At 35.3% G+C, this 72,089-nt stretch overlaps 4 protein-coding genes across 4 annotated transcripts; all 4 read left to right on the top strand.

Moving 5' to 3' along the window:
* Positions 1–4,238: 4,238 nt before the first annotated feature.
* On the top strand, positions 4,239–10,504 carry LOC135071101 (calcium/calmodulin-dependent protein kinase type II alpha chain-like). The gene is given in 3 exon segments (XM_063964863.1): positions 4,239–4,554; positions 5,211–6,824; positions 6,827–10,504. Coding segments are annotated over 2 exon segments (1,584 nt in total). The 5' UTR covers positions 4,239–4,554; positions 5,211–5,296; the 3' UTR covers positions 6,883–10,504.
* Positions 10,505–14,125: 3,621 nt separating this feature from the next.
* Positions 14,126–20,676, top strand: LOC135071099 (uncharacterized). The gene is made up of 8 exons (XM_063964860.1): positions 14,126–14,315; positions 14,408–14,572; positions 15,003–15,139; positions 16,012–16,097; positions 16,204–16,395; positions 17,577–17,822; positions 18,622–18,916; positions 19,252–20,676. Exons 1-8 carry the CDS (start codon positions 14,197–14,199, stop codon positions 20,091–20,093), a joined length of 2,082 nt encoding a protein of 693 aa, XP_063820930.1. The 5' UTR covers positions 14,126–14,196; the 3' UTR covers positions 20,094–20,676.
* An 805-nt stretch (positions 20,677–21,481) lies between these two features.
* Positions 21,482–31,911, top strand: LOC135071102 (pancreatic lipase-related protein 2). Its single transcript, XM_063964864.1, has 11 exons — positions 21,482–21,871; positions 22,301–22,418; positions 23,869–24,016; positions 24,826–24,987; positions 25,723–25,818; positions 25,912–26,059; positions 26,605–26,825; positions 28,853–29,018; positions 29,772–29,910; positions 30,906–31,097; positions 31,537–31,911. Exons 1-11 carry the CDS (start codon positions 21,772–21,774, stop codon positions 31,622–31,624), a joined length of 1,578 nt encoding a protein of 525 aa, XP_063820934.1. The 5' UTR covers positions 21,482–21,771; the 3' UTR covers positions 31,625–31,911.
* Positions 31,912–33,288: 1,377 nt separating this feature from the next.
* LOC135071513 (THUMP domain-containing protein 1 homolog) lies at positions 33,289–34,464 on the top strand. Its single transcript, XM_063965295.1, has one exon. It carries the CDS (start codon positions 33,431–33,433, stop codon positions 34,307–34,309), a length of 879 nt encoding a protein of 292 aa, XP_063821365.1. The 5' UTR covers positions 33,289–33,430; the 3' UTR covers positions 34,310–34,464.
* The last annotated feature ends 37,625 nt before the right edge of the window (positions 34,465–72,089 follow it).

Below are 72,089 nucleotides of genomic sequence, written 5' to 3' on the forward strand. Positions count from 1 at the left end.
GTTAAAAAGTACAAAATATGCCATTGTTAAAAAATGGTATACTATCTCCCGGAAATTCACAATATATAGCAGTTTTTATTTGAACTTTTAAAAAGCTTTTATCAAAAATTATTTGCAAGGTGGTATACAAACAAGAATCCTAATTCACATCGTATTACTTATACTGTTTTGTCCTACAATTTGCATCGTTGAAGTACATATAGCTATTGGGTAAATATAAAATGATGGATGATGGACATTATTCTACCCTCTGTACATATCGTTTGTCATATTTTCAGTCAATATAAACTTTTAGTGAAATTACCTACCCCAATTCATAAAATATTTATTGATGTATTGTATGTATAACCTACCTTTTTTGACGGAAGTGGGAGCCTAACGATTATTTCACGCTTTATTAGCCAAGCGAGATACTAATAGTTTTTCTACCAGCTCACAAGATTGATAGTGGCCGTAAGTGATTGGTCATCATTTTTATAATCAATTGTTGAATTTGCTTTTACATATTTAGAAAGTTTCAATATAATAAAAACCCTTGTTCTTTGATTTTTACTTGAAATAAAACCCAATGATTATTTAATAAAATCGACTCTACATTACGTTATAAATATTTAGAAGTCAAGGCACATTTCGACTGTTGGATTAAGTTAATATTTATAAGAGTTAAAGGAATAATGCGGAATCTGTTTAAAAACAAATTCTTGCCTGATTTAGTTTAAAAAAAAGCTACGTTTGTTGAAACTGTTATTGTTAAGGTATATCCCAACAGAGCAGCTAAAATTATTACAATTGATATCTACGACGCTAACGACGCTACGATCCTCGGCGTCGTAGGCAACGGAAGAGCGTATTAGCGAAGCTTTAAGCTCCGTATTTAATTTTTGACTATCGTCAAAAAACGAATGCACACAACCAGGATCAGTGGTCTTACTCAAGTCTTACGTCGGTATATGTTATAACTAGGTATTGAAATCGCACGCGCATAATGTTAGACTCTTAACTCTACATGGTGTTGAAAATATCAGGGAAGCTAAAAGTAGGGTACTCAAACACAAGATTATTGAAAACTACATAATACATTATCATGCTGAGAATCCATCAAAGTTCATTGACTTACCGAATACGAAAACCGACTTACGAAGTGGCGTCGCCCAAATCCAACTCCCGCCAAATTGAAACGATCACCGAATACACAGAACGCATTTCAGGGATAACGTGGTAGTCTGCGATCGATATACACGCTCACTGCAAAGCCGAGCGGGCGCTACGCGCGGCTCGCTGTGCACCCAACGCTTCTACCGCACATATTATTCTCAAGTTATAATTTTACACGCACGTCCACTCATGAGAAAAGCAACTTGAGACGACCGCAGCGTTCGAAACCTTAATACTTCCCTTCGCTGACAATATTAGGTGACAGAATCAGCGATGGAGCCAATCGAATACCTTCCAACGGATAATTTGCACAATTTTGCAATCAACAACTTTACCGTGGGACGATACAAATAACTTTGTTAACCTGGATTTCGTAAGGAAAATTTTGAAAAGTAACTGAACACAGGAACGAACTTCACAACGCGTCAAGCGAATACCAAAATAATACGAACAATATGGGGACAGGAACCAGAGTCGCGTAATAATAAGAGTACACGCGTGGGGATGGTACGGAGGGTGCATTGTGCACCGGCGAATTTGGGAAGGGCCCGAACCGAAAGCCCTTGTTTGTTCCCCCTGCACTTGCGCAAGATGCGAACCAGTTTTGATTTTTGTGAATCAACCATGGAGTTAGGCCGTTCACAAGGGGTCTTTCATCTCACCGGGCCGTTGCCCGTTAGATGTACCAGGGGCTATTGTCACAGCCCCGCTCACGATAGTACAAATAATAAACTCGAACTTTAAAATTAATTAAGATTTTACTCGCTGATACGTTTTTTTTTTCTGTTGAGAATCACAATTTAACTTTTATGAAGTCTTTTCAAACCCTGGCAAGCAAATTTTATGAAAGTCTATATATAAGGTGATTTTAGCAGAAAAATTTAACAAAAAATCTGGAACCTAATTTAAATTTTTCATTATTTACATTACTTGGTGATAAATCGTAATCATAAACAGGGGTGGTTAATAGAAATGAATGGACAAATTGGACAATGCAATCTGTCCAATCTTATTAATTTGTTACTTGAGATTAAGAGTCACTTTTTAGTGGCATGCTGAATCTGAAACCTAAAACCCTTTACTTGTACTGATTTGTGAGGACTGGGTGGGCTAGTTCACCCAGCCCTCACAAATCAGTACAAGTACCTACATGAAGTAGGTATGGTATGGCGCAATTTGCGCGAACCACTCCTTAGCTTGGGTTAGGCATGACCCTGCAATGGGACAATTTAATTACAAGTAAATGATAGAAAGAAGATGATGAAGAAAATGTATAAAAAAATAAACGAAACGAAATGTTTACTGTGATTCAGTGCCCTAAAATTTTGCGCCTTATGATATTGTATCAACATTTCAATTAATCTGCCTTCTGCTATGTGCATTGTGCATTGAATTGAAATACACAACCTTACTTATAATTACTAGGTACGTACTACTAATATTAATATTATTAATACTCAAGTTATTTATCAAATTATTTTTAAATTAATAAGAACTTAGAGGTGGTCTGCAATAAATTGACTAAAATGAAATTAAAAGCGGTATTTTTAAAGGTCCCAAACGTGAATATCGTCCTAACAAAAAATGTTCTTAGAGTAAAATAGAATTACATAAAGGACTAAAACACTGGTAATTTAAGCAAAAGAAAATTATTATCTTTTTCCTCTTGGCAAAACACAAGTTTCCAGAATATGTAACTCCTTTCACAGTACATTTCAGTCCAAGAGACTTGGGGTATTTTGTGCCAGTCATCGTTCGGTGTTACAGCAAATATGTGTCTTAATGTCAAAACGAGCAAATTAACTAGAATGTATCTATCTTCAGAAACAGCAATTAAATTAAACCTTCTTGGTGAACAAAACCATTCTTCAATATTTCCCGTAACTACAAAAGGTTTAAGAGTTACAAAAAATCTTCTTATTTATTTGTCGCCGAAAATTTTTGATACTTGCTAAAGACTTTTCTGTTTGCGGAAATATGGCGTTCAAAGCGGGCCTAGTTTCATCATAACAATATTATTTTTTCATAAGAAAGAACCCTTCCTTTCTACCTTTGAAATAAATAAGCAACAGTTCGCTATTACACGCATGACCTTGTTGATTCCTTATGCAAACACCCTAATTTTATTTTAAATAAGGTGAAAGGAAAATATTTGCGAGGTATAATTTTATTAATCATAATCAGAAATGTAATTTAATTATTATTAATTAATTTCGCACTGGCAAAATTATCACCTGAAAGCAATTTTTTTTTTAAATTACAATAAACCCCTTCAATTTAAGAAAAAAATAATGCATATTTTTTGTCATCCTTCTAATTATTTATGCAAATAACTACTTCTCTAATATTTAATCTTATTTAAGGTTTAAAAGTTAGTAGACACAAACTGTTCATCATTCAACTAAATAAAAAAACAACTTAAGTTTATTTTTTACTTGTACTAAAACAATAACGTTACCGAATCCTTCAATCATTCTCAAATAATGAGTTATCTACAACTCATCATGTACTTTACAGTAAGTTTATTTGCACCAAGTAAAAATAATGTTTTTCCTCTCAATAGATAGATGGCGCTACACGTGATTTAAGACATACGTTCTCTTTGGTTTAGCGCTGCGCTAGCGTATCGATTTTACGCAGACCGCTCAGTATTTACACAACTAAAAATACAATTGAAATGTTTTGCTTTTATTAAAACAAATACGCGATTAAGTGGTGACATTGCGTGACTAATAATCTCCGCGTTGTCGTTTACATCGGATGTTAACATAAAAACGTGAAACGGAGCTATTTTTATGAAGTCGAGATAAAGTATCGAGTCTGTGCGGCGATGGCAACACACAAATGTCTATGAATTTGACCCCGAAGCTCGTGTCCCGAGCAGAAGGAGAGTGTGGTGTAGGGCCTAGCCCTTCGTTTTTAATTTTCATCTCTTTGAAAATTGTGTAAAATGGGCACATAATAGGTAAATAGTATTTTTTTACAATACACGCAATCGCCTCCGTTGATAAATCAATAAAATGAGTTTAGAAGTATTCCGGAAAAATACGTCGCTAGCAGTTCGTACGAGTTCTACAGCTAAGAATATCGTCAAATGTCGCGCACTGATCATTTCGAATCTATAAAATTAAATACAAGTGTTACACATATTGAAATTCTTGTGATTGATACAAAATAAAAGGTGTTTTTTCGGAATATACGTCATTGTATGAAGTGTATTACAATGTTCTCGTGATTTTGGTGAATGTGTTGAGACAATGGTGTATCGATTATTTTGCGCTAACGAAATGTCATCCCGGTGCCGTAGTGTTAATATTAGAAGTCTATGTTTGTGACCACTATTACTATTGTCTAGGCATCTACGCGTTTTATATTGAGCATGCAGAACTTGAATTTAGAGTGAGTGACCAAAATAGTGCAGACGATTCCCATTCGGATAAATTTCGTGCGCTCCTTGACAATATCTATTTTTTGAACATATCGTCAGGGAATAAAAGTAGTTTGCTACGATGTAAAAACATGACCTATTTAATTCCCCAATCAAATAATATGCCCCTTACTAAGCGTAGTCTAGGGCAAAGTCAATCCACATTATTGATTTTGGATTCTTGTTTGGTCAGTTAATATATTATTAAAAGCGAATACACTTTCGAGTGATTTAATTAATGTGTTACAATTAAAATATGAGCTAAAAAATCATTTAATGAAATTATTAGTAGTATAAATTACGATATTTGTTTTAATTTAGGACGTTTTAAAAGATACCTACAATTTCGATAACATTTGGCACCTAACCAATAAATGTGTTTTTATTTGTAAACTTCCTTAAATGTGAGGCTTCTTTAAGGTCATTTATAATTAAGTCATCACAGAATATGTATATTCAAATCGTTATAATTAATTACCTACCGTTTCTTAAAAGAAACCATAAATTCTTTTACTTTTTTTAATACATTAGGTATATTATTAAAAGTTTTAATATTGCAGAACGTTGCTATTAAGTATTATGTTCAAGCTTTAATTTATATTAATTTTGCATTTCTTTTTTGTTTCAGATATCGGCAGAAAAGGAAAATTGTGCTCAAATTTAAACACAGTAAGTTGCTTATTTGAACTGATAACATAAGTAAATTGTTTCAACATGGCCAACCCAAATCGTGAAAGTGTTAGCACTCGTTTCTCGGATAACTACGATCTGAAGGAAGAATTAGGAAAGGGAGCGTTTTCAATCGTAAGACGTGCTGTACAAAAATCGACTGGTTACGAATTTGCTGCCAAAATAATTAATACTAAAAAGCTCTCAGCTAGAGACTTCCAAAAGTTGGAACGTGAAGCAAGAATTTGTCGAAAACTGCAGCACCCCAACATCGTGCGACTTCACGACTCCATCCAAGAAGAACATTTCCATTACCTCGTCTTCGATTTGGTTACTGGCGGTGAATTGTTTGAAGACATTGTAGCACGCGAATTTTACTCTGAAGCTGACGCATCTCACTGTATACAACAAATTTTGGAGTCTGTACATCACTGCCATCATAATGGAGTTGTACACAGAGATTTAAAGCCTGAGAATCTCTTACTGGCTAGTAAAGCCAAAGGTGCTGCTGTCAAATTAGCGGATTTCGGCTTAGCTATTGAAGTGCAAGGTGATCAGCAGGCATGGTTTGGTTTTGCCGGTACTCCGGGTTATCTCTCACCCGAAGTTCTCAAAAAAGAACCTTACGGCAAACCAGTAGACATTTGGGCATGCGGCGTGATTTTATATATATTATTGGTTGGGTACCCACCTTTTTGGGATGAAGATCAGCACCGACTTTATGGACAAATTAAAGCTGGAGCTTATGATTACCCATCGCCTGAATGGGATACTGTAACGCCTGAAGCAAAAAGTCTGATTAACCAGATGCTGACTGTCAATCCCAGCAAGAGAATTACGGCTTCGGAAGCATTGAAGCACCCATGGATCTGCCACCGCGAGCGTGTCGCGTCCGTCATGCACAGACAAGAAACTGTGGATTGCTTGAAGAAGTTCAATGCTCGTCGCAAGCTGAAGGGCGCCATCCTAACTACCATGTTAGCTACTCGAAACTTCTCAGGAAAATCTATGGTAAACAAAAAAGGCGATGGATCGCAGGTTAAGGAATCGACTGATAGCAGTACTACGTTGGAGGATGATGACTTGGACAAGGACAAGAAGGGCGTAGATAGAGCGTGCACCGTGATTTCTAAGGAACACGATGAAGAAGCTTTATCAAAGGCTGATTCTTTCGGAAAAGCTCGCGGCGACAGCAATGCTTCACTGCGACGGGCAGAAGTCATTAAAATGACTGAAGTACTCATTGATGCCATTAATAATGGCGACTATGATACATATTCCAAGTTGTGTGATCCTAATGTTACTGCGTTTGATCCTGATGCACTAGGAAATCTAGTGGAAGGTGTAGAGTTCCACAAATTCTTTATTGACAACACTCCGACTCACGTCAAAACCAATACAACAATTTTAAATCCGAGAGTGCATCTTCTCGGCGAAGACGTAGCAGTAATAGCGTATGTATGCGTGACACAAAGTGTGGATGCTGAAGGCCGACGAGCTACCCATCAGTCTCAAGAGACTCGTATTTGGCACAAACGCCACAACAAGTGGACAGCGATACATTTCCATCGCTCCTAACTAGCCCCTCTCCCTTTAAAATCCCTGAAGCCAAAGGAGAAAGGTCTCACTAAGAAAAATTTGTGCAATGGCGACATCAATGCAACAAATGTACGCGACTTAAAGCATTAGACACATTTGGAGACCATTTTAAATGTATCCTTCGGCAAAGGTATAAAAAAATACTTATTAACCAATTCTATGAAAATTTCACGAATTTTATTAGAACGTCTTTATATCCCTGAAAATTAAGTTAATACCTTAAAAAGTCTAAAATTATTATAACCACATGATTATGAACAACATCATATAACCACAGTTCGTTTTCTAGATTGATTCCCAAAGTAAAGTTTATCCATGTGGCTAAAATGTGATACAATTAAAAAATATCCAATGCTTTGTGCTAGTTATATTAGTGTACAAAATCCTAATCTCGGCCACGATCGAAGATGTCAACGAATAACGAGACAAGTTGCTGATCAACAGTATAAGAAATCTCAATCAATATTGGATCTGATAGAAATGAATCTACTTTATAAGTAAATAAAATCAACAAAAAAAATTCAAGGTTTAGAATTATTACTTAGCACATTTCTCAGTAAGTCTCTCTACATTTTTAACTATGAATGTTTTGTCGTGCTTAAAAATGGTGTTCTATTTGTTATCAAATACCTAGTTAGTAAGGTTTAAGTAACTAATAAATCATGCAGTTATTGGCACTATGAGTCTATCTTACGGTGAGTTAACTTTCTAGTAGATTATTAAATTTTAACATTTTATCTACTTTAGACTATCATACATAACTGAGTTAGATTTGTTTTCCACTAGTAGCAACTTTTACTAGTGCGGAGTCCTAACTTTATTACATTTTAAGTGGATTGATATCAATTTTGTCAATTTTTAGATTTTAATGTTGTTATGATTGTTCCGCTTTTAGCTTTCTTACTTACACAAGTAACTTATCAAAGGTATCCTACGAGATAACCGTAACAGTGTTAATTGAAATTGACTAGCGTGATTCTAACTAATATGTTAGTGTCCGTTAGTCGAGTTGCATTGATTTACAATTTGAATTGATAAGTTACGTTACTGATTTTGTACCTGATTATCATGATCAATGCCATTAAAGTTGAGAATATAGCTAATTGTTTTAAGTGATAACTGTGCAAGAGAAAGGTCTGATAGGTCGTTTTTCTACAAATTAAATGTACTTAATCATTATGAGGAGCTTTGTCAACCGTGATATTAATGTATAAAGAGGTGCGTTTTTTGCACAGTTTCACTTACGAAATGTGCTCTATTGGATCTGTAACTGTAAGTCTGCAGTAATTTCAGTATTTCCTAGAAGTAAAATTAGATATAAATGACATTTAACCATGTTTTTTACAATTTTGTAAAATATTTTAGTATAGTTAGCAAAACTTACGTTAATAAACATCAAGGGAATTGGAATTGTAATTAATAAAATGGATCGCATAATTAGTAAATTGTTGAAGTGATAGTTTCACTGTATCCAGAGTACATAGTTGTGCCATTATCATTGAATTTAGTGCCAATAACTGTAAAACTAAAAATGTATTCTAGTCTTTATTGTTACGCATATTTAGTATTTAATCGACGTTTTTAAATTAATTTTGAACATATACATAAATAGTAACTTACATTGTGTATATAGATAGATATTGATTTGCACATTGCATGTTTAAAAGTGTCGTCTTTCAATACCTACTATTATAGAGCTAATATTAATATTTTTTCTTGAAATAACTTATTTACGTGCGTTATCTAGTTCCCTTAAATTTATTTATTTATCAATATTTTTGTTACTGGATCTTGATTAATGTTAAATTATATAAAATAATAATAAATACCTATATACTTAAATGTCACACATGTATTTAAATATTGTTGTTTGTCACACTCTGAAAATAGGCGCATGTGCTGTGAATAATTTATCATTGGCCAATAGTATTTACCTAAGAGATAAGTTCGTTATTTTAGGGGAAAATACAAGGAGCTGAATCTGGTCTAGAAATATATGTAAAAAGGTAGAAAGTGCCTGAAAATATCTACCTATCTCCTACCTAAGTATTACGTAGGAACTTATGTCCCTACACCACGATATAGGTACGAATTCTAGTCCACAAATTATATTTCTAGATTGGTATAGCACTACCAAGCATAATACCCAGCTTTGTACGAAAAACCCAATAACATACCTATTTAACTCATTAGTTCCTACTTATTATCTGTTGCCATCATACAGGAATAGATAGAAACTAGTGTTTGATAGGAGAACACCTATTCCTGATACAGAATCTCAATACAGGACCATTATTCCACTAAACTCAAAATTTTATTGGAGCCTAACTGAATGGTAAAATTAATAGTTAATAAAAATATTATGATGGTTAATTAATAACTACTTACTTACCAACCATCTAAAATATTTTATTGATCTAAAAAAAATCATCTCAGTATGGTCACAACTAACTTAATATCAAAAATTTCATATTTACAAGCAGTTATTAACTAAATAAAGTAATTATGTTTTTTTTTTATCCTAGTAAATAAATTGTTGTTGAAAGTTCATACCGATTTATGAATACCTACCCAGTATCATAAATTTAACTGATAGGTACCAATTTCCAAATATTAACCCAAAGATAAATACAGGATGCACAAAATGTATCATGTACCTACCTACCTTCCAGATTTTCACTAAAGTTCTCCATTTTAAAAATAATTTAATGTATTTTGTATTGTCTTCCCTTTACAGTTTTCCAAATAAACATCAATAATTGTGAAAGGAAACTTACCAGCTTCAAATTACCTTTAATAGTTACATACTTTGAAATTCTGATAGCTCTCCGCAAATTGTTAATAGTGCACTTTTACCTGTTTGCATGCATTTATCTCACTGGCTTTTACATAATATATAGGAGAGCTTTTTAAATATTCCAACTTTTTCTATTGGCTGCTTTTTTTATTACTAACTTAAAAAATAATATACTATGCTATAAATTTTAATTATTATTTTACATTGAAAATTATTGTACTTACATATTTTATAGTCTGGGTTACCATTAGAATATACATGGTATGTTCTTAGTCCAGCATTGTGTCGGACAATGGCACGATGCGGCTAAATATAAACCGTGTGTGATAGAAATGGTTTCCTGGTGTTAAGTAAGCATGTAATGTGGGTGCAGTGCAATGTGGAAACAAAATAATTCAAAGTAAATATAAATTACATAACTAATTAGGATGAGTAATTTCTGTTGTATATTTTAAATATATTCCTCATGTAGTATCTTGCTGGTAAAATTCTTCATAGTGTAAAATTTTGACCATTCAGCTAGATAAAGTTGTGTTATTATTAATATTTTACATAATAAATTAAATAATATAAGCAAGGGTATTGTTTGTAAATCTATTAACAGCATTATTATTGAAGTTATTATTAGGCTATTGTATTGGGAGAATGCAATGTTTTTAGTAAAATTTATTAATCAATATTGCACCCTTGCTTGAGTAAGCCGTTGATGTTATTTTGTATGTTTTATAGATTCATACTTCAATGCACTACAAATATCATTTAGTATTTGCTTTTTATTACAATAAAGGCTAAGTTTGTTGTAGAATAATTTCCATATGTGAAAGTGTAGGTGTATTAAAGAATTGTCGGTAAATATATTTGTATTGAACATAATTTCTTGAACCTCTGCATTGCCGATTATCATGTAACATTCTCTAAAATAAAGTTCTTTTGATCTACAAAAATAATTTATTCCACCAATTCAAAATTGACAATAACTATATGCATAATCTAGTCTAATATTCACTACACTACACTACATACATAATATCACATCATTGTCATACCTCACTGCAAGTTCAAAAACTTAATTTTCTTGTAAACTCCTTTACAGCCATCCAATGTGACATTGAAGTTATTCAGAATATTACTGAAATGTGACTCACCAATAGTTTTATCTCTTAGTTCATCTTCAATACACATTTTTAAAACTTCTTCAGTTAATGGTTTAAACTCAATGAATTTTTTGTATACTTTCACATCCTCAAAAGCTTGGAATAGTTCAGAGTGAAATGATTGGTCACACTTCTTCACAAAGTCCTTAGTTATAATGTCACAATTGTATACAAGTATCACTGTAATTTTTCTATTTAAGTTTTCACTTTTTTCGATTATTTCCACAATTTTTTCTTTCACCTCAAAATCGTTTTGTCTTAGGTCATCAACAACTACTACAGAAGTGTCGCAAATATTCAATCCCAGCATTGTCTCAGTTGTAAATGTGTTTCCGAAGCTAGGCATTGTATAATGATACACATTTGTACTATTCCATACGTTCTCAAAGGCCAAAGAAGTTGTATAAGTCTTCCCAACACCTGTTCCACCATACATAAATATAATTTTACTTTTAGAATCTTCACTAAGTGCTTCTATGAAACTTTTTATGGCTTTGGGTTGTCCATACAGACGGTTATCAAGTTTGATTTTCAATTTCTTTAAATCCAAGTCATCAATGCATTGTATATTAGAGATGCAGAGCATAATGGCAGTTAAAGGAAGCACTAACAAAGCCAAAACTAAAAATTTAGGACTTAAGTAGGTGCTTTTCTCAGTTTTTCTTATTATGTGAAATTTATTAACATTCCATACCTCGGGTTTCAAAGAACCACTTGATTCTTCTAAAGTGGCACTAAGTCTTGCTGCTTCTGGCACATTGTCGCTCTCATTCAGTAGATGGTTCGTTTGTGTTATTATTTGTCCAGCAGTAACAGAGTTATTAACAGAATTTGTGCTTAAATCAACATCCATAGGCTCAAAGCTGATATCATTGTTAGCCATTTCTTTCGAGTGTTCGTTAGGATTCGAATAACTTCAGGTTCAACCGTCTTGCGTTTTATTAGGAACTTACACGGTACTTATTTTAGGATATGTTATTGACTATGTCTTTGTGTTAGTATCACGAAAGTTAAATGTTTATTTATAAAATTAATTTACAAAAACAAATTCGCTCCACATTTCAAAATTTCGTGTCTTGTCAATGTCACTTTGATTGAAAGTCATGTCAAATGTCAATAATGTCACTCAAACCGGAAGCAAGACCTGTAAATACTCTTAAGAATAAGCGCCATCTATATTTTAAGATGTAAAACTGTACTATGTTTCTACTAGCATATTTTACAAGGAGACGGCATAAACCTTTTGCCCATCATTATCGCCAGAATCATAAGATCACAATCATGACTTTAAAAAAGAAAAATGTACATTGAAGATGTTTTTTATAGTTTTACAGTATTCATTAATCAAATAAAAAACAATTGATATCTAACCATCACCCATTTCACCATCATACATTAGTAGCGATTTCTACAATTTATTATAACAACTTATAACAAGAAACATAGGAGCACACTCTGCACACTACAGGAGAATAGACAAAATACAATAAAATAACTATTTTATAGCCTGACCAGGAACATAAAAACCCTCGCCATGTTGCGGAAAACTAATGGTACTAATTTCTTTTAATGGCAACAGTAACTGAAAACTTCATTGACATGTCACCTTGCATGTCAGTCTATTGTTGTCAAAGTGTAAACAAACTTTATTTTAAATGTGTGCAATTGATTTTGTGAATTAAATTGCTAAAATATTTTTATAGTCGTGAAAGAAAAGTGGTTCACGATGTGTTAATGCATTTGTCGAAGAGAAATACTAAGGGTTCGGACAATATTTTCATTGAATAATGTTTCCGACAAAGGTTGTCAAATTGACTGACATGTTTATCGTATAGTACAGTCCACTATGAAAATTAGCTGTAGTCTGTTTCAACTACCTATTTTAAAGTTTTTTGTCACTTTCTAAGATTTGAATTTTATGGAATTGGGAAAGAAGTACCGAGTTTGAAGCGTTCATGAGCAGACATTGCAGTTGAATATTCAAGTTCTGAATTTGTTTATTGATGAATAATAAAATAAATCCTACTAGCTCGATTGATGGTTTCATTTAATTTATTTAAACCAGGTTACCTTTAATAATATTTTTCGTTCATTTATGAAAATATCAAATTAGCCCGTAATCCTGAATCCTGATACATAAATTTAGCCTATTAATTTAATAACACATGTACGACTGTACTCAGTGTTGCACTATCAAATGCAATTGAAGCGCCTCTATGCCAGGGTTTTTATGTTCCTGGTCAGGCTATACTTACCTAAGTAATTAATAAAATCATCATTATAGCCTGACCAGGAACATAAAAACCCTGGCATAGAGGCGCGTCAATTGCATTTGATAGTGCAACACTGAGTACAGTCGTACCTGTGTTAAATTAATAGGCTAACTTTATTATCAGGATTCAGGATTACGGGCTAATTTGATATTTTCATAAATTAACGAAAAAATATTATTATAGGTAACCTGGTTTAAATAAATTAAATGAAACCATCAATCGAGTTAGTAGGATTTATTTTATTATTCATCAATAATCAAATTCAGAACTTGATTATTCAACTGCAATGTCTGCTCATGAACGCTTCAAACTCGGTACTTCTTTCCCAATTCCATAAAATTCAACACTTAGAAAGTGACAAAAAACTTTAAAATAGGTAGTTGAAACAAACCTCAGCTAATTTTCATAGTGGACTGTACTATACGATAAACATGTCAGTCAATTTGACAACCTTTGTTGAAAACATTATTCAATGAAAATATTGTCCGAACCCTTAGTATTTCTCTTCGACAAATACTTTAACACATTGTGAACCACTTTTCTTTCACGACTATAAAAAGATTTTAGCAATTTAATTCACAAAATCAATTGCGCACATTTAAATTAAAGTTTGTTTACACTTTGACAGCAATAGACTGACATGCAAGGTGACATGTCAATGAAGTTTTCAGTTACTGTTGCCATTAAAAGAAATTAGTACCATTAGTTTTCCGCAACATGGCGAGGGTTTTTATGTTCCAGAGCCCCGATTACGGTAATTTTTAACGTCAACAATCCAGACACGCTTCTCGATTCTGCGATACGATTGGTCGTTCAACAGCGTACGTCAGCTGTTTTGACCAATCGTATCGCAGAATCAGAAACGCGTCTGGATTGTAGACGTTATAAAAGTTACCGTAATCGGGGCTCTGGTCAGGCTATATCTTTTTACCAATCCTATTATTGTCCTTCTCCATAAAATTCTAACTCGAAGTACAGGTGGAAATGACGAAATGATTGCCCCTCTATTTTCCAACCAAAGGCAATAAAAAGTAAACTGTCAAATTGGTGTTGTCTGTGGTTACTGCTGCTTTGGCATTGGCTGACATGATTATTTTGTAAAATTCAAACGTTAATTTCGAAATGTGTGATAAAAATGATGGGAGTCCCAATAACTATAAATCTACTCCCCCGACTAATAAAAAGGTCCGGAATCCCTTCGATAAAGCATTAATAGATCGGTTACACAAACCGATATGTAGGTGAGTACATAGAAATAAGTTTCGTGGTAGAAAAGAGCCCACAAATTTCCCCATTAGATGTTTTTTTAACATGAACATATTTGTGATATTAGCCCGGGGATGTGCAAGATATATAAAAAGAAAAACAATGGATCCTTTCGTTGGGATATCGACCAGGCGTGTATGCTGGTACCAGCAGACATAGTTGTATGCAACAGCCAGTTCGAGCCTTCTCCTGACCCAGCCTTGGAAAGGATTGCTGAAGAGGCTACGGAGAGGTAATTATAAACAAACTTTGATCTTTTACCAGGTGTATTTTGAATTTAGTCATTCATTAGAAGAATTAAGTATTGGATAACTATTGCACAGTGTGGCATTTGTTTCCAAATGAAACTAAATAAAAGTTAAACCCTACCTACTCTACACTAGCTCAAACTAGTGGTGTAAGATTTCTTACTTCTTTATTGTTGAATACACAATCACTAGGATTTATTTAACCCATAGGATTTACCTTTATTAGTTAGAAACAACTATCAAGTAGGTAGTAACAGAAAATAAATAACCATAGATTTATGCCTGTTCATTGATCATGGTAATAATTCAAGACTAGATGGCACTGTGTAAAAATATGCAAGGTTGCTGACCTGGACATCTATTGCCATAATTATTACCAAACATTAATTTCACAGAGGAAATTTATTTTCACAGATTCTTTTCTCAAGAAATGGTAATGCCAAGCCCACTTGAGTCTTCCAAAAAAGTGAAGCCTTTGCTTCATACCTCAAGCGATACTAGTATTAAGTTGACAAGCTTAACTGAAGAGAAAACTGTTGTTTTAAGGGATGGTAAGTATACAATCATTATTTAACTAAATCTTAAGGTAACTAACTGCACTGTTCAGTTTACTTGCTCATTAATTGTATGTTTTATGTCACCTCTGTCTTATTTGCTTTTTTTTTTATTTTACCTCTTTTGTCTTTTGTGATGTCCATGGCAATAAATGTTTCTTTCTTTCTAACTGAAAAGTAGGTTATGATTTAGAACTTTATTGGTCAATTTTCACTATTATAAAGCAAATAGTCAAATGTAATGTTTTTCTCCACTCATATGAACTGACCTCTTGAAATATGTACCTGAAAATGGACAAACAGTTCAAAATTAATCCTTTTTCTTTATCACAACTTGTTTTCATGTTCAAAATGATTCATCTAAGGTTGTTTTTATATCCTTTACAAAGTAGCTTTGTATCTACATGTGCTTATTATGAAAAGTAGTTACTACATATTTAGCATAGTGTTCTTTAAAAAATCACATTCTTACAGACAGAATAGTGATAAGAAAAAATAATATACAATTTCAGCCGCTATTATTTATAAATAGTGAAGTTTAAAACCAGTATAAACATGATTTTTCACAGCAAATATCATTCTGACATCTATCACTTAAAGTTAAAACAGGTTGAAACACCACATTCAAAATACAGCATGTGGGTACATGGGGTCGGTAACAAGCGCCGTCACAAAAGTTTTAGGATACTAGGTTTTTTTCTAATAAAGAAATAGTTAAAGTTCTATTTATATTTTTCTTGTCATAATTGATTATGATGAGATTACAAAATCACAGCCTCTATGTACATAACACTCTAATCTAAAACTATATTTACCTTTAGACTAATGATATAGACATATTTTTTTATTAATTGCTTGATTTGATTAAGTTTCAGCACAAACTGTATTGACCCTGCCTCCAGAACTACCGCCAGAAATAGAAAAGATTCTTGAACCATTTTGCACTTTCACACAGGTACATAAAATACAATTTAGATTTTCTTTTATAGTTTCTTGTTCTTTTTGTTTGCATGTATTTCTTTTCTAGTTCTAATCATTTAAATTTTGGTTGTGAATTTCAGGACCAAAACATATCAGGCGACTATGAAATCACGGCCAACGGTTCTCTTCGTCGGAAGTTATTCTTCGAAGAGCACAGCGATATGGAACATTATGACTCTGAGCAGACGGACGATGAAATACACGTCGAGCGAGAGCCTCGTCCGCCTTCAAGCTATGAAGCACATACACCCATAATATTCAGCCCAGACTTGGTAAGTTCGAACTTTTTCGAACGTTTTTCTGAACTACTTAGCCAGAGTATTTCGAGGCGAGAGTGAATAGGCACTTAAAGGGCAGATATGTACCATCTTAGACTGCACCTCACCAGGCCTGGCTCACTCCGCGCGGTACATCCGATAATTACCTACAGCGAAGCGCCCCGCCGGCGGGTATTATATCAGTCGAGTGTCACGCGCGCGCCCGTCAGGACGCTGGCGTGCGTTGTAGTATGTACCTAATTCTATGATCGAAGTATTATTTAAAAATGGACATAAAAATAAATAAATATTGTGCGGGGTTCTGGTGTTTAAATTCGAAAAGAAATCTACACCGGATTTATCTTTTTTTTCGCTTCCCAAAGATGCTGAAAGGTATGTTGGTCATGTAGGTAATCAATAATTCTTAGGATAATATAGGAACCTAACCTACCATGACTACTGCTCAGTGCTCAGAATGCGTTCGTTCGTTTCAGCCAAATGACGTCCACTGCTGGAGAAAGGCCTCTCCCAAGGTTTTCCATAATGAATGCGTACTTACTTACCTACATACGTACCTCATTGTCATTACATATAAGTAGATTAATTAATTTTTCACTAGACAGCAACCCTAACAACGTAAGAAGAGTTCAGAGGCACGCGATAGAAAGAGACAAAACATGTAGGTGAATAAAATTGTAGGTACGTAGTGCTGTGCGAGCTGAATTCCACTGTATCGCGTCGTAGCAAGACTCGCATTTATTTAAATCGTCTTGCGGAGTAATCCTTCTGTACCTGTACTATTACTTATTCTGTGACCTCACTTAACATTAGGTGCGATTGCGGTCAAATATCTTCCTTGTGCCTATACATGTCTCCTCCAATATTTTCCTTCGAGCTGGTCCAGATGATGTGTTTTTACTCGCGCGTTTCGAATCGCGCGATCGTGAAGTAGTGTACTTTGAAGATGTTCATTGTTCATACTCTCTCCACATGCAGTCGCGCGTTTTGCCACTCGCGCATTCTGTTTGGTGATACCAGTCTGTATAATTAGTATAGTAATTTCAAGTTATAAATTTTGAGACATGTTTTAAAATAATTTAAGGTCTGCATAGTGTGCTGTAAACATAAAAATATACACTAATTTTTCCAAAAAGCAAAACATACACATCTTCAGCTGTTTGTATTGTAATTTGCAGAGTCGCGATTTAGTGGCTAACGGAATGAGGCGGACTTTTGGGACCCCACTCAAGAAAGGTGCTTCAAATCCTGGGAAGTCCTGTTATCGTAACAAAATACTGGATGTCGTTGACTTCGGGGAGCCGTGTTTCAGCCCCATCCAGTTTCAAACCCCGAAGCGGGTCGACCCAGAGTCGGGAGCATCTTCGTCCCCCGCATTTAGGTCTATTTCGCCAGTGACCAAAGCGACTTCGAGTGACGAGGAGGTAAAATTTTGTTTTAAATAATTTTTAATTTTAATATTTGTAACTATAAGCGACTGTGCGACCATCGCGGCCACTCGACGCTCGCGCTTCATTTCATATTCTGTTGCGACGACAGCTAATACAGGGTGTCCCGTAAATCAACGTCAAGCCGGAACTGGGTGTTGAGGCAAGTTGTGCTGGTTATCAGTATTTAATTGCAAATGGAAAAAGTGAAGATTTGTGGCAAAAGGAGTAAAAAGACCGTCACGGGGAGTAGATTTTTTTGATTTTTTTTAAATGCCTATTATTTTGAAAATATGCCACATAGATTTTTTTTATATTATTCTGATAACCATCACAACTTGCCTCAACACCCAGTTCCGGCTTAACGTTGAATTACGGACACCCTGTATAAGAAATTCACAAGCCGCAGCGTGATCGCCGCGATTGTCGCCCAGTGTGCGCTGTCGCTAAATGTTTCCCATTTTAGGCCGAGTCGTTTTTAACCGCGTGATTTTATAACCAAGTAAAACTAATGCAAGTGTCCGCACTGTGGTTTTTTCCCGCGACTGGTTTTACGTATATTTCGGGCGGCCGCGCGGTTTGGCGGTTTACTAACGGAAATAACTGTAGTGGGAACTCAGCCTTAGATAGGTACCTCTGGTGGAAAAGTTTTGGGCAAATCAAAATTACAAAATAAATGCAGTATTACACATTACACTACTTTTTTAAACGAACTAAACATAAATGTGTATAAAAAATCCATGTTTTAAAATATTGTAATAATGAATGACTAATATTTATGAAACACATATTTCAGAAGAACAACTTTACATCACCCGAGTCTGAAGCAATGGCAACTTGTTTGGACTGCATTTTATCGGAACCGGAGAGCGAAAAAAAGGGCCCGTGTTTTTGTAAAACGCCAAACAAATCGGTTCTGAAAAGAAGCACGTCGTTGAAAGATTCACCACAACGGAGTAGGAAAGGGTCATTTTCATTTGCGGAAAAACGAAGCTTGAGTTTGTCGAGTTTGCACCGCAGCCGGTCGGTACAGAAACTTGACTTTAGTATGGATATGAGCGTCGATGGATCTTTTCATGACCAATCTCAAGGTAATTTTATAATTACAAATACGTTTTCACGCCTATTCCAACACATAATAGATGTACCTTTTTTGCAAACAAAATGCTCTGTTTATGATGAGAGCTTATTTATTCATCATTATTATCTAATGTTAGTGATGTGTGCTGATAATGTTTTATATTTATAATACTCTGGTGTTTAATGCCCGTTTTCACCATCAATCCCTAATTTTCAAGTGACCCCTATGGTAACACTTAACAAGAATTTTCTTTTCATAGGGGTCACTTAAAAAATAGGGATTGATGGTGAAAACGGGCATTAGTCTGATAGAAATAATTTTATCATTTTTTCAACCATTTTACAGATTCGGACACAAGATCACCGCTAGGCAAGAAAGTAGCGTGGTCTATGGCTGAAGAATCAAGCATAATTCAGGCCAAAGCAGAATCCACTAAAATTCTTACAGAAATTCAGTCGTCCACTCAAATCCACAGTCTCAATATATTAGATGACACACCAATCAAGGGAAAAACAACCAGCAACGTGCTTTCCCATGAAATTAGCAAAATTCGTGCACCAACAATACTTACGCCCGTACACATGAACCTAGATTGTAGCTTAGACAATTTCGAGAATGCACTCAATATGGAGCATAAGAAGATAGATTTTAATAACGTTGATCTCAAGTTCTTGACTGAAAACATATCTCAATTTGATTACCCCACCGATGCCACCAAAGCCGGAGGCGATAGTTCAAGTAGTTTTAAAAGAGTCGACAGCGGGTTTAACGAAAACACGTTTTACGCTAACGCATCTAGCTATTACGAGAGTGCCATAAAACCCTCTGAGTTGACTGTGACTGACTTATCAAAGGCTAATAATAGTAAGACTGCTTTGAAAGAGATATCTAACGTGCACTGGATGAGAGTTGACAGCGGCTTCAAAGATGAGAACTCGGCCGACGGTACCCAGTTTTATACTGGCAATGATAGTTCAGTGAAAAAAGTTGCCAGTTTTCGTTTCTCAGAAGCGAAAGTAGAGGACAAAGAGAACATTGCCACAGAAGATTTCGACCGCTTCTTGGTACACTCTTCCAACAAAAACGAAGCTATGTCCATGTCTGATCTTTTCACTGAGGACATGACGTTCAACTGCAACTTTTCATCGACACCGTCGAAGAACAAATCGCGCAAACTCCATTCATAGCACTGAGTTAATTTTAAGTATATTATTATGAATTTTATATGCATTTAGACGAAAGTTTTGACGTTAGTCCATTAAATTGTGGATAGTTTTATTTGATTATGTTGCGAATGATTTTGTTAATAATGAAGCTATGACTAAGGAATAAGTATTTTGCATGAAATAATTATTTTGTGATTTTTGAGTACTGTGTGTTTACTTGAGTCAAGTAAAATTTTAATTAAATTGACTGAAATACCCTGAGATTTTCATATATCAGGTAACAACAATTTATAGTTTGTGCGACATTAAGATATACCCAAGTTTCAAGGGTAAATAAAACTAGATTGATTTGAACCGAGTTTTAACCGTCGATAAGCTAATATTTAAATTGGTTGCTTCTTATTTGATCAATTACAGGCTTGATCGTTACGCCCCTACCTTTTAATAATTCATATTCGATACGTGGTGTAACGACCTTTTGCGTAGTAACATATCGCGCATAGAAACATGCAAATGGTTCCATACCTACTTAGTAAAATAATGTTCATTTTTATTTATAGTATTTTTTTTTCTATTTTCGAGTTTAATAAATATGTAACTTTAATCTTATTTTTACTGTATAAACCCCATTTTCTATTTACTGCTATTGTGATAATTTATTCGCAGAGTAGCAGATTTCAATATTCTTCAAAGATAAAGTATGTCTGGCAAATGTTGGGATGGAATCAATGCCTTGATCGTGAAGTCTATTACTGATTTAAAATAGATGTCTAAAGTTTATTAATATATTAAGCAGTTTACTTAACTAAAACACAATCAAATTCGTGTATCGAGTTTGTTAAAGGCACTGATTACGGCGTTATTTGCTTTATGATTTTAATTTGTTAATTGAGGGCTTTATCAAGAACGGTTTCAAAGTCCGTCGCTTGTTTACTTCGATTGACTACTTATATGATGTTATAATATTATTTTCGAAATGTTTACCCTTAATTCTTTTATTGAATTCCATTTTATTAACATAGATTTTAACATCATTTCAGAAAAGCAATGAAAATAACTGAACTGACCTGGGGCTGTTTTTTACAAGTATAAATTAATAAAATAAGTGCACATATCGAGCTTTTAATAAATTCGCGGAGTCCTCTTTTATGTCAAAGATCACAGGACACAAAAAGAGAGATATTATCTTTAAATTGAGATAATAGTCTGTTATTTTCATTTATTCCAGACATGTTACTTTTACAGATTTTCACCTAACATTTCAAACCAACCGATTATAGTTACCTCTAACTATTACCACCGCTATCTAGAAGTGTGCATTTAATGTAATTAGCATAAGATTACTATCATATTAATTACGCGCCATGTATACACAGAGCATACCGCCCACAGTATCGTCCAGACTGGCTCGTGCGTCAATCGGTTTTTAACAAATAGCCGAGTGATAACGTCGTAACCTCTCTTATCTCGTATCCCGGAACGTCTGCGAACTCTCCGAGGGTCTCTTAGGTAATGCCAGAGCTAGAGGTTGCCTCCTCTGCATTTCATTAGTATATAACGTGCCGCTGGCGTTCACACGTCTCATTTTACACTACACTGTCACACAGTACAGTTACACGGGTCAATCACTGATCGTATTTCAACAAAGATAACGCGCGAATCGAGCATAGTTTGCACTAGTGGACGTTTGTGTTACAAAATGAATGGGACGAGTGCAACGCTGATGCTGCAGACCATTATGGTTCTGATGGACAGGCAGAATGGAACCGATGTGACGAACTTCCCCGGCAGTTATAGCGGTTAGTATTGTTTTTTTCGCTTGCCCTGAAAATGCAACGCTGAATTGACAACGTGGTCAGCAAATGTAGTAATTAGTGACATTATTTTACATTTTAGTCAAGTTATCTTGCTTGCACACTAATGTTCTATGGACGGATTGTAAGAACAACTAAAATATGTAAGTCGGTATTTATGTTTTGGTAAATTCGTGTAACCTCCAGTGATTATAATAGTGGGCTGAAGTGCGCTAGGAGGGGTTACGTTTTAAAAAGCTTTATGCTTGTATATTTTTAATTCTCACATAAATATGTTTTATAATAGATAATTTTATTAAAAACTGCACCAATACTGATACCTCACACCTTACTGACATTTAGAAATTTTAATGTAGACTGAAAAATCTATGCCTACTGTTCTACATTTTTGACGTGTTATTCTTTAACTTTTAGATGACATGGAATGGGAACGATGCTACGGGAACTATGGCTGCTTCTCGAAAGCGTATCCTTGGACTGAGAACCGGCCTGATAACTACTTTCCTCTGAGTCCTGAATCTATGGCTATACGGTAAGTACTATAATACTATTGCTAGCGTCACATATCATCATCATCATTTCAGTCACAGGACGTCCGCTGCTGAACATAGGCGGAGGCCTTTGGGTGAACCCAATGATTTCCACATCGCCTAGTTGCTAGCGGCCTGCATCCAGCGCCCTTACCAAAAATGAAAAGACCGTCGCGCTGTCTGAACATCGCGTTAATATATTTTATCAATATCCCTAATACTTTCTTTCATCTTCATCTTTTATTCAAACCGGATAGGCAAATAGATAGGGGTTTGCTTTCCTGTGACGCATGTAGTAGAGTAGATGGGAAAAACAAACACCGGTCTGGTAATTTTAATATCAAACTGCTCATCTAAGGGAGTCCTACTGTGTCTAGGATATGCTCGAATCATGATCAGAGCGTATGAAGTCTCTACGAACTTTCTACGTCTTATAATAAAGAAACACAGCTCTCAACGCGATATTTTTTTTTATACGAGTTACATAATTATTTACTCACGGCTTGTCCTGCGTCTTATAGTATAAATACGACTCAGAATCTTGTCTCTACATTAATACACCTAATTTTAGCTGTTCAACTGACATCTTATATGAAAATATCCTTCTTCCAATTAACAGCTATAAATATGCTCATGCTTATTTATGCGAAACAAAGAGGAATGAATTGTTTGATAAATTTTAATTAATTATCTGGATTTTTAACATCCGGGTCATATTAATCTTCTCTGCTTGTAACTTACCTACCTACTAATATTAAAAACACGAAAGTTATTGAGGATGGTTGCTATAATATGATATGTTTCTTCTTCGCGTAAAAACAACTGAACGTATTTGACGAAACATTACAATATTTTCCATCAAAGCCAAAGATTTTAAGACCAACCATTAAGACCAAAGGAAAAGCTACTGAAGAAAAAGCTACATTTAACGCAGAGTTTAAAACAAAAGAGGTGTGGTGCAATTAATTTATGTAATACGATAAACAACCTCCCCTCATCTCACTCTAATGCCTATAACCCGATAACGTTATCGCGTAACGCTTAATTACTCTCTAAGATCCGCTTCGCTTACATATAAACATTTAAACGAACACAAGATAACAGTGGGGGCTCGTCCGTGACATCAATCAATCATACATGAGACAAAACAACAGTTTACGTAGCAATTGCATAGTGACGTTCACTATCTCGAGCTTTGATAAACGATTTATTTTTCGATGCACCGCATTATCGAGTGGGCAAAAGTTATTTGGGTCCGTTGAACTTTGAATGTTCGGGAATCGTGATAAAACTGTTCTAATGGGGATGAAAATAGACATGTTTAAATCTTATCTGCAAAAGATATCAGCTCTATGCTGGCCTAGTAGTATAGTTATTACAAAAAACATGTTTGTGTAGTTTTTTGATAGTTTAACATTTAAAATAACAAGATTGTGTATTTTTTTATTTTAGTTATCCAACGTTCACACGACGGAATAGAAAAACGCCGGTGTTCCTTCAAGCAGACAACATCGACAGAATAAGGAATGCCAACATCGACCCCAGAGGCCCGTTTTATTTTATATCGCACGGATTCCTCGAAGGAGGCCATAAGCCTTGGGTGAGTTGTTTATGTTTACATATTAACAACTAATTAAAAAGTTGTTTATGTTTACTTATTAACAAGTCATTGAAAATTGCAGCGATTATTTACCTCGTGCATAGATGTGATCCCGGATTCTGCGAACAATAAACTTGTCATTATAGCAGTCACAACAACCCAAATAAAAGTTGTTTTGTAAACATGATAAATTATTGACATCAATGTTAGTACATCACTTTAAAGATTGCTGTTCTTCTCTTTCTCCGAATCACCACTGCCCCAAATGATAATTGTGTCTCAAATTCAAATCAAATATTTTTGTTTCGATATTATAGTCAAACTTGTCAATCATGAGCTACTTATGAGCTGTGTTTTTGTTATCGTATCGATGAAGCATTTTATTGTTTTTATGCATCTTCTTGAACTCTTAATTCAAAACTTTTCTTTTTCTTAGTTGGTGCATCTTATTCTGATAGGTCTTCATCTTTTCACTGAATTAAATTAAAATGTGCCATTATTGATTGAATTTGAACACGATTAATCACAGAGTTAAATTTTGAGTATCAGTTCATAAACTAAGACAGAGCAACGGTACTGAACGCGAAATTTATTTACGCCCGTATTCACAAACATTACTATGAGGTCACACAATGCGCGTGGACGCACAGGGACATACGAACCAATCACAGAGCTCTATTCAACGCTGTGCGTTCGATTTGCTGCTTCACTTAAGCAAGCATCGTTTGTGAATACGGCCGTTAGTGTAACTTGACATTGACTTAATTTTGTAAATGATCTTATTAAACATAATACCTCTGTCTTACCAGATCCAAGACATGGTGAATGCACTACTGAACATCGAAGGGAACGACGCGGCGACTGTGATGGTGGTAGACTGGGTAGGCGGCTCGCAGCCACCCTACGGGCAGGCGGTAGCTAACATACGGCTCGTCGGCGTCATGACGGCCCATCTTGTGCACAATCTCTATGTAAGTGTATAACTCGCGAGCAAAAGTATGGAATCACCCCATTCGTTTTGAGTAATCTTTGTAGCTAAACGACTATGAAGATTAAATTAAAAATGGTACCAGTTTAAAGGTTACATTACAAACTTTAACTTGATACCATAGATGCATAAATAGTCATTGAGTTCTTCAGATCGTTGGGAACAAAACGCAAGATGGTGATTCCATACTTTTGCTCGTAAGTATAGATTTAATTAATGATATTGTCTACGCTCTTGTAGCAGATTTTTGGGCTGACACAGTGTAAGCTTGTTGTCGACACGACAAGAAGAAGTATTAATAAATATTTATAATTTTTACAATAATAACCTAGCTGCTTACTAAGCAGATGAGATGATGGCATTGTCTCTGTCATCTATGGCATCTTATGTAGTTCTCATAAGTAAGATTTTTTCACAATAATAATTAAGTATTCTCATATGCTGCTGACTGTTCTTCGATGACAATATAACTTTAAATGCATATCCTACAAACGTCTTCTATTTTAAGTAATCGTCCTCCTTCAAACTTGGACATTTGTATTTACGGTCACCAGTTGGCGCCACTGGTAAGTAATGTCCCACCACTCACTAGGCTTAGACAGTGGTGCGAACTGATGAACGCTGAAGCCATAACAATATCAACAGAGGATCAGAAGGAGGTGTTGATTGATTAAGCTGCATTTTATTCAAGTTACAAAAATATTTTTGTCATTTGCAGGTTGAACTTGGACTTTCAAACGTGGACAATTTCCACTTCATCGGACACTCGTTGGGCGCACATCTTGGTGGCTATTGTGGGCATGCATTACAAAAGGTACAAAAACATTTTATTTAAATTCATATGGAACTATTTTTTTACACATTTCGTGATTGAAAGTTTTCAAAAATTTCTTTAATTTTTTTGCAGAAATTCAATTTGAAATTGGGAAGAATCACGGGGCTGGACCCTGCGGCTCCTCACTTCAGCAAGACCGTTACCATCGTACGCCTGGACCGTTCCGATGCAAAATTCGTAGACATCATACACACGAATGCTATCCCGCTCTACATGTCAGGTAGTTGACTTTATCTTTCTTTTTCTTCGCTTAGATTTTTGTTAATTTTCATTTGTCAAAAATACGGCTTTTCTTCTCATTATTGCATTGGAATGTTGAAGTAGTTCCATAAAGGTCTATTATGTGTGTTACGTTAAATATAAAATCGTATGCCACGTCTGGTTTTTTCAAAGAGAACCAAATTATGCGATTGATTTTGGAAATTTTCAGCTGGATGATAAATAAAGAAAAACAAAAATAGTTCCTAATTAGGTTGAATGTCAATATGTATCAATCATCATCATCATTTCAGCCACAGGACGTCCACTGCTGAACATAGGCCTCGGACCAATGACTTCCACATCGCCCGGTTGGTAGCGGCCTGCATCCAGCGCCTTCCTGCTACCTTTATCAGGTCGTCGATCCCCCTTGTGACCAAAATGATGATGATGATATATCAATACACACAGGTCGCTTCTTTTCATCTTTACTTGAGTTCTAATCAAGTTGTGAGCGTCATTATTGAATACAGGCCTGAAATAATGTATTTTCCTTGTTTTTCTCAGGTCTCGGCATGTCAGAAGCTATAGGACACGTGGACTTTTACCCCAACGGCGGGGCGTTGCAGCCAGGTTGCGCGGCGAATGCGCGTTCGAATCCCGACGGGGACTTCACGCCTTCCGTCACCAGGATGCTGAGTTGCCACCACGTCAAGAGTCACGAATACTTCACTGAGAGCATAGCGCCTAATTGCCCTTTCATCGCGATGCAGTGCGAATCTTATGAGGTGAGTTGAACAGTGAACTATAGCCAGCACCAAATAGTTTGTGACTCCCGAAGTAGCCAAAAAGTTCGCAACACGTCTTCGTTACAGTTCGAAAAAGGTTGTGTTATCAACTTTTTGGCCACTTTGGGTGTCATGAACTATTTGACGCTGACTGTACAACATAAGTAATACCACAGAATAATAATAAGTACTACGTACAGAAGTTTTACTTCGCGAAGGTATTTAAAAAAATGTATACTCAATGTCATTAACAATATGGTGTAATTTAGCCTGTCTCAAGAGTCAAGCACCATTTTGTTGACAAACGTCAGTGATCGGCACTGCGCCGAAGCTATAGGGCTGACTTCGGTAAAATGATGTGACGTGAGGTGCCAAACTGCGGAAAATGGTGGAGGAAATACATGATTTAGCATGAGTTATCATGAATAATATTATTAACTACTTATTTACCTGTCAGTGTCTTGAGGCAACCTAAAAAAGTACATTCTGTGTTTTTATTATTATTTAGGCAGTTAAATACCGCACAGTATTTAGTACACCATTTTCTTTATTTTCTTCCATCATATACAAGAATACGCGTGCGTGATTCAATGTTCGCTCGTATGTGAGGCCTTGTCGAATAGTATCCTGTAGGTGGGCCATCGTGCGTGTTTTGTTTTCGATGTAAACTCGCGGAGATGAACAGGCCTGGTAATACTAGGTATCAGTACATACATACGTCACAGGCTAAGAACCTGCAGCATCTACGCATGGTTTCTACAGCGGAATAGATCCATTACTGGAGTCTATACTAGGTGGAAGACTACATTTATAAATGCATACAATTAACAGACTTCAAAGTTCAACCAATGCTATCAATATTTTTGTTAGATTTCGCACATTAAAGACGAATTCCAATGCAACCACGGCGACCTTTAAATAAACAAACAAATGATTGAACTTGTTATCATACCGTTTTTAAAGTACAGTTCTACTTTTAATTTCTGTAGTCATAACGACACGGTAATACTATCATACAGTATTGTAACTTCATATAAACGGACGAGACGCGAGCTTTCCTTCGAAATTCAAATCTCGGTATGCGCTCGACATGCAAAAGTCGGGGGTGTCGCGAATGTGCCACAGTAATAAACGGACGATGTGTTTTTAAACAGTAAGCGTTCTTTTTTTTATAAAAATAATTACCTATTTATACAGGTTATTAGGTAAACGGGTTTATAAGCCGACACTAGCCACAGTTAACATATGCATATAAATGGTATGGTGAACATCATCATTTTTTTTTTTTTTAGTTTTCATACAAAATAAAATTTATAAAATCAGATTTGTTTAAAAATTTAAATTACATATTAAAATGATAATATCAATTTTCTGACTTCACCATACCATTTATATGCACATGTTAAAATGGGCTAGTGTCGGCTTATAGACTAATTTACCTAACACCCTGTATAATAATCAAGCATTTTGTACACCTCAGTCGAGAGCGAGACGCATACATTTTACGGTCGTAAATTTATAAGATTTGTTACTAAATCTTAACACAATTATATATTTTTTTAATTAATCTACTAATCACAAAACAACATGCATTTTTATCCTATTTCATTCACAAAGTATTTTGTTTGTCAAAATAAAATAATTACAATTACAAAATACATTCACAAAACTAGATAGAAATTCAAAGTAGGGAGATGTAATTAGAATGGATACTGCAGGTGAGCAGCCCTATCGCATGTTGTCATAACCGTGACGTTCTGCGCGGCTGTTGACATTTATTTCAAAAATATAGCTTAGTTGGAATACTGTATAGATAGTATTACCGTGATAACGAGCTTTCATTTTAATTCCCCATAATATACAACTTTTATCTCTTATTTTTAAGTTGTTTTTACCCTCTTCAGTTTTGTCTTCAGTCCTCTCTAAGGTCTGATCTCTCCCTATACTATAATCCAGACGTTAAAACAAACTACTGAAGTGTTACTTTATCCTTAATAGTATTATTTTAACGCTATGTGTATTCGCAGGCGTTCCTCGCCGGCAACTGTACGACATGCGACCTGAAACACTTCTGCATCCCGATGGGCTACCACTCGTACAGTTTCTACAAGCGGCTGCACAACGCCGGCCTCGTCGATACCAACTCGAACATAGCTCTTTACTCTATGACTGGGAACAACAAGCCTTTCTGCAGTAAGTTTATGAGATTGCGCTTTGTTTATGAGATTGCGCTTTGTTTATGATAGTTTTAACAGGTTGATTGGGTGCCTGATAGTAACAGAATTTCAATCAATTTCTTATAGTGTTCGAAATAAAATTACTTTTAGGTTGAGTAAATAGTGGCGAACAGGTCATGTTATCCCAGGCTCACATGATATTACAAAATGTATACCAGAATCTCGATTTAACCGGGATGCCGCCAACCTGTGAAAGTAAAGTATCCAGTCCCGAACTAAGTAAAGCCTGTACAATAGATCCGCTCGAACCCGCAACCTCTGTAATAGAATCTAAACTACGGCCAACGAGAAGCGATACAAAAGGTCGATTCGACTTTCGAATTGACAATCTATTCTGTCTCTTCCCATCTTTTGTATTTGTCGTAATGTCTCGTTCTCCCGCCAAAATATGTCAAAGTCAAACCCTTAGGCTTGGTTGCACCATCTTACTTTAACTTTGACAAACGTCAAAAATCTATCAAATTCCGTACAAAAAGCACGGGTTATCGTCATAGTTACCGTTAAAGATAGGTGGTTCAACCCACCCCTACTATTCCAAATGACAATGACATAGGGTTTGTTTACATTTGGTGTCGCTTCTCGTTGGCCGTACTATACTACACCAAACGGCCTTCGAGTTTGCTTTTTCCTTTTGCTGCGACATGCGATGAGATAATTTATTTACTCGCACATGAGATAATTTATTTATTTATTTACTTATTTTTTCCAGGAGTGCATTACGAAGTGACGCTCAAGGTGTCGAATTCTACCGAGAGCCGAACCCACGGCCCTGAGTCGGGAAAGGTGTCCATCACTCTAGTCGACAGAAACAACAACAAGAGCGAACACAAGTACCTGGACGATGAACAGTGAGTATAATACATTCTAAATGTGATTATTTTTATAAATAACATAAATATGACACACAACATTTTTTTAATTAGTGAAAAATCTTTATCAGTACACTCTTTAAAAATAGTCACCGAAAACAAAGAGGAATTAGCAAAAACATTGGGCCAAACACACATTAAACATTACTTTAAAATGACATAACTATACAAAATGGTAATTTAAACAAGTGTTCAACGGACGTTCAACTTTTTGTAATAAGCCCAGTAGTATTTTTTTACAGCAACTTCGATAATAAATTGTTATTTTTTATTGCGCATTGCCTTTGTTTTATAAAATATTAAACATTTTTAGCTGATTACAAATAGTGTAGGTATAATTTATATCAATCGGATTAAATATCCCGCAACTTCTTTTCAAGTTCAATGTGAAATAAATAAATAAATGAGAGGAAATGCGCAAATTTAAAATTATCCATTGACGTCTTTATTGATAACCAAATTATTTACAACAATGTCAAGCGAACCGTGACTAGATTATTTATACTAAGCTAACGTAACATTACATGATTGTAAGATAATTTTGTACAACTGTTAGGTAATGTTACTTTTATTGTGATTTGCTTATCGCAATGATTTTAATAACGTCATATAATTAGGTCAAGTGACAGTTATTATACAATGTAAGCAAAAGTTAAGATTGCAAAATATCGCGCATGTCGAGATTTATTTTTCCATGTGAAACAAACGCAATAATTGCAAATTGTTTATTTTTATTGCCATATGCGTCAATGATCTTACATAATTATATGCTGAAAAAACGTAAATAGCCTATTCAATGGAATCTTTTGCTTTTAAATACCAATAGTCACAAAGTAATTTCGGAAAAGCTAATTGCTGTTGTGTTGCAAGTTTACTAAATTATATCCTAACTACAGAGGATCCGAGATTCTCCTTTTAGCAATTTAGCATAAATAGTAGAATTACTTATCTAAATGGTCTTTTTATTGTTCCAGAAAATTCTACAAACCAGGAGACATAGAGAAGAAAATGATAGCCGTCAAAGACAAGGGCCATCCGCCGGTCTTCGTGATTGTGGAGTGGAAGTATGAGACAAACCTTTTCAACCCGATGACCTGGAGGCTGATCAAGTCGCCCAGCATCTATGTCGAGTACCTTAAGTTTTCGTCCATAGAGTATAATACAGAGTGAGTATCAAAACGCCTGTAATGATTGTCGAATATTATAGTAATTGCCCGTGAGGGTTCCTTAAGCCTTGTTGCATGGGAAATTGAGCATGCTCAAGTGACTGAGCGGCTCCATTGGGCGAGCCGCTCATGACCCTGAGCACTCAGGCTCAGGCCTCTGCTAGACGGCTCGGTCAAATGAGCCGCTCATTTACTTGAGCATGCTCTAGCTAGTGGATATATTAATAAAATAATTGCATCCAATTAACGCCACTCGAGTTTTCATATAAAAACGTCACATTGTTTTAGTACAATGGTTTTAATTATCCTTTTTGAATCTAATAAGCACATTACAGTGACTAAATTCAGAATAATCACCACGTTTTTAAATAATTTTATGTTTACTAATTTAATGTGATGTTATGTCACGCATCTAATATTATTTACTTATTTTTTACAGTATCACCGTCTGCCCCAAACTAAACAAACCAGTGGTCGCAAATCTGCCAACAATAATGAAAACGAAATATTGTAAATTAAGAAAATGAACTGCAGTAATAAAAAAAGTCAGGCCTCGGACAATGCACTTAATCAATGCAACTTTAAATTACAAAAAGTATTGTACTAGTATTTACATTTTATAATAAGGTTTAGAGATTTTACAAGACAACTAGATTAAAATGTTTTAATTAGCTTTTAGTTTTAAGGTGTTATTATGTAAAAAAGTGTATATTTATTCAATTTTTATTTTAAATTTTAATTGTACCGTTTAATACAACATTGAAAATGTATCGTTTTCAAGGAAAGCAATAAATATACTCATTATTTAAGTGGATATCTGTGATTTTGATTTCGAACCCCTATTGATATTCTAATGCCCGTTTTCACCATCAATCTCTAATTTTTAAGTGACCCCTATGGTAACAAATAACAGGAATTTTGTTTACATAGGGGTCACTTAAAAATTAGGGATTGATGGTGAAAACGGGCATAAGGCTCTTTTTCTAGAATAAGCTTCAAATAAAGTGGGGTGGAAAGAATTCTGATCAACCTTGACCTAAAGGGTAGGGAGGAAGAGATTGCCTAAATTATTATGCCGGTCCAGATTATTATTCCTTTTGTTCAGTTCAGTTAGACCAGTCTTTCCCAAAGTGGGCGATAACGCCCCCTTGTGGGCGCTGCAGGCTTAAAGGAGGTCGGTAAGAGACCCAGAAAAAAAATCGGGACGTTGTGTAGAGGCTTGGGAGGCGTCATCTACTAGGAGGACTCTTAGACACCGACTTAGCTCGACTCTTGACTACATAATTGGGGGGCGCTAAAAAATAATTTATTCTCAAAGTGGGCAGTAGACTAAATAAGTTTGGGAACCGCTGAGTTAGACTGAACGAACCAATTTTTTACTTCATTTTCTTGTTCTCGGCCAGCACTAAATCATTTCTGAAACAAAAATAGGTATTTTTTAATTATAATAGTTTTAACGATTTATCTCAGATCATAGAAGGGAAGAAGGGAACGATTTATTAACACATTTGGATTGGGTATTAAAAATAATAATTTGCTAATTTGGGTAAAATAATGGCGTGTCCACACATGCCGCCGGGTTTGCTGCCGGCTTTCAAAATGCCTTGCCAGTGTGCCGTCCAGAGCCCCGATTACGGTAATTTTAGTTAGACGTTAAAATTACCGTAATCGGGGCTCTGGCCGCCGGGTTGGCCATGTGTGGATGCGCCATAAGAAAATTAATAGTTCGGAACGCAGTTAAAAAAAAATTTGATCAATGAACGCTGTACAGTTGCACAGCAGTGTTGTAGCAAATGTTATAATCTAAAATTAAAATCAATAAATTATTATAATCAAATTGCCATTGTCAGTCTTAGCCATCATAGATTTTAAACATTCATTCATTGTAATTAAAAAGCCGGGTCTACAGCGCGTTTTGTCCTACTCAATCAACAAAAACATGTCAACATTATTTGTAGGCAATTTTGTTGAATGTTGACATGTTTTTATTGTTGATTGTGTAGGGCAAAACACGCGTTTTAGATTTTTGATTTTGGCTGGCTTCAATTCATGATGGATGGGATGGGCCTTTGAAAATAAAAGACTATGCTATGACTTCTTTCTATGACTATAACTATTCGATTCTATCGATTTTTTGGACATCACTAATTTAAAAAAAAGTTTGCGAGCGAGGCGGCGGGGTGACGTGACGTTGACGTTTATTTCTCATGACATTTGTTGCGGGTGTGTTGTTGCTTGTTGTTATGTGAAATCTAATTCAATTCGAGACGTAATACATAATATCTGTTATATCACACCCAGTTATCAAAGGCATATTCGAGGCAGAGTCTATCATGGGCGACACACGAAAGAAGAAGAAGTTTTACTTTAGAAAACGAAGAAACAAATATTTCTTGGAACCCGGCTTCAGGGGATTCTTCTGCACGTGTAACTTCAGAGAAAAAGAATGCGTGAAAGAAGTTTACAATCTGCTGAACGAGTACGCGGGGAAGTTGTATCCAGATCTGGGGGCGGACCAGGTGCCCGCCGAGCCTGCCGTGTCGTCCGCGCCGCCAGACGACGACCGCACCGACAGTGAATCCGAAGACGACACCGACATCGGAGATTTACTGAAACGTGAAGTAGATTCCATGAAAAAAAGCTCACAGAAGTCTCTCAAGCACAAACGATTTCAAGTGGTGGAGACTGGAGCTTCAAATTGCATTTTTATTAAGACAAATCTACCTAGTCCTGAAGAAGTTGCCACAGCTATCATCAAAGATTTATATACGACGCGGGTCCAAAAGACGCGGCATGTTATGCGAATGCTGCCCATCATGGCCACTTGCAAAGCGAACTTGCCGGACATTATGGAGTGTGCAGGGAAGCTTTTTGATAGGTTCTTTTTAAAGCAAGGCTCTTCGTTTGCTGTTATCTTTAACAAACGATTTAACAGCAGCGTCTCCCGGGACATGATTATCAAGGAACTGGCTGAGATGGTTGTCATGAAAAATGCAGACAACAAGGCTGACTTGAAGAATCCCACTCTTTGTATTATAGTTGAAATAATTAAAGGCATTTGCTTAATGAGTGTCGTGGAGAATTACTTCACATATAAGAAGTATAATTTACACGAATTAACTAAAGAGGAATCGACCAATGACTGTGAAGAAACGCAAGCGAAAAAATTTAAGAGCAATTCGCAATCGGAGGAACAAGGTGTGACTCAGTAAAGAATTTTTTTGTATTTACTCTATTCTACTCTGTAGTCATACTTCTAGGTTACTGTGTAACTTAGGGCCCCAAAACCAATTTCTCACCAAAACTTTTGTCTATGTCTAAGCATTTTCAATACACTTTAAATATACATTGATGTATTAATAATGAACAGTTGTATTTTTTAATATCAGTTATATAACCACCCATTTAATTAAGAGCAGCTGCAATGCATTAACCTAAGTGGTTATGTAACAGGGCCATGTTTGTGTAATGATGAGAGTTACCAAACAGACGTTACATAACTTCCAGACAGGCTTTGTTGGCGTCCCGGCCACATTGTGGGGCTATGAAAATATGTTTTATACTTTGTGTAGGTATATTCTGGCAGTGCATTCTGCAGATTTCTGCATAACAGTGAATAATTTCTGTAAGTCAAGCTTGCTGTGATAAACTTAATGTAAAAATGATAGTTACACTTTTATTTATCAAGCAAAAAGGCGTAGTATTAGATACTGCAACTGCTGCAACTGACAGAATTAGATAACATAATAATCATCAGCCACTTCTTAGTCTAGTTTTAGTACAAATAATAAAAAATAAGTGCATGATACTAACTATGTAACAAATTGAAAAAGGATTTATCCGGCTGGTGCGGTTGGGGGCCATTTATTTTATTCCCATATAAGGTTTTAAATTTTACCGCTTTTTTCCTGGCCCTACAAGAATCGATACTTGCTTGCTGGAATCATAACTGCGTTGAAAATCTGCAGATGGCGCAGTCTTGCGAACGTTACGTAAATACAATATTTACGTGATAACAACAAATTTGTGTGAGAATTTAGCTGACACACTATTTATATTTTTGAATCTAATGCATTTGCATTACTCAATAATAATTATTTTGTACAACAAACAATATTTGGTACAAGTCGTTTATTCTTTTATGCATTTAGCGCCATCTCTATATTACTTTGCACATTACTTGGTTGGATAGTTCAATTTTCGCAGGTGATGACTGTTTCTCTGGAAGGGATAGAAAATGTTACTTAAAATACATCAGTGATGGAGCTTATAGCTAAAAATTAAAGAAAATTAAATCGGAAATAATTCCTACTAAAGATTTTAGTGCTTTAATGGCTTCATTAGTTGCCAGTGTTGCCAGAAGGTTACTTTTGTAACCTTTTAGGTTACTTTTGAACTGCTGTGGTTACTTTTAGGTTACACTAATGAAAAGGTTACTTTTAGGTGATTTTATTTGATTAATTATTTGTTAAAAAAAATGAGTTTTAGCGAATGTTTTTCGGTAATAAAACGCAAATCCATGAAACGTTTTTATACGACTGGTCACTTTTCGAATTTAGATGATCAATTGTATTAATTTTCCATCCATGAACAACCTTACACAATCATCGCTCCGCACCCCCCCCCCCCCCCCCCCCCGTATGAAGGTTACTTTTGATTCAAAAAGGTTACTTTTTTTTATATTTCTGGTAATTTCTGACTAGACCCGACTGGCAACACTGTTAGTTGCCCATAAAGACTCTCCTAGGTTTTTTCGACTTCGACGGAGATGTGCTTAAGTGGTGGGGGCCACCGAAAGGGGCGCTTATTGGGTTTTCCGGTTATACCTCGTAAAGGACTTACCCTATCGAAAAGTGTTCTTCCTAACGGTTGAAGGGCATTTAATCCTGCATTAAATAAGACCAAATTCATATGTTTTGAACAAACCGTTCTCGTGCAAATGTTCGGCAAAGTAGAAAATATGTGTATAATTAATGACCCTCTCCACGTCCAATGGCTCGTTACCCGCAGGCTTCCAAGTCTTGAAAAGGAGCGCCTCAACCAGTGTAACCCTATCAAGGCTTACGAGCTGGATGCGCCTATCCTTGTTCGTCCCAGCCGTTCCTTAACTGCGGTTGCTGCACCTCTTCCTGGCACTTACCTGAACGACTCTGTGTTACCTACTGTGGCTTCCCCTTTTTCTTATATCTTCCTGAACGACTACATTGCCTAGCCGTATGCCTGGTCTAAGGTTCGACGCCAAAAATCAACAACAACAAGTTCATATTAAAAGTCGAAGAATTTTTTGTTTGTTTGTTTGAACGCGCTAATCTCAAGAATTACTAGTTTGATTGAAATAATTATTTTTGTGTTGAATAGCTCATAAATTGAGGAAGGCTATAAAATATATACAATCACTCTACGACTAATAGAGGCGAAGCAGTAAAGAAAAATGTTGCAAGCGCGGAAAATAGTATTTAAACTATTTTCACGCGTGCGAAGTTGATTTTGTGACGTCGAACCTTGGACCAGGCATATGGCTAAGAAATGCAATCGTACAGGAGGATACAAGGAAGTGGGGCAGCCACATTAGGTAACACAGAGTCGTTCAGGAGAGTGCCAGGAAGAGGTGCAGCAACCGCAGTTAAGGAACGGCTGGGACGAACAAGGATAAGCGAATCCAACTCGTGAGCCTTGACAGGGATACGCTGGTTAAGGCGACCCTTTACAAGGCTTGGGAGCCTACGGGTGACGAGCTCTTGGACGTGGAGAGGGTCATTAATTATACACATATTTTCTACTTTGCCGAACATTTGCACGAGAACGGTTTGTCCAAAACATATGGATTTGGTCTTATTTAATGCAGGATTAATTAAATACCCTTCAACCGTCAGGAAGACCACTTTTCGATAGGGTAAGTCCTTTACGCGATATAACCGAAAAACCTAAAAAGCGCCCCTTTCGCGGGCCCCCACCACTTAAGCACAACTCCGTCGAAGTCGAAAACCTAGGAGAGTCTTAATGGGCAACCAATGAAGCCATTAAAGCAATAAAATATTTTGTAGGAATTATTTCCGATTTAAAATCTAATTCTACTGGGCTAATAAAAGGTAAAAGTAACTAAAGTAAGCTGTAACACCTAATTTTTCTAAAACTCAAACTGGAAAATAAGCTAACCTAACTCCAAAACTATAACGTGCTATAATTTTCCAAATAGGTACCTACCTACTAGAGATGAAACGGATAGTTGTTTGGCCGGATACCGGATACCGAATATCCGGCCAGCTGCTAGGCCGGATAGCCGGATATCCGGCGGCCGGATAGTTGGCCCGTTGTCTCGTTGCATGTCTCGTGACGAGTTTAGCGCCGCACAGGTGCTTCGAACGCGATCAGTGGGTCTATTAGTAGACTAGACTAGTCACACTTTTCGAAAATCGAATCAGTTCGAGCAGAATGTCAGATTATGCCACTTGTCTAGGGGGCAGATCAATTCGGGCGATTTCGGTTGCCATCGTGAGTGTGTGATTGAGAAGCGAAAATTAAATTAGTTTACTTGCTGCGTAATCTGACTGAACTGCATCATACGGGACTATTCCCACCTCTCGTTCCCACCACTGCAACTCCTGTGTAGCCAGGATCTACAGCTTGACCGCCACAAAAACCCAACCAATGAAGGTCAAGTTTGTCCCGGGGGAAAGTTAAACTGTCATTGGACCCGCAACGATATTAATCAGAAGAACATAGGAGGAGTTCGAAATTAAGGTTCGACTTGCCTCCATTGCAAAGCGGATGACAGGTGACAAACAAAGGTTTAAAACCTTTAAGAAAAGATTATGCACCACGGACGATAAATATCAATTAGGTAAGGCCTATCTTATGAGCAATTAGCAACTACCTGTCAATAATATTTTTCACCAAATCGCTTAAAAGCACGGAAATTTTTCCATGTCGCGACAAGATCGGTGTAATAAATTGCGGAAACAGATGTATGTTGTATTGAATTAAGCATTATATCACGTTCATGTTTCCAAAGATCACACTACTCCCACAAGATATGATGGGCAGACTGCTCATGACTGACATCATCAGTGGAACACTCGCAAAAAGGAGACGGAACTAGTTTGAATTCGTGAAGTTTATGTTTAAAGTTGAACTGCATCATGACATCAGACCATCAGTGAAAAAAAGATCGCCTATTTTATTTGGCAATATTTCGACATAACAGATATTTACTAGCTATTTATGTATTCGTCATTAGAGTGAATAGCCCAGAAAAAAAGCCTTTAAAAAAAACTAATTTCTTTTTCTGGGCTATTCACTCTAATGACGAATACATAAATAGCTAGTAAATATCTGTTATGTCGAAATATTGCCAAATAAAATAGGCGATCTTTTTTTCACTGATGGTCTGATGTCATGATGCAGTTCAACTTTAAACATAAACTTCACGAATTCAAACTAGTTCCGTCTCCTTTTTGCGAGTGTTCCACTGATGATGTCAGTCATGAGCAGTCTGCCCATCATATCTTGTGGGAGTAGTGTGATCTTTGGAAACATGAACGTGATATAATGCTTAATTCAATACAACATACATCTGTTTCCGCAATTTATTACACCGATCTTGTCGCGACATGGAAAAATTTCCGTGCTTTTAAGCGATTTGGTGAAAAATATTATTGACAGGTAGTTGCTAATTGCTCATAAGATAGGCCTTACCTAATTGATATTTATCGTCCGTGGTGCATAATCTTTTCTTAAAGGTTTTAAACCTTTGTTTGTCACCTGTCATCCGCTTTGCAATGGAGGCAAGTCGAACCTTAATTTCGAACTCCTCCTATGTTCTTCTGATTAATATCGTTGCGGGTCCAATGACAGTTTAACTTTCCCCCGGGACAAACTTGACCTTCATTGGTTGGGTTTTTGTGGCGGTCAAGCTGTAGATCCTGGCTACACAGGAGTTGCAGTGGTGGGAACGAGAGGTGGGAATAGTCCCGTATGATGCAGTTCAGTCAGATTACGCAGCAAGTAAACTAATTTAATTTTCGCTTCTCAATCACACACTCACGATGGCAACCGAAATCGCCCGAATTGATCTGCCCCCTAGACAAGTGGCATAATCTGACATTCTGCTCGAACTGATTCGATTTTCGAAAAGTGTGACTAGTCTAGTCTACTAATAGACCCACTGATCGCGTTCGAAGCACCTGTGCGGCGCTAAACTCGTCACGAGACATGCAACGAGACAACGGGCCAACTATCCGGCCGCCGGATATCCGGCTATCCGGCCTAGCAGCTGGCCGGATATTCGGTATCCGGTATCCGGCCAAACAACTATCCGTTTCATCTCTAGTAGGTAGGTACCTATTTGGAAAATTATAGCACGTTATAGTTTTGGAGTTAGGTTAGCTTATTTTCCAGTTTGAGTTTTAGAAAAATTAGGTGTTACAGCTTACTTTAGTTACTTTTACCTTTTATTAGCCCAGTAGAATTAGATTTTAAATCGGAAATAATTCCTACAAAATATTTTATTGCTTTAATGGCTTCATTGGTTGCCCATTAAGACTCTCCTAGGTTTTCGACTTCGACGGAGTTGTGCTTAAGTGGTGGGGGCCCGCGAAAGGGGCGCTTTTTAGGTTTTTCGGTTATATCGCGTAAAGGACTTACCCTATCGAAAAGTGGTCTTCCTGACGGTTGAAGGGCATTTAATTAATCCTGCATTAAATAAGACCAAATCCATATGTTTTGGACAAACCGTTCTCGTGCAAATGTTCGGCAAAGTAGAAAATATGTGTATAATTAATGACCCTCTCCACGTCCAAGAGCTCGTCACCCGTAGGCTCCCAAGCCTTGTAAAGGGTCGCCTTAACCAGCGTATCCCTGTCAAGGCTCACGAGTTGGATTCGCTTATCCTTGTTCGTCCCAGCCGTTCCTTAACTGCGGTTGCTGCACCTCTTCCTGGCACTCTCCTGAACGACTCTGTGTTACCTAATGTGGCTGCCCCACTTCCTTGTATCCTCCTGTACGATTGCATTTCTTAGCCATATGCCTGGTCCAAGGTTCGACGTCACAAAATCAACTTCGCACGCGTGAAAATAGTTTAAATACTATTTTCCGCGCTTGCAACATTTTTCTTTACTGCTTCGCCTCTATTAGTCGTAGAGTGATTGTATATATTTTATAGCCTTCCTCAATTTATGAGCTATTCAACACAAAAATAATTATTTCAATCAAACTAGTAATTCTTGAGATTAGCGCGTTCAAACAAACAAACAAAAAATTCTTCGACTTTTAATATGAACTTGTTGTTGTTGATTTTTGGCGTCGAACCTTAGACCAGGCATACGGCTAGGCAATGTAGTCGTTCAGGAAGATATAAGAAAAAGGGGAAGCCACAGTAGGTAACACAGAGTCGTTCAGGTAAGTGCCAGGAAGAGGTGCAGCAACCGCAGTTAAGGAACGGCTGGGACGAACAACATTGAATACGCCTCGATAATTTTAATCTAATAGGCTTTACTGAATGGGTTTCCAAATCCTATCATTCGTTAAAAGCTACAAATAAAACGGCTCGGTACATTGAGCTGTGTAGAATTTATTTCAGTTTTTAAACGGAACAGATTAGATAGGATGTCGCAGTAAATTCTGTAAATTCGACATTCCTCTAAAAGCGGGAGCGGCCAATCGGCCAATATTGCGTTCGGGCAAGTCAAACAAGTAGATAAGGAATTGAAGATATGAATTATCTTCTAAATATATAAAAGGAGAAACTGACTGACTGACTGACAGATTAACGCACAGCCTAAACGGCTAAACGTAGGCACTTGAAATTTGGAAGGGACGTAGTTTAGGTACCGTAGAGGTGCACTAAGAAAGGAATTCCCGAAATTCCCACGGGAACGGGAATTAGCGGGAAAATCCTTTTGTATGAAAAATCTAAACCGCTTAAGTTAGACGCTTGAAATTTGGTATGCAGGTACCTTAGTAAACTTAAAGCGTAGGTACAACAGGATATCGCAAAATTCCCACGGGAACGGGAGTTAGCGGGAAAAAACATATGTATGAAAAAATCTAAACTGCGTAAGATAGACGCTTGAAATTTGGCATGCAGGTACCTTAGTAAACTTAAAGCTTAGTTACAACAGGATATTGCAAAATTCCTACGGGAACGGGAGTTAGCGGGAAAAAACATTTGTATGAAAAAAATCTTAACCGCTTAAGATAGATGAAGGGGGTAAAACGGGATCCACGCGTACGAAGTCGCGGGCGGCCGCTAGCTATCATCTATCTATCTTCTATATAAATAAAAATGAATTGATGTTCGTTAGTCTGATTATAACTCGAGAACGGCTGGGCCGATTGAGCTGATTTTGGTTTTAAAATGTTTGTCGTAGTCCAGGGTAGGTCTAAACGGTGAGTAAATACGCGCGCGATATTGTTTTTCTGTGACAGACAAAATTCCACGCGGGCGAAGCCGCGGGCGGATAGCTAGTTTACTATATTTAATATATTTGAGATTGATCTGAAAATTACTTAATATTCAACAACCCACAGCGGGATGTAGGTATAACAAAAGCTGAAAGAAAAGTTTTTTGATCTATTGACACAGACCAAGTAGGCAGTTATTTAGGAAATTTAACTATTCCACTGCGAGAAACATTTAGTTTCAGCGGGCAAAAAACAATAAACCGCTTCCGACTGTACAGAAACACAGCAGCAGTATCAAGCGGTTCGTAGACCCCCAATAAAACCGTTGTCCTTTCTTGAAGCGCTTGATTGTAGATGGGCCAATTAAAAGTTTCCAAGGACGGTCGCACTTGGAATTAAGCCAATACAGTTCTGTAATAAATCGCGCCTCTCGTTGGGAATACGTTAACAATATCTCCTTTCAGCTACGTCAAAGAATAACTTTGTTTGAAACAAACAAAACAATCGTCGCCGCGTGTTGTATGTAACCTTGATAATTAATTTTTAATCCAAACCTGAAAAGAAATGAAGAGTCCGTAAAAATGATCATGCAATAGAGTGCAAGCACTAAACAGGCCTCTACAAAATCATTTTTAAATCCCACTCGCTCGCTCTAGTTGTTTTCTATTTTCAAAACTAGGCTGCAATTCTTAAAGCTGTACGTAAATGGACGCAGCGTATTGAGGCATATAAACTAACCTAAGGTTATATAAGTTGATTCAAGTTTGAACTTTCATGTAGTAAGGTCCTGAAGTCACACGAAGTCCCTAAGTACTTATACTGTGCATCTTGAAATGATTAGAGAGAGTTAAGAAGAAGCTTGTAATATCTTTAACTTATCTGCTTCCTAAGAACTTTGAAACCAATGTTAGTAGTCCTAAAAAAAAGAATAGCAATAGAACGCATTAATAAATTAAAACACACAGCAACAGAGCTGCTCTACCATACCACAGCGTTACAAAGTTGGTTGTTTGGAGACTATTCAGAAAACCTGAAAGTAAAGAAATCTATTACAGCTTTGATTTTCGAGGAAGTCGATTTTCTATTACGTACAGTTGATAACACATCAGATTTTATTGTAAAATAGCATTTATTTCAACTGCATAAGTTACCAGTGTCCCTTGACTTGCAGTCGTGTGTAGGTACTACCTACATACATGCGAACTGTTTGATCTTTCTTTATGTACAGTCTGGTACAGTCGCAGCCATGAAGCGTTCTCCATTGTTGCCACAGTCGGAGATTTACGGGACTAATCTCACTAGAAGTAACGTTTTGTTACTTACATCTCTTTGTGCTATATAACGCAGGAAACTGTCTTAAATGTCTTAGTGAAATTATTGTGTCATGGTCAGTTAAAATGCTGATATAAGACAGCTAAGAAACTTGTGTGAAATGCCTCTAAAATAAGTTAAGATTAAGTACGATTACAAGTGGATAATTAAGTAGAACAAGTTCACAGATAATTTTTGCTCTGCTTTCTGCAATCCAATAAAACCACTTTACTTAGCCTTTGCAGTTTCTCACTGATTATAATCTGCCCGTTAATTCTACAAAAGCTAGCTAGTTTTATAAAAGATCCATCGAAGTCTAGTTCGACCAACTCGGAGTGGTCTTTAATCCAACTTAAACGGTATTAACCTAAGATTTATCTCCTCAAGTGGCATCGTCTTGATCTCGGAAACATGCTCAAGGACTATCCCACGTGCGAATAGAGACAAACATTCGATAACGCTCGAATCCGTGTTTATTTACTTTCTACCCACTCCATTACTTATATCAGAATCCACAGAACCAAATCAAATACAAGATTTTCGTCGATACGACAAAGAAATCGATATCAACGATAGATCGAGCAAGATGGGGTGATATCTGAACGATTTGGCATTCATTTATCAACGGGGCGTTGTCAGGGTTCACAGATGGAAAGTTTTTGTTTCACTCAAAATTATTAGTTTCATAGAAACGTTGCATTGTTTAATTCAGTAAGTAAAGTCGTGAATGGCTGCATCAATTTGGCATTTTTTTTGGTTGAAACACGTGGTTTTTATTTTAAAATAAAGGAACTAGTCCGGAAAAAAATAGTTTTTCCCATCCAACTAGGTATATGGACAGAATGATGTCAGTTTCTAATAATTTCAGAGTCAATCTTACACCATTACGCATGTTGACTTTATCTCAAAATAATATTAAGCTGAAATATAAATATGCAAACATTTAAAGAGAAAAAAACATAAAACGGCATTTTCATGATGATTCCCAGGATTGTTTCATTTCCCTTTGAGAATGTAATTTGATGTCAGGAATTTTCCTCACTTAACTCGAGATGGATGGCACGATCTCGTGAGATTATCGTTGTTACATAAACAAAAAGGTTAAATGTTGGGGGTAATTTTTGCGAAATCGTTTTAATTAAGTTGCCAGCATTCAGAGTTAAGTAACAGCGTTACTCGAGTGATGCAGTGGACACCGGCTAACGACATCCCTTGACGGTCGTTAGGGCTCGGCCGTCTTATTTTTTCCCTCGAGTGACTTGCTCAGCGAGTTTCCCTTTTCAAGCCCGTTTTTACGGAGCAAATGAAAAATTCGACACTGGATGGCAACCAAATTACGACATTATATCAAGGTAGCTTTATCTTTGGAAGGATTTGCATTTGAGATTGAAAAGGAGTTGTGATGGCATGTAGGTACGTACTCTAGGTATCTAACTAATATGCCTTATGAGATGAATACTTGCGGATGGGTAGGTATTTATTTGACTAGGTACATGAAAACTTCTGAAAATGCAGAAAAAAGGCAAGAGCTTAAAAATTATCATGGTTATGGATAACATATTCATTGAAGAAATGTATAGTTTATATTATTTCGTTACAATGTCTGTATCTATTTGTCATCGTACTACATATTAATAGGCTGGAAGACTTGATTGTCATTAAGAGGGCTACACACGTATCGTACGTACTGTTGTAGCACCAAATCGTAAAGGACTTGGAAAATGATTTGTATGATTTCCAATAATAGAATCTTTAAAAGTAAAATAATACGAGTATACGATCTTGCTGGGATAATGTTTAAACTTTAACTTAACCTTTAGCAAAGGTTGAAAGTTTGTTCTTGTAATTAAGATAAATACCAAAGGTAGGTAAGATTGCCACTTAATAAGTGAGTAAGCATAAGAAGTTTTCCCGTATTTCCTAGTAAATTGTTAGTCGTTCCTTGAAATCCCCGCCTGAAAACACGGGAGCAGTTAATCGGGGGTGAATGTAAATGGACTTTCAACCCTGAGCGTTGAGACCGGGGTTTTATCGGAGTCCCACGTAGCAGAGTTCTTGGGTTATAAGCGGACAAACAAACAGACTCGCTGTCCTGAGCTCTAAGCGGGAGGGTAAACACGAGACGTAAATAAATCATTTATTTACAATTAAGCTTGATACAATAGACCCAATTTGAATTGTTTGAATTGGGTCATCATTTTATTACTGTTTAATAAAGTATGAAATCCTGAAAATGTTATTTCTATTCTTGTCCGTTTTAGAAGTTCATAAATAGATTTGGGCTGAGTTGCTTGTTGTTGTTGTTGGCACCACTGTAACCGTAACAAACGACAAAAATCTGTCAAACTCCATACAAAAAGCACCGGTTATTGTTATAGTTACAGTTAAAATAAGCTGGTGCAACACAGCCTTAGAATTCATCATCATCATCATTTCAGCCATAGGACGTCCACTGCTGAACATAGGCCTCCCCCAATGCTTTCCATGTTGATCGATTGGCAGCGGTCTGCGTCCAGCGCTTCCCTGCTACCTTTACGATGTCGTCGGTCCACCTTGTAGGTGGACGTCCCACGCTGCGTTTTCCGGTACGCGGCCTCCATTCCAGAACCTTTCTGCCCCATCGGCCGTCAGTTCTGCGTACTATGTGCCCTGCCCATTGCCACTTCAGCTTGCTAATCCGTCGGGCTATGTCAGCGACTTTGGTTCGTTTACGGATCTCCTCATTTCTGATTCGATCTCGCAAAGAAACACCAAGCATAGCCCTCTCCATAGCACGCTGTGCAACTTTGAGCTTCTGTATAAGGCCTATAGTGAGAGGCCACGTTTCCGAGCCATAAGTTATCACTGGTAACACACATTGGTTATACACTCTAGTCTTCAGGCATTGAGGTATTTTGGACGAAAAGATGTTGCGTAGTTTCCCGAACGCTGCCCAGCCGAGTTGGATTCGACGATTGACCTCCTTCTCGAAATTGGACCTACCTAGCTGGATCGTTTGTCCGAGGTAGACATACTTGTCGACAATCTCGAGAATTGAGCTCCCAACTGAAACTGGGTAGGGCGTAACATGGACATTCGACATAAGCTTCGTTTTGTCCATGTTCATCCTCAGGCCTACCTGTTGGGAAACTCGATTAAGGTCTTCGAGCATTGTGCCAAGATCTTCCAACGATTCTGCCATGACTACAATATCGTCGGCAAACCGAAGGTGAGTGATGTACTCGCCATTAATGTTTATGCCGAATCCTTTCCATTCCAGGAGTTTGAAAGCGTCTTCCAATGCAGCGGTGAACAGTTTCGGAGATATAACATCTCCCTGCCTAACGCCTCGCTGCAGTGGAATCGCCCCCGTGCTCTGCTCCTGTACTCGGACCGACATGGTGGCGTTTTTGTACAAGCACTTCAGCACCTCGATATACCGATAGTCAATACGGCACCGCTGGAGAGATTGTAACACTGCCCAAGTCTCAATCGAATCGAAGGCCTTCTCATAGTCCACGAACGCCAAGCATAGTGGCAAGTTATACTCCTCAGTCTTCTGTATAACCTGCCGCAGCGTATGGATGTGGTCTATGGTACTATAACCTTTTCGGAATCCGGCTTGTTCGGGAGGCTGGAAGTCATCGAACCTACGCGCGAGACGGTTCGTGATGACTCTCGAAAACAGTTTGTAGACATGACTCAGAAGCGAGATGGGTCTGTAATTCTTCAGCAAGGTCTTATCACCTTTCTTGAAGAAGAGCACCACCACGCTTCTGTTCCATGCCTCTGGCGTAGTTCCCTGGAGTAAGACGGAGTTAAAGAGTCTCTGAAGGACTTTCAGTATCGGTGTTCCACCCGCATTCAGAAGCTCCGATGTTATTCCGTCATCACCCGGTGCCTTGTTGTTCTTTAGCTGTTTGAGAGCCATCCTAATCTCGTATAGGCCTTAGAATTATTAAGAGATAATCAATGTAGTTACATACTATTTTCAATTTCTTTGTTAATGAACTAAACTTGGTAATGGGTAAAGACTAAAGTTCAAGAAAGGGGCAGTGAGCTGGTCATATCTGTCACAGAAGCGACGATAGATGGAGTAAATGAGTTCTCGAATGGAAACCACTTTTCGCCAAACGTAGTGTAGAGTGGACTCTACCACATGCTCTATAAGCTGATAAGTACTTAGTGCTACCACAGATTACCTTGGCAGATATCTACTAATAAGTTACTACGGTACTACGGTGTATAGTCTAAACCTTCTGTTGTAATAATATGCTTCCTACTTTACAATGAATGAAAGGATGACCTGTAATTTTATATTTCAACACATAATATTTTGAAAATGTTTGGCATGTTGGCATTTGCTAACAAATCCATTGCACTTCGTATAATTAATTTTATGCATTAGCCATAAATTATTGCAGGAATCAGGCCCGCTCATTTGCAATGCGCTGCTGAAACGTTTAATTATATCTAAACGTATCAAATCAAATGCCATAGCTCTGCGATCTAATCCAAAATACAACATTTAAGTGCAAATAATTACTGTGATTAATATCATAACAATGTAGTGTCAGGCGGATTATATACGTTGGAGCGTTTGCGCTTAGGCGTACGTTTGATTGATTAGCATTCAGTTTATGTAGGTCTTGGGATTTACTCGTGTTGCGGATTTAAACTTTGTAGGTATTCAAATGTAACTTATGTAAGTATACGAGTAGGTTATAGTACCTACATGCATAGATTAGGTAAATTAAACACAATTATTTATATGGACGCAGTTTGTAATATTTAGAGATCGCTTACGTAGTTTTTTATAAAAAGAGATCTAAATCTTTATATCGGTAACCCAGGAATGTAGTGTACCTAATGTGAATAAGTTTAGTTTCACATGAAAACTATATATTTTATTTTACATTAAAGATTAGCTTCAAAATGTAGATATTTTAATTTAGTTATTTAGATTACAATGGTAATAAACGTGTCACTAATTACGGATAGGTATAATGTATAATGTATTTAACTCTATAAAGTATTTAGTTACATTTTATTTATTTAATTAACGATTAGGCCACATGTCAAAATGATCAAAGTAACAAAAATTACGTTTATTTTCTTTTATAGGCCAAAAAATGTTTAGGTCTTTTAGTGATTTGTGTCAGTACCCATTACCTTCCTTTGCTGTAATGGCATATTCAAAGAGTAACAATAAAATAATGATAAAAGTAAAATAAAGCGAAGGTAAAAGGGTATATCTACTATATAAAAATAAGTCGGGTTTTCCTCCCTGACGCTATAACTCCAGAACGCACGAACCGATTTCCACGGTTTTGCATTCGTTGGAAAGGTCTCGGGCTCCGTGAGGTCTCCGAGAAAATTCGGGAAAAGGGGGTAAAACAGGATCCACGCGTACGAAGTCGCGGGCGGCCGCTAGTTAGCTATAAACATTATGTGTTCAGAGGGCTCGAATTCTGACAATGAGTAGGGTACGACAGTATTGTTTGTAAGTGACGCCTTTGGGCGTTATCGACGATTTTAGCTCCTGTTACTGGGTAATAAGGATTTTGGGTGAAAATTTAAAAATGTGCTCGCAGATTCTTTCCGTACGCTGGCATGCGCTGGCTTTGCAGATTTTGATGGTCTTAGCTCAGTAGATATTTAATGCTTGTAGATTATTTTATGTAGCGTACTAGTGATTACTAATCACTGGTTGCTGTGCCCATTACGTATGGAATTACTATACTTTAAGTTAGGGTCTATTATACCACAATTTAATGTTGATCCATGCTGCTTTTTCTCAATTAAAATTAAATAGATACTGAAACTGATAGAGAACTACGTAAAACTACAAAGTAGAGCTGAGTCCTGTGGAGGCTTGCGTCGTAATTATTATACGTGTGATCACAAAAGTGCTAGTTTCTTTGATAGCGTGGGGACTATAGGTAATTAGGTAGGTAAATTTTTGTTTTATCAGCAAAGTATTATCAGCAAACGTATAAAATGCTCGTAATGTACATGTTACAATATTTTCTCCATTCCGCTCGGGGTGACATCTGACGATTCTCGAGCGGAGCGTCTTGGAGCTGGAATAACAAGAGGGACGGACGGCAAATCCAAGCCAACTCGGGGATTTGTAACAAAGTACGTATGGCTTACCCAGCTCCGGCTCCGGTCCTACGTAATGTGCCTGAAGCGGCACAGATGCTTGCGCCAGATTTTCAATGTGGTCTCAATTTCTTAGCGTCGTGTTTCGCTCCGAGTTTATTATGTGGACGCGGAATTTGGAATTTGTGACTTTCAAATGTAAAGTTTACTTGCTTTCTGGTTTTTGTTTCTACCACGCATTATAAAATCCTACTACACGTATTTTAAACGTGATAGTTGGATGAAGATGGATGGATGTTTGTTACTCTTCCACGCAGATCCTACTGAAGTGATCATTTCAGCCACAGGTCGTCCACTGCTGAACATAGGCCTCCCCCAATGCTTTCCATGTTGATTGATTGGTAGCGGCCTGCGTCAAGCGCTTCCCTGATACCTTTATGATGTCGTCGGTCCACCTTCTGGGTGGACGTCCTACGCTGCGTTTTCCGATATTAAGGTTGAGTTGCACCAGTTAACTTTAATCCTAACAATAACGATAACCGGTGTTTTTTTTTTATGGAGTTTGGCAGATTTTTTACGTTTGTTAAAATTAAAGTAAGATGGTGCAACCTAGCCTAAGTCAATTGGCCAAATTACAAGGATTGATGTCAAGTAAGTCTCTGTGACAAATTGAAATACACGCGGGTGAAGCCGCGGGCTATAGCTAGTAAATAATGTAACGATATTCTGAAATATATTTTAATGACTGATTTAATGCGGTCTTTACGGAATATTTCCCAGACAGACAATCCGCCGTCTACCCAAACAGTACAAAGGGCTTGAAATAGACGAGATAGACCCAATTAATACATTTGATCATTATTGTAATATAGGTAGGTACTTACTAACATTAGTTAACGCGAAGGATCGAGAAACCCTGTATGAATGTAGACGTGTGAGTGATTAAGAATAGTTAAATTATGTAGAGCAACATTACATTAATACTCGTAACAGAGAAGTTTTATTACATTTTATTGATATTATATCCAAGAACATTTCACATTTGAAATACATCCTACTTATTAAGTTTTATTATTTTACTACTAAAACTAATTTGGTAAGAATTATAACTGGGGTGACTCTAGCTAGCAAAACAAAATTAAGAAGTAAAAAAAAGGAACCTTTAAGTATTTTGGCTTTCATTTCCAGGAAAAAAGACTTATGTACGATTGTTGATTTCGGAAAAGTTACCAAAGTACGGGCCGAAGTTTTCACCTGTCTCATACACTTTTTGGTTTTATTTTTATGATTTTCATTTGTAAGTTCAGAGTAAGAAGCTTGTGGTTGTTGGAAATTTTCGTGCCGAAAAGTTTTCATAAATAGGAAATATTGACGAATATGAAAAATAAATGAGGTAGAAAAGAAGAAGGACGGGAACACGTAGACCGTACTATAGTAGGCAGGCCTCCCACTAGGTACCTAAGGAAGTAGGATAACGCCTGGATGTGGGCAGAGCAGGGCTGGTCTTAATGAAAAAATTACGAATTTAAAAACAAAAATGCTCATGAAATAAACCTACTCGACCAAATCAAATAATTTTTTTATGGGAAAAAATGGTAACTTTTCCACTTCGAAAAAAAAAAAGAATTAACATGTAAAAAAAATCTACCGAATTGAGAACCTCCTACTTTTGTTGAAGTCGGTTAATGAAAACAAAACAAAATGAAATTATTTATTTCAGTACCTACTTTTATGTACCAATCATCGATGTAAGTGTTCATAAATGATACATTCCGCGTAAAGTGGTACGGTGCAAAGTAATACGGGCGAATGTGGGCAGCGCATAGCGACAGCGCACCAATTACGGCGGGCAATTTGTCGCGTCACTCCGCGCGATGGCCGCTCCCGTAACAGTGCGGTGACATGACACCCTGTAGCCACTACCATTGACACTGATGCAGTCAAGGATTTCGCGAAAAAATCAAAACAAACCAAACAACCGCGAAAAAATTTATCATCATCATCATCTCAGCCATAGGATGTCCACTGCTGAACATAGGCCTCCCCCAATGCTTTCCATATTACCTGGTTGGTAGCAGCCTGCGTCCAGCGTTTTCCTGCTACCTTTATGATGTCGTCGGTCCACCTTGTGGGTGAACGTCCCACGCTGCGTTTTCCGGTACGCGGCCTCCACACCGTATTAAGTTCTGCGTATTATGTGCCCTGCCCATTGCCACTTCAGCTTGCTAATCCGTCGCTAAAGATTTTATTCGGGGCTTATACACGTAACTGAGAGATAGAGACTAACAATGTTGTTCATGCAAGATGCGGGCTGCATTCAGTGTGAACTGACCGCCGACCGCAGAACGCATCGAATATCCTCTCCTCCTATCCTAGAGGCAAATCAATAAATTAAATTAATATTCCTTTACTTTTTCATTCACACTCTATACTGTTTTGTCTTGAACTCTTATTACATTTTGTGCCAGATGATGGGTCACCAAAAATCATTTTTAAGTCGTTAGTTTAAGTAACTTGATCGCAGATCTAACGACAGTTTAATTTTCCTCTGGTTCAAACTTGGTTTCGCCTCGGTTTTGATTGGCGGTAAAGCCGATCCTGGCTACACAGAGGTTGCAGCGGTGGGAACAGTCCCGTATGCCTTTGAGTTTACTTGCTAAAGTTTTACCAAAAGGATCTAAATCTTGAATTTTATTTAGGAAAGGGTTTTAAGCGCTGGCTTTTAACTAACTCCAAAGCCTAAAAGCCTTATTAATCAAAGGAGCTGTCAAGAGTTAAATAGGGTTTTTAGATCCAATAAGGTGGAGATTTGGTTGATTTTAATTTAATGTTTCAAATTGATTTCACCAATACATTTCAAAAGTTTACAAGAGGTCCATTATAAAATATGGCTCGAGCGAAACCAGTTCAAAATCAGTTTTGTAATAAAACACTTTTTTCTTAGATACCTATTTTTACAATATCTAAGAAAAATACTACAACCCACAATACTTAAATTTTGTTGCTCTCAATAAACAATATAAATCAAAAGGAAAAGATAATGAGTAAACAACATGAAATTCTAAGAAAAGTATAGGGCAAGTTCCACAACAGTCTTAAAATAAACAACGTGAAAAAGTTTACTCGTGTACAAAATCAATTAATCCTGTTCTTTGTAATGAAAAAAAGTTTAATCTTCAAAGAAAGATCAAAATAGAACACATCGTGCCTTATCTCACCTTCGCCACTCTAGTGTGAGTTCCACTCCCTTGGTAGCATCGATAGCACTGCAGTTCATACAAATTCATACACATTGTAGAGATAGGATAACAGTAAATTCAGATTGCCTATACGCATGCATGTAGTTATTACTTACTCGTTTCATTTTAGACTTGATTGATGTATCGTTGTGTGAATTTACAAGCGATTCCGCGTATAGGATTTAATGTTTTTATGAAGGTAAAAAATATGAAAACAAATGACGGTGATGCGTTTTTATGAAGAGCTGCACTGGTGGAAAAAGAGTTTAAAATATGACATGATATAAAAAATTAAATTACGAATGAGCTTTCTTCTATATGAATGAGTCATGGACTCAATACTTGTAACATTGATTAACGCCCGTATTCATAAAAGATGCTTGCTTAAGTGAAGCGGAAAATCGAATGTACAGCGTTGAATAGAGCTCTGTGATTGGTTCGTGTGTCACCCTGTGAGTCCACGTGCACTGTGAGACCTCAAAGTAATGTTTGTGAATACAGGCGTAAGAATACCTGTTGCAAGTAAGTAGGTATTCATAAATAAGGTTACTACGAGTTTCTCTACATCAATGCTCTCAATGTCATTAATAATAATCTGTATTAGCTTATATTTTAATTAATGCTGCCAGTTTCAGTGACCAAACTGTCCGAAATACTGGTCAAAATACAAACTAACTGAATCATCATTTCAGAAATTCACGAAGTAACAGTAGCCCCTTTGACAAAACACAGCTTCAAAGTGGTTGCATGTGAGTGAGGGCGCCTTGTAAGGAGCTTCCCGTAAAAGCGCCGGTTTATCACGTGCATAAGTAAGCCCGAAATATGCAACGTCGTACGTACTACATTCTAACTTAGTTCTCTAGTCGACGAGGTAGCTATTTGCAAATCACTCACTTCGAAATCATGTCTTAAGGCTGATTTACACGTAAGTATTAAGTAGTTATTGTTAAGTAGGTAACTAAATTTTAATTAAATTGCATGTAAACACATGTCGCACGTTAAAATATAGTTTTTAACTAAAAACTTGCAACATGCTACTAAATTCTGTGTTTGCATGCAATTAAATCGTTTAAAATTAAGTTGCCTACTTAGCTACTTAATACGTGTAAATCAGCCTTTACATAACAAGTTGGCGCCACTGTCTTAGCCACTAGCGAGTGGACTTACTCTACAATGGCGCAAATACAATACAATATTGAGATTTATCACACGCCTTATTTTTCAGTTAGGCCCATATTAATGAGATGTCTTGATAGATTGGAAGGAAAACACTCTTGAAAACAGAGGCCATTTTGGAAAATTATTTCCGTGAACGAAGTGGATATCTCCAATAATATGAAAAGAAACCAATTATTGACGATTATCTATCTCCTTTATACTGTCAAATGTATGTTAGGATGATTAACTCATCAAATTATTTTTATGACATTCGTTTTAAAGAAATTAAAAATTCAACTGCCGTGTATGAAGGTTAGGAAAAGGATTAGTAAAATATTATCATTTAAAACAATTCACTGTTCACAACAAAGTTTTGGAAAGTTACAATGTTGTTGTTCATACTCAAATGTCAAATTAAAATAACGAGCGCAAGTTAGTTACGGTCAGGATAATATGTTAATTTAGTTACACTATTCTGACCCTGCATAGAAAATGAGTGGAACGTGGTGAAAGTTTCTAAATATACGAGTATTTGCTTCATTTTTACCCCGTTCGAAAATGTTGGAACCGGGCGAAAGGTCTCGAGTGGTTTCAGTGTAGCCCCCTTGAATAAGTTTGTGTTACGTTACCTTGAAGTGTTTCTTGCCCCGGAAAGGTCTGGGCTTAATCTGCATTTCCTTTCTTGAGTTTTTCTTTGCAGATAATTATTATTGAACATAATAATCATACTCGTATATCTACTGGAAATAATCAAGTACTATATGTATAGCTAGTTACTGTAATAAGGGTAAAAGCCTCACGGCTCGTGTTACCAATACATAGATCTTATGTATAAAACAAAAATAAACGTTCAGAAGAAAGTAAATACAAAAAATACGAACGAAATTACGGGTATATTTTTTATTCACAAAAAAGTAGGAAAACAACAAACAAAAACTTCGTAAAGTATCGCTGTGTATCGAATCGTGAAGCAGTGTTTCTATCTTAATTAATTCGACAAAGGCCCTTTGTCCAGTTCAACACAAAGTGTCTATTTTCTTTACTACGCGACAGTTTTCTTGGGCAAAGGTTCTAAACTGTTTTCTTAAAAGACAATACATCATTTTATGTATTCACAATTGTGACAATCCTTTGTGATTTTTTGTAACTTTTACAAGAAGGTAGGTTTCATTTACGCGTGCAAATAAAACAGATGTGTGGAAAGTGGTAAGGTACTCGTGTGAAGATTTATTTTAACCTCTATTCTACCTTATTTATTTCAATCATGATTACTTCGGAATAAGTACCTACAGCTACCAAAAGTTACTCTAACGTTACGAAATGTGTTACATTTCTGGAATATTACTTATACAAACTTAGCAGTCTGTCAGATGCCTTAACTTGGCAGGATCTGAAACCCCACAACCACCACCAATCACTTAATGAGTCGCGTTCGTGGAATTGCCCAGCATCAAGGTGCTCTGTAACTACAGTATTAAGCCGACGTTAGCTAGATTAACTTAGGTATGTAGTTTAGATATGTATGTAGTTATAGTAGGTAAAACTAGTTGTAATTCCTAGGAATTTCTGTATTAATATGCAAAACTTTATGTTGAAGCAAATACAAGTTACCTACTTATTAAAACCGTTTAATTAACGATTCAATTCAGATTTTTACTTTAAGATCGGTAAAATGACATAACAAGTTCGTAAGTAATCGAGATACCTAGTGTCAATTATTAAATTCTGAAAGAAATTGGTCCATGTAGTCGCTATCCTAATCGTAATCGCCATGCCTTTGAAAGCGATTGAGACGAATGTCCTTCAGCTTAGCTGCCATTGACGCAGGTAGTGTTGAAGGCCACAGGTCTGGTGGGTGACAGGGGGCGTTCTATCGTCATCAATATCCGTTTCGGCGGTTTATCCTGACGGCCTTTGAAACGGCCACAATTACACACACGTCAGCAGCAGGACTGAGCCTAGATAAAAATATTTGTTGAGGTCTGGATATAGTATAAAGCTTTATAGTAAACAGTGTGGAGTTTAGGTTTGGGCTAAACCTGATATAAATATTGGCCAACGTGTTTTCTGTGTACATACTGTCTATACTTAAAACTGACCTTAAGAATTTAAGGAAAAATCTAAGGCTGCAAATACACGCTAGGTACATGGTTCCTTTCTTGCAGTTTTCCATAAAAATGTCACTAATCATACCTATGTAATGTGTTATCGCAGCTTTTTAAAAATAAAACTTAACGACTTCGACTTATTTGAGGCAAATACAATGCATTAATTCGCAGTAACAGGTAATGTGGCATTTTTCAACATATCTATACGTACACTGTCATAAATAGGCTTGACTGAAACGAACGAACTCTGTATCATACATGATTAATTAATCAATAACCATCTGAATTCCATTTTATTAAACAAACAAGATGCTTATACCACAGATTACTAATAAGTTACTATACCTACATACATTCAAAATAAATCACCGTTAAGACAAAATATTCCGTTAGGTGAGCGAACACATGACATATTTACTCAGAAGAGCTAGGAGTATGAGCACTCAAGCTTAGGGTTATTCTGTTGTACACATCTCCAATCTGAAATACCTTCTCTGAATATTATTTGAGACGTTGCCCGCTCTGTTTGAAATCCGACTCAGTCCCGTCGAGTTAGGTTCTACTTTGCATTATAGTTGTCTGAATTTATGACGTGCCTGTACACTTCATACTTAAGTTCGACCACAAGCCCCTTGGACCGTAGTTCGGTCCATCGTGCGTAAGACAAAACGGTGTGGGAAACATGAAGATGCGTTTTAGGGCCCATAAAACAGCAGTAACTTATCCGTAACATGGTATATTTTGTGCGAGAGTTAAGTGGCATTCATTTGGAAGTACGCGTAATGGAACCTAAGCTTTTTATGTTAACCTATTTGGTGGTACAAGTTAATGTTACGACGTAGACAAGTTATTAGTGCGTAGTAAAAAAGTTTGCTGCGACAAAAGAGTTTTCTATCATTGAAATAAGTTTATTAATTTTTATTAGTTCTAATTAGAACTTAATTACTTGTTGTACTTAATTAAGTATCTACGTAGTTATCTCGCTAAAATAAGAAATATTTTTGTATTATAGCGACTTATAGGCTGAGTTGACTACCCTATTTTAACCGTAACAATAATAATAACCGGTACTTTTTGTATGGTGTTTGACAGATTTTTAACATGTGTCAAAGATAAAGTAAGATGGTCCAACTCAGCCTTAGTAAATTAATAACTATGCTAGCTGACAGGATAACAATTCACAAGGTAAATTCGCTCACACAAATCGAAATTTAGTATGTGTAATGTGTATACGTGTAATTGTCCCATAAATAACAGAACTACACGGCTTAATTACTTATTATACGCAGTTTGGTAGAAACTTCTTACCATTAACTGCTAAGTCACTAAGTTTCGCTTTTAAGTTAGTAAAATAGTCATGTTACGCGTTGGTGTAACTTGAACGTAGCCGGCCAACGCAGAATTAACCTCTACTACAAACTAAAGAACTATACTAACTCTCTACTAATACTACTTTCTTTATTTCTAAATATATTTCTTTACTACATATGATGTAGTTAATGGTTAAACAGGGGTAAAGAAAAGGGAAAGCAAAATCAATGTTTAAAAAAATCCTAAACTACAATATTTAAATTTAAAAGCTATTTGAGACATTTCAGTCTGAAGTAAATACTTAAAGGCAAAGCTGCAGCCTGAAACTAATAACATACTTATAGATAAACCACAGATAAAAACTTTGGTACATCTTTATTTCATTTTCATTAAAAATTAAGAACTACGAGTATGATACTATCCTTTTTTTTTCATATCTAAAACTAGCTTTCTGCCCGCGGCTTCGCCCGCGTGGAATTTTGTCTATCACAGAAAAACTTTATCGCGCGCGTCCCTGTTTCAAAATCCGGGATAAAAACTAGTAGATGAAGATTAGGGTATCTGGATCCATCCATTCAGGATCCAGATACCCTAATCTTCATCTTTTCAACAACATTTACTTATTTTATGATTAGACTACAACAGCATATATTTTATGATCAGACTAGATCAGAAAATTAAAAATCTCTTTAATGTATACTTGAATCATGAGTTTGACGAGCTTGCATTCATTGTGAGACTTGATCACTTGCTAAAGAATTCATCTACGATAAGTAGGAGAGCTTCTATGGCACGCAACTCTAGCGAAGCGAGAGCTAGTGAAATTTCATTTTTATGTGTTCAGGTATTCTGACACGATTAAAGTAAAAAAATAATAATAAGTTTCATATGTATAACATATTATTTCCAAGATAGAAAGTAGCCTATAACATGTTATTCCATTCCATCTCTATATCAAGTTCATATACGTTCAGCCGTTCTAACGTAATTGAGTCAGCTAAATATAATATGTTGTTAAAGTAGCCTATGCGTTGTTTTAGACTATATTCTATATTTTATGAAATTTCATCCATATAACTATCCGTTTAACTGTAAATGTGTAAAAAAACATAAAATCATATCTAAACCTTTAGACTTTTATTACGAATATGAAACTGATTTATAAGATATAATATCTGGGTATTTGTTAATAGTATTCAATTCAGCTTAAATAAGAGGTTTATGTTTAGTTAAGTTCTTAATAAAATTGAATACATTTACACTTTTTTTATTAAATAATTTAGGTTTTGCTAAAATGAAACAGTTTATTGATTAAACACATAACACATTTATTTATCATTTAAAATATTTATAAAACAGTAATTAGCTCTCATTATTTACACAATAATTAAAGTAACACTAAACTAATAATAAGTACAGTACAATCATATTGCTACATTTTTTTCAACACACCATTTCTTTATACATATTACATTTTTTAATGCACATATTTTTTCATGGTTAACACAGTTAAATAATTTGGGATTATCTAAACAATAAAGATTGTAAAGAGTATTTAAACTAGGAGCACCTAGACAAGTTACGTCCATTACACTATTTTGATTACATAAATTATGCACCCATTTAATCTTTTCATCTCCTTTCACAAGAATATGTTTACCTTTTAAATAAGGTACGATAATTCTTTGAAACTCTCTGTAGTCAATATGTCCTTCGTTCCACCGATAGCCTCTGTTCTTTTCGATCCAGCAAACTTGTCTTTTCTCTTCAATAGTTAATGAACAGAATGGGTATGGAGGTTTGATTAAAAATAGATGGGTATGCTCTTGAGTAGCTATAGCAAATTCTTTTATTATAAATTCATTTCTATTATTTTTAAATCCTTGCAGATCGACAACTATATTGCTATTCATGATATTTTCTTAACGATGTTACTCAAAGGTTTGTATTCGAATATACAATCGTTTAAAATCAAACAATAAGCAGATGTCTGATCTGGTATTTCTTGGTCTGTTTCGATTTCAACTCTCACATCGATTGAACCTTTTAAAGTTTCGTGTTGTCTCGAACAGTCGATAACAATTAAAGGAGCTATGTCTCTGAATTCTTTCAAACTTAACAACGGCTCTGACCGACGTCCGTAATACGACTGTTGAAATCTTGCATACTGATCGTATAATAAAGAAAACCTATCTTCTGAAAAACTAACATTTAGTCCTTCATACGGATAATATGATGAATTTAAAAACACTCTTACATCACGCACATGACAATGATCAAACTCAGCCATTGACAATGCAACATTATGTTTACGGTTGGTTTGTAAGGCAATGACAACAAATCGTGGTTTCTCTATTTGCGAAGAAGTTTTTATAGACCAAGTATGCTTACGTGTTTTAGGTAGTAATGGATATTCATACAGATCCCAATTACGGAACGCTAATGGAATAACTCGATCTTTCTCCAAGTGTTTCAATAGGTTAATCCTTTCACGATCCGAAACTTTTATGTGTGGAACTCGCCATATAATTTTATTGATTATAATGTCATCCACAACTTCGCCTGCATTTAACTTCACCGCATTAAGATTAGTATTACTTCTTAGTAACACTAACTCATGTTTACAGTTAATAATAATTTTTTCATAGTCTTCGGCAAATCCTAGTATCCTATTTAACGGTATAGATGCAGAAAATGATCCACCGTTGGCATTGTTTGTTCCTATGGTTGACCAGCCCCAAACTCGACTACATTTAGATTCATTGTCATTTAACGATAGGTACGATTTCATTGTTGTAGTAATGCCTGCATTCTTAATTTTGTCTATTTCTACTCCATTTAGTTCATATCTAATATCTTGGAAGAGAAAAAGAGCTGGATTATTTATGAAATGTACATTTGATACTTTTTCTTTGGTGGTGCTGTTATACACAATTACTTTTCCTTCGATATAAAGATTACTAAGTGAAGGTAACACGTACAAGTCTTGTTGGTTGATAGGTATTCGTATTTCATCATTCTTGTTAAAACTTGTCACATATGGCTTGTACGAATGATACTCAAAACTTTCAATGCTGTTATCGTACGATGTTTGTTGAGATATATTTAAAATATTCATTTTATCAACCCAATTAACTTTAGAAATTCTTTATTAGTCTTGGTTAGCTTCTTTTTTAGCTGAAGCGGTCTGTCTTTGTGAAATGATCTTTTAGAACTGACTGAAGTACTCAATGTAGAAGAGCTTTTATTGAAATTGATCATTTTTTTCTGAAATGTAAATACAGCTGTACTTCTTCACCCCTTAAGTTAATCTCTTTGTTTTCAGCGTCCAAGAGCCTTATATTAATAGCGACTATAGAACTTTGGTTGACAGGAAAATAAATTAAATTTTTAGGTATTTCAATTATTCGATAACCAGGTGGTACATTAGGTACGAATTCATAAATTATATGGCTAGCTTTCCCGTTTACAAATGAACCACTAACTACATCGCATTCGATCCGCACAATAGTCGTTGATAGAATGCTTACAGGATACTGTGATTCAGTACTTATATTTGCATTTATAGTTTCCATTCCAAATCCTAAAATTTTACCAATTGATTTACTTTTATTGAAATGAATGTCTTTAGAACAATAGATATTTGTTTTCAATGTATTATTATTGCAAGTTAGTTGTAATACAGTGTTCTTGATGTTATTTTTTAAATAATCACAAATATCTTGAAGCTCGTAAGATCCTTCTGGAATTTCAATGATTTCGTTTTCACCATAGTAAAACTTGTTGTTTCTTTTATCTATGTTGGGAATAGAATTGAAGGTTGAAAAATATAAAAGACCGCATTCATAGTCCCCCCGAAGTTCCAAAGTCGGTGAATAATTGGTTGTTAATGAGGCTCCTGTCCCCGTTATAGACACAGTGAAAGACATTATTATACTGACAATTTTATTAATAATTTTCATTATTTAAATGCTTTTTCCAATAATTCCTTAAAAATTTCAGACACAAATGACCACAGTTTATCGTACCAAAAGCTTGATGTCGCACATAATTGTATTTTATAGGTAAGTTACGCAAATATTGAACTAATTCCAGCGGTGGTTTTAAATTACCAAAACTGTCGTAATATTCAACATAATCATTTTGCTTTACAAAGGCTACCCAATGTGTACCAGGATTTTTGTTACTATCCAAATTCATGATTGCACATTCTGTCTTCTTGGGTTTTGCAGGTAATGTATCTCTCATGAATACACCACGAAAGAATGGAATATTACTTCCATGTTCGATTATATCCACATCAGTGAGCGCACGTTTAGGTAGCCGCATAATTAGTTTTTTGAAGGATTCAGATATAGCCCTGCTCCATTTTTATGTGGTTTTATATACAACCCTTTACCAAGAGCCATCGCTTCCATCATTCTGTTATGTCTTTCTGATTCCTTCAGACTCTTTTGGGCAGCTTTAGAATCATTAACAGCTTTTGCTATACCAGCTGCTCCTCCAGCAAGAGAACCTAAAGCTGATAGCCCCGCAAATATAGGAATAAGTGGTAAAAACCCTCCACTTTTTGGAAGAGGAATACATCGAGGTAAACGTATTCCTTTTTTATTAACAAAAAGTTTCTTTGCAGCTGCATATGCATATCTTATAGCAGAATGGTTATCTTTACATTTACTTCTTTTTAATTCTGATTTTATTTTCTGTATCCCTTTCCTAAATGATGTTATGCCTCGACCTGCTTTGATTTTTGCTTTCATAGCATTTTTAACTATCCATGAAGCAATTTTTTCTCCTTTTCCAGTATCTTTTGATTTAAGCCTTCTTTTAGCCATATTTAACAGTTCTAAGTCTGCCTTATGTCGAGCACTAGAATCTTTATTCAAGTAAGCAATATCGTGATGCATACAAGCCTCATCCAATTGGTTAATCCCTCGATCACCTTTAAGTATTCGTTTCTCAAGTTTAGTTCCAGGACCACAATATTGATATCCAGGTAAATGTAACTCAAACGGTAAATGATCTATCAAGGTATCAATTATACCACTACCTTCCGTCATCGATAATCATAAAGTGAGTTAAAGAGTGAAAATTATGTTATTTATATAACTACACCACAATTTCACTTTTATCCACCCAACTGTTTTCCTTGTCACTTAAACCCAGCCATTTTACAAAAAGTTTGTTTCCTTTCTTCCTTATAACTTTCTCAATAAGATAAAGGTCAGTCAATTTAGTTTTTTGTAATTCATATCCATAAAAAGAACCAAGAATAATTTGATTATGCTTGTCTTCTATTTGATATGTTTGAGGATCTGTTTGATTAACTTTTACAATACGAAAAATTTCTGTAGACCAATTAGGTGTATAACCTTTATAAAAATCTCCTTTGAATTTACTTATTCGAACAAAGTTACCAACTTGAAAATTTGATCGTTGACGTGTTTGTTGCCTTTGACTTTTAATAATATTAGATCTAACAACAATCTCGTTGGAATGGTTGACATCTATTGGTTTAAATTTTGTAACGCGATGTATAGTGCTGTTATATTGCTGTACAACGGTGTCTAAATTATTTTTAAACCATTGATATCGACCGCATAAACTAAACAGTTTATAGAGATGAGATTTTATCGTTCTTATTACTCGCTCCACAATGGCTGCCTTTTTAATCGAGTATGTGGAATAATGATTAATGTTATAACTTTTAGTTAACTGTTTGAAAGAATCGTTATAAAACTCAGTACCCAAATCGGTTTGCAAATTTTTAGGTTTTCGCCTCGATTCGATTAATATACTATGCATTGCATTAGTAACATTTTGTTTGGATTTAGACTTCAATGGTCTAACCCATACATATTTTGACAAAGCATCAATTACAACTAGAACATATTTATATCCTTTATTAAATGCTGAGTATTTTTGAAAATCCATGAGGTCAGCTTGCCATAAATCATCTATTCCTTTGATAATTGTATGTCGACGGATGAAGTTTCTTCTCACTGCTTTGTGAAGCTCGTTTACCAGATCTTGTTTACTCATTCTTGCTAGATTTAGCAGCAATCATCACATCAATTTCTTGTTTTGTGTAATAAAATGTAGTCAAATTATTAGTAGTTGATTTTTCTAAACTATTAAGATATTTTTTTATATTACTTTGAATGATTTTCAATTCATTTTTAAGTTCTTGAACACATTTATCCACATACTGTTTATTTACAGCTTCATTATCCTGTTCTGGAGTTAATAGTCCTTTTAATCTCGATGATTTTAAATCAAAATCACCTGAATCTGACTTTACTAATGTGTCAGTAAGAATATTAGTAAATTCAGATAGTCTTAAACGCTTATGAATATGGTGACCGAATTTATCTATATTCATTGCCGTCTGCTCGGCTTCTGTAGTGTAATGGTACTGCCAAAACCTCCTGTTGGAAGCTTTTTATATTTTATATCTTTTATGATACCAGCTTCATACAATTCCTCTATTATTGCATAAATTTCATTATACACTCCAGTGTTACCAGCTGCCCATGATCCGAGTAGTAATTTTAACCTTTCCACTAATTCATTTGGATCATCCCAATAAACTAAATCAGTATCCTTCTTAACTTCTTTCAAAATATCAATTCCTTCACCTTTACTTCGACTTTCTACACTGCTTGTATTTCTCGAGAACTTAAACAAAGGTTTGATCACATTCATATATTTAAATCCTTTGTTACTATTTATAGGTTTAGATGGATCGTAATTACGTTTGTGGGCATTGGTATCCATAAGTACTAACTTATAATTGTGTAAGTCCTCTTCTGTTATGATATCTAAATTTGGCAACTTTTTAAACAATAACTCTTTTAAGCCAAGAGTTTTTTTTAAACTATGATTCCCGATTTTTAGGATGTCATCATCGTCATAGACGCGAGTTGTACCAAGCATAAGTTTCCCATGTTCATTTCGAACACCATAAGGTACATCTTTTAGTACTTCAGATGATATAGACCATGATAAAGAATCATTTGGAATACTTGGTGATGACTGAAGTGATTTAAACGAAAAATCATTCGCATCGTAATCATCCTTAGGAAGCGAGGTAGTGAGGGTTTTGTTGGATGTTGTATAAACATCGTTATCAGAGTTTTCTTCATTATTAACAAGATCCTCAAACTCATCACTTGAAGTAATCGATGACTCACTTTCGCTGCACTTAATTTTTTTTATACGACGATTTTGTTCTGGGTCTTCATATAATTTCTTCTCTTCAGTTTTTCTAGTTAGCATATTAAGCGGATCAACGATAGGTTTAAATATTGTTTTCAAAGCCAGATCTTTTGTATTTCTTGCATCTTTTATCATTTCTACCTTTCTTTTTACAGCTGTAGCAGATTTTACAATTTGTTTCTTGAGATCTCGTTCCATTGTAAAGGATTCTACTCTGTTCAACTAATCAAATTAAACTGATGGCTTTGTGACATAGCAGCTATTTAAAAGGTTTAGTCTACTAGTATGAATGTATCGAACTTCATTCTGTAACAGCCTTTATTTCGTTCACAATCTTTATTTATAACAACATAATTGAAAGGTTTACTCCATACGGTTGAGCACATTTCACGGAACTGAGACCATGTCATATCAGACCCTACATGTTCATCATAAATGTGTCTCAGATTTATTTCGTCTTGCTTAAACAATATGATCAGGTTTGCATTATCTCTTACTAGTTGCTTAGGTATCTTAGTATAAGTTTGATTAATATAAAAACAGTCAATGTTCTTATGTCGACCCATAGCGAAATAATCACGTATGTTGTTCTGATTTTCACAAGCTACGTCGTCAAATATTATAATTGAGTTAGGTGAAGCTTCGTGTGGACTCAAAATTTCACTATTATTATTATACGTGTAATAAGATGTGCCTGATACCTTCTGCAATACTTTTTCTAAAAATAAGTATTTAGGTTGATATAAAGACTTTGAATATACATAAAGGTTACGGAAACGTGGTCCATTCTGGTGTAACAATAAACTGATAACTAAGTTAGTTTTTCCACAATTCGATGGACCACAGACAATACTACGTATAGTGTTTGGTAGTAAGTTTCCATGACGTTTAACCTCGTTTTTTGATGTAGGATCGATACATTCTAATTTAAGTGATTCTTTTTGTTTAAGAAATTTCATAACAGGTTTGATATATGACTGTATTGTTTGATAGATTTTAATGAACTGACATCGATCACAATGGTGTAGTGGTTTTTACTATGAGCAGAAAACAAAAGGTTACGGTTAAAAAAACACCAGGTATTTCATTTAATCATTTATTCATTACATTTTAATTAAAATATAATAATTCTTAAAATTAAATAACCAATTACAATATCATTTAGTTACAATATCTATTAATATAGGAAATTTATTTATGAAACAGGTTATTATTCCATTAACAATCTTAATTTATTCATACAATTCCTTTCTCACATCGTTACTAATCCATAAGTATTGAATCACAATGACCCCACGGTATGGTATGAATCTGATCTTGTAATACTTGAACTTTGTCATCATTTCCCTCTAAAACTTGTTTATCTACTTGTTGAGAATATAAAACATGCTTGATTGATTTTATCATATTCATTTTACTTCTGAGTACTTCATTTTTTAATAAAACATTATTATAATCTTTCAATTCAAGATTTTTAGTTACTGACTTAGACACGCCTTTCGCTTTTTTTATTTGAGTTTTAACGCTATTTATAAAATATAACTTTGCACGTAAACCAGTAAATTCTGTAATCAAGTCGTCACCCATTTCATGTTTCCATAATCCGGGTATTTTTGGGTTAACTTGTGGTATGTGAAAAGGGTTATCGATTTCAAAATTGCTAGTATCATACATTTGAATATCATTATGCATCTCATGATAAAAATCGTCTGTGTATATTAAATATAATAAGCTATCAGTATCAGTATAGCATAGGTTAGCATTTTTACCGTATTTATTTTTTATATAATTATAGTGAAACTGATATAAATGCTGCTTTGCATATTCTAAAACTGTAAACCCGATATAAATTGGTCTGTCTAAAACAACCTTTTCATGATTTAACTCTATAGCAACAAAATTTTCTGAAAATATTGATATACTCTTTAAGTTTGGTTTAATTATCAAATTTTCAGCACCAAGCTGTTTATTAGTTTTATTATCATGATCCCTCCATTTTGAAATTAATTTAACATTCGTTTGTTTGCGTTTATTTTCAATCGTTTTTCCGAATATTGAATTATTTAATAATTTGAAAAAATCTTTTTCAAAAGCTGTTTTCGAATGTTGCCGAAGACTGGTATTGAGATCAATGTATTTTTTTAAAAAGCAATCCTGTCTAAAACTTAGAATACGATGAACTTTTTCTAAAATCAAACCATTCTTTAAACATTCTTTAAGATGAATATAATGAATAACATATTTCTTTTTGTTATAAAGGTTTGCAATCAATTTTTTTGATTTACCATACGGGGGTATAATTTTTTCAACAGCAAATGGTAAATCTTTATGTGTATTATGTAAATAATCTGGATACATTAAGTCTACTTCAAGAATATAACCGTAATCAGCATCATCTGGGATATTCATTATTTCAATTTTTTTAATTTCACTCTTTGATAATAATCTGAACTGTGAAATGGGGAGTTTTTTCATCATCGCATAACCATATAAATTATTACAGTCGAGGTATATCAAATAACTGCTTGGTTCTGAATCATTATAATGTGGTAAGTATTTATTATTCGCTTTAGCGTGACGTAATGAGCACTGCGCTAGTCCACCACGGATACCTTTTTCTAACAATTCATAAATTTCTAATTCGCTTATCAGCTCAAGTTCGACGCCTGTGTATAATAACATCGCATCCCAACTTAGGCTCGGTGAGGTTACATAATATGCTGGATCTAATTTGTAATAATGCAAACTCGTTTTTCTAAATTTTTCGAATACATCGCAAAGTAAAAGCACATCGCATTTTAAATATAAATCTGTATATTCAGCAAGGGATTTGATATCGAAAATTTCCCACACTCTTCGGGCATGTAAATATTCATTATCAGTTATAGGTTCCTCTCGCAATGTATTATAGAAATCACATTTTGAAGGTAGTTGAGTTTCTCGAAATTTCAACCAAGAGTTCATGTAATCGTAAGGATAAATACCCTTTTTTCTTAACAAATTAAACTTTTTTTTATCAGGAAACTCTTTAGATAAATGTAAAAAATCATTATCTGATAAATTTTTACTCAATATGTCTAGGCTAGAACTAAGAAATTGATATGAATCAATGAATTTTATCTGAATAGGATTTTTATAGTCTTCAGTTTTAATCACTTTCGTGAAAGATAAATATTTTTCTTTTGTTTTCGGTATTACATTGATGTGACCTTCATATTTTGCTAACTCTTCAATAAATAAATGTGAATCATATCCAGATAAATTATGAAACACTACAGGAATGAATGAACAAACTCTATGCATCAAATTACAATGAGAATGCGCCGCTCCTCTGTACTCAGAAGTAATATGATCATGATCTTGGACTTTATCATTCACTAATAATTGTTTACATATGTGACATAGAATGGCGTTTTTATAATTTGATTTCTGTTCTAATGTTAAAGGGGTCATTAACTTTTTATCACTTAAAATTTTATGTATACGTCTAGCATCTGTTAATAAACACTTAACAAACATTTCAACACAGTCTGCTCCTGTATAAGACACATATTTATTTAATTTATCATCATGTGAACAACAAATATAATATGCGAAGCATGATGGCTGGTGAATATTTAGTTTCTGAGTGTTTAAAGTGTCACTTTCATCACATTTAATTAATAAGCACTCAAAGTCGGCATAAATAATAAAGTTGATTTTCTGCTGTCTCTCAAAATTTTTAAATGTTAACAAAGTGTTCTTTTCAGGTAAAATTGACAAAATGTGTGAACAATTATGAGTATTATATTTTTTTTCACTGCAAAAAAATTGTAAACACATATCACATAAATGAACTTTACCTTTGTAACGAGTGAATTGAGGTCGTACTAAACGTGTCAAGTTCTTTATTAAACAATAGTGAGCTGTCGTTTTGTTTTCTATGTACAGTAAATTGAAATGATTCTTCTTTCTATATTTTGAAACATAAAGAGGTCCAGTTATAGTACTCTTTCGTAAGCCGTATATGTTAAAGCTTATGTTAGGATTGTTTTTTTCGAAATGTTTAATATCTTCACGTGAAGGAGGAAATGATATTCCATCAATATTTAAAACATCGGAAAAGTGTGGATATGAACTAGTTTTGCAAACATTATTCATAGCAGGGTACAGTCCAGCCATTATACTCCATAGAAAACAGTAATCATCATTATTTTTTATATTTATACAACTCTTTGAATTTTTTATGGCTATGGGTAGGTCTATATATGTTCCACCTCTCATAGGAGAATATTTATTTATATTAATTTCGATATGACTAAACGAAACAAAGGTCCACCCAGATTGACAATGTTGAAATTCGGTTAACTTTTCATTAAATGTATTCATCATATTCGTTATTAACTTTTTCAAATCAGTATTCTTGTAAACAATCATATATTTTGTATTAAACGACTTTAATTGTGTTTCATCAGATTTTGGCAACATAAAATAGGCAAACAATTCAAAATTTAGTTTAATGCAGTCATGTTTATTTAAAGATAAATTGATCAAATCTATTAATTGTTCTTGGTTGTCATATATCACCGCCTCTAAGCCGAGGTACTCGACTTGCTGATCGACATTTAATCTGTATGTAACAATTCTGTTTCTGAATGCAGTTGCAACAATATTAATATTTTCAATCTGTGTATTCAATAAAGAATTAGCTTTATGTATATTCGTTTTCATATGATATGGATATTGTCTTTTCAGTACTAGAACTTTGCATTTGTCACAGTATATAGAATTTTGAGCTCTTGCTGTCTCGTAAGGGTGTGCAACAGTAACTGTGAAAAGAAAAAAATAAATAATAATACTAATATTTATTGAAGACACTTATTCTGTAAATTAAAATAACAGTGAACAAAGATTACAATATCTGTTACATAACTTATTCGGTTACATTATAGTAGGTAAATAGCATAGTTATTTAGGTGAGTATATAATAATAGTGTAAGTAGGTAATATTATAACGTATTAAATAACACTTTCGTATGACCCAAGCAATGAGACTGGACAATTCCTAAAGTCCTTTTTTATTAGATTTACAAACTCCTTTAAAGTATGCCATGAATCTTTATGTTCATCAAGTTTCATTTTAATAGTTGTGATGGCGTATCGCCATCTATTAATTGGCGCTATTTTCTGTACCTCCTCCGTGTTATATATCTTTAATTCCACATAATACTTTCCCTCCTTTGTCTCACTTATTTGTTTAGAGAACCCTCTTGTTTCTCTTCTTGTAAAAGAAGAAAGTAGAGGTGGTATATTACCGCTTTTGCTGGATGTAGACGGTTTCACCCGATGTTCCTCATCGCTGTCTTCACCGAATAGATCGTTCGCTGTAAGTCGAGGTGGTGGAGTGTACGGTGTGATGGATGTCTTCGTTTTTTTCACCTTCGGCTCTTCTCTCGGTTTGCTTGAGCTTCTGCGCTTATTAGACTTCTTTTCCACAGGTTTTGACTCAACTTCAGAGTCGTCACTGGAGAGGAATAGATCCTTCGCCAACAATTTCGACCTGTAAACAATAAAAAAAAAACAGTTTAATACGAATATAAGAGAATATTCATTGAATACAGAAAATGAACAAAAACAATAAATAGATTCATAGAATACAGAAAATGAACAAAAACAATAAATAGATAATATGAGCGGAATAGAGGACATGAATGGAATTCAGAAAATTAATTAAAACAATAAAAAAGAATACAGAACATGAATCGAATAAAGAAATTTAATTAAGACATAGTCTTAGAATAGAGAAAACGATTAAAGATAATAAACAGAATAGATAGCATGAATTGAATATACAAAATGAATGAAGACATGAATAGATCAGAATAGAAAACATGAATAGATCAGAACGTATGTTCCGTCTAGGAATCGAACCTAAGAGTCGTGTAGTAGCCTTAAAAAGTATATTCTATTCACTAAGTAAAATAACAATCTAGTTACAGAGTAGATAATAATAGTTGGTACTTACATTTTTATTATTGAGAAAACCTTTAGGTTCTTCTGAGGCTGGTTGGCACTAGGGATCTTCAAATGACTGGCTTCCCGTAGGATAACAATCGATCTGTGTGATTTTCGCTCAACACTAGAGCTATTTAAATAAAAGATTTGTGACGTGGATCCCTTCCTTATTAGTTAAGTTCGTATGTTAAAAAGTAGCAATCTGCAGTTTTCTAAATATGTAAAGTGTTGATAAGTGAAAAATATCTAAACAATGCTTATACCCTATGTTTACTTGGTTACATTATTAATTTATTAACCTTCTCCTTTATGTAAGTATATTGGTAAACTAGCTGTCGTCACACGGTTTCGATCGCGATTATAATAGGGTAACAACGCGTGTTAGTCCAGATCATAGTCTATCTATGTATATAAAAAACATACAAATCCATCCAACGATTGCTGCATGATTGTGCCTAACAACTTGACATAAACATACAAACTTTCGTATTTATAATATCACTATAGATAATATTTTATGCATAAGTAACTCTGTCTGTTAATTATGCTAAACCACTAAACCGATTTTGATGAAATTTGGTACAGAGATAGATGGAATAGAGCTTATATTGTTATTATAAAACTGTTAAGTTTTATCAGAATCCGTTCAGTTATTTTTATAAAAGAGTAACAAAACTTTTATACATACAAAGTTTCGTATTTACGTATGTTAGTTTAAAAATTAGTTTTTAATATACCAGGCAAAGTCGTAGTCATTAGTTAGTATCATGATCAAACATTAATGGACTAGCAACTGAACAGACGTCAGCGTACGTATTTGGACAGCACCAAATACAGAAAAGCTCTACATAGCACTAAACTACTAACGTAATATTCTTTATAGAAAAGTGTAAAGTTAGGTCTATTATTAAAAACTGCTTATAACGTAATATAGACCAATTACCTCGGGTGTTTAAACTATTTCGTAAGCACTCTTTTTAATATAAAGGAAGGGTTCTGAGATGTGGAATTAATTAGTATTTTTTAGTACCTAAAGCATAACGAACGAATAATTGCTAGCAATAATGGCGGTAAGTTATAAAATATTTATTTACAAATGTTTTTTTCTTACACTTGTAAAAAATGTCTAATCATATTACTTATTTGTTTCAGCACGAAAATTGGTCTTATTCACCATCATATACACCGCTCTCACCACCAGCATCTGGAAGGATGAGTCCTACGAGTGTGCAAAGAATAATAAACAATATGGAAAATGAAAATCAACGATATGGTGATATCATCATTAACCAACAGAAGAAATTGTATTCGAGCATTCGAACGGTATCTCATGGAGCAAAAGTGATTCGAATAGAAATTTACGATGCGGAACAGTTTGAAAACTCTACCAAATCTGTGTGTCAGTGTAATGCAGAAATTTGTGCTCAACACGTTGTGGAAAACGTGTTCAATGATAACATTTATGCTCGAGTTAAAGATATTATCAAAAGTATAGGAACTATTTTTATGTCTCAACCTTTTTAATTTTTTTCTAGTATATAACATGTTTTTTTATGAATGTATGTAATTTAATAAATAATAAGAATGAATGTAATGTAATTTAATAAACAGTTAATTAGAAAAGGTGATTTTATTTTATGATAATGCAATGCAGTAGATAATTCGTATAGAATACCATTGAATAGGAATAAAACTTCAACCCATCGTTCAAACTTTACATTCTTAGAGTCGATGCGGAATGTAGATCAAATAACGAAATGACGATAGTGAAATTGAATGCAAGCTTATCAAACTCTCGATTCGAGTATACATTATAGAGATTTTTATTGTATGATCTAGATGATATAAGTAATAGTCTAGATAATCTAGTATCTAGGTCTGATCATAAAATATACGATGTTGAAAAGATGAAGATTAGGGTATCTGGATCCTGAATGGTTGGATCCAGATGCCCTAATCTTCATCTACTAAAACTATACCGGAAATCAAACTATCTCTCTGCTAAATTTCATTAACATCGGTTCAGTGGTTGGGTCAGGCGTGAAAGCAAGACAGACAGACAGACAGAGTTACTTTCGCATTTTGTAATATTAGTACAGTATAGATAACTTATATGAATACGTACCTACTGAATGTACTAAATCACATAGTTCATCATTATTTTGTGT

This window comes from Ostrinia nubilalis, chromosome 4 (assembly GCF_963855985.1).
Source record: "Ostrinia nubilalis chromosome 4, ilOstNubi1.1, whole genome shotgun sequence".
Classification (NCBI taxonomy): Eukaryota; Metazoa; Arthropoda; class Insecta; order Lepidoptera; family Crambidae; genus Ostrinia; species Ostrinia nubilalis.

Coding starts and splice junctions, on each gene's coding strand:
- LOC135071513 (XM_063965295.1), top strand. CDS start 33,431: ATGGGCGACACACGAAAGAAGAAGAAGTTTTACTTTAGAAAACGAAGA.
- LOC135071099 (XM_063964860.1), top strand. CDS start 14,197: ATGTGTGATAAAAATGATGGGAGTCCCAATAACTATAAATCTACTCCC. Junction 14,573..15,002: donor GCTGAAGAGGCTACGGAGAG/GTAATTATAAAC, acceptor TTATTTTCACAG/ATTCTTTTCTCAAGAAATGG. Junction 18,917..19,251: donor TTTTCATGACCAATCTCAAG/GTAATTTTATAA, acceptor ACCATTTTACAG/ATTCGGACACAAGATCACCG.
- LOC135071102 (XM_063964864.1), top strand. CDS start 21,772: ATGAATGGGACGAGTGCAACGCTGATGCTGCAGACCATTATGGTTCTG. Junction 22,419..23,868: donor CCTGAATCTATGGCTATACG/GTAAGTACTATA, acceptor TTTTTATTTTAG/TTATCCAACGTTCACACGAC. Junction 26,060..26,604: donor TATCCCGCTCTACATGTCAG/GTAGTTGACTTT, acceptor TGTTTTTCTCAG/GTCTCGGCATGTCAGAAGCT.